The sequence below is a fragment of the Zingiber officinale genome, chromosome 1B (assembly GCF_018446385.1).
Source record: "Zingiber officinale cultivar Zhangliang chromosome 1B, Zo_v1.1, whole genome shotgun sequence".
Taxonomy (NCBI): domain Eukaryota; kingdom Viridiplantae; phylum Streptophyta; class Magnoliopsida; order Zingiberales; family Zingiberaceae; genus Zingiber; species Zingiber officinale.
The window spans coordinates 133180785-133252873 of record NC_055986.1 but is presented as its reverse complement, the minus strand read 5'-3'; the positions used below and the strand labels follow the sequence as shown (position 1 = coordinate 133252873).

At 39.2% G+C, this 72089-nt stretch overlaps 2 protein-coding genes across 3 annotated transcripts; both read left to right on the top strand.

Annotated features, from left to right (window-relative positions):
* Positions 1–36878: 36878 nt before the first annotated feature.
* Positions 36879–45465, top strand: LOC121979936 (protein RCC2-like). 2 transcript variants are annotated; one of them, XM_042531914.1, is made up of 16 exons: positions 36882–37259; positions 37560–37621; positions 37696–37763; positions 38724–38845; positions 39182–39287; positions 39403–39454; positions 39526–39643; positions 39741–39771; positions 39963–39986; positions 40101–40225; positions 40935–41016; positions 41975–42097; positions 42209–42262; positions 42336–42405; positions 43808–43841; positions 44919–45465. In XM_042531914.1, the coding sequence occupies exons 1-16, from the start codon at positions 37055–37057 to the stop codon at positions 45239–45241; spliced, it is 1599 nt and encodes a 532-aa protein (XP_042387848.1). In that variant the 5' UTR covers positions 36882–37054; the 3' UTR covers positions 45242–45465. The 2 variants fall into 2 exon arrangements, 1 of the variants encoding a protein (XP_042387848.1); XR_006111438.1 differs by having other exon boundaries at positions 36879–37259; positions 42336–44117; positions 44167–45465.
* Positions 45466–47539: 2074 nt separating this feature from the next.
* On the top strand, positions 47540–51328 carry LOC121979925 (uncharacterized protein At1g01500-like). Its single transcript, XM_042531904.1, has 2 exons — positions 47540–48484; positions 50830–51328. Exons 1-2 carry the CDS (start codon positions 47690–47692, stop codon positions 51055–51057), a joined length of 1023 nt encoding a protein of 340 aa, XP_042387838.1. The 5' UTR covers positions 47540–47689; the 3' UTR covers positions 51058–51328.
* The last annotated feature ends 20761 nt before the right edge of the window (positions 51329–72089 follow it).

Below are 72089 nucleotides of genomic sequence, written 5' to 3'. Positions count from 1 at the left end.
GGAATATGCCCACAATTGAGGACTTGCTTAATTTTTAAGTGGCATAAACAAATCAAGAGAAATGGAAATGTCAATTTAGGTTTTGGCATTTCTTTGGAGCATTTAGGGCAATCTAGGCTTAACATTTTTAAGTTAAAAACAAGTAGTATATTTTGAGTTAGCTAAGTGATTAAGGATACTTAGATAGGTAATCTAAGTGTATTTTTATTCATGTTAAACTTTGCCATGATTGTTTGCCCATAACATGCCATGACATCATATTTTATTTTGTATTTTGCATTCATGACTTATCATGAAAAATACAAAAATACCATGCCATGTCATACATACATCAGGTAGTATAGGAACTTTCTTTTGAAAGCTATTTCATTTTGATGTATGCCATAACATTATCATGCATTATGTTTATTTCCTTAAAATTAAGGACATATGGCATTAGTTAAACAAGTGGCATTTGTTTAACAAGTGAATCAACAAGTAACATCCTTGTTGGATGTTTACCACTCAAAATGCCTAGATAAATATGTATGAACCCTAGATTAGGGCAAAACCAAAATATACATCTCACGAGGACTATAAGATGACTTGTATGTGTTTTAGTGCACATCAAATACAAGTGAGATGTTAGGATGATGAACAAAACTCAAGATGTTGACTTAGTACATTCTTTTGAGTTTTAAGTTCATCAAAACACATAGTTATGTGTTTTCCCATCATTGGGAAAGCTAATGTACAAGTCATGTGCATTATGCCCAAGGAACATGATGGGATATTGGTTTTGAAAATGTTTTTTAAAAATGATTGTGGAAAACCTTGGTGAAGGCTATCGTTTGATAGTGATCACCATTGAATAGTTAGACACAAACTTGAAGAAAACACTAAAGTTTTTGCAAGTTTTCAAGTTTGTGTCAATCTTTGAAAATATGATGTATTTTCATATAAAACTATTTTTCCTTGATAGTATATGCCCTAAATAATGCCTACACAAAATTTCATGATTTTTGGATTTTTGTAGAATTTTCTAGGGGTTTCTGAAGTTGGCTGATTTGGAAATTCAGCAACTATCAGAGTTCCGATCGATCCATGGATCGATTGGAGTGCCTGAATCGATCCATGGATCGATTCAGAGGCTAGTCTCCCGCGAGCAGAAGCTCGCTGGATCGATCAGCCGATCGATCCAGGAAGTCTGAATCGATTAGTGGATCGATTCAGATAGGTTCGATCGATTGGAACCCAACTCCAATCGATCCAAGTTGCTGATTTTGGCTGGGAAAGCCTGATTTCAGCATCTTTTAACCTATTTTAGTCTAGATAACCACTCCAAACCCCTGAAAATACATTTGTATACATAAAAAGGGTGTTTTCGTGTGGAAAACAAGGATGGATTGGTTAAGGAAGGCTAAGTTGAAGTTTAGGTTGAGGTTTGTTTCAAATTTTGAATATTTGAACCTCAAAACTTCTAAAATTGGGTTTCCTAAAGTTTTAGGGATTCCAAGTCATTGTTGGTGCAATGACAGAAGTTACCACCATGTCTTTAGGGGGAGGGACTCTTTAAAGACATGAAAATTATTTTTCATGAACCTTGGAAGGTGGTTAACCTTCTGTAGAGAAAATGCTCATGAATGAGCATTTGAACTTGAAATGGGGAGTGGATATCCTCATATTTTCAAGTGGTTTTTCGAGTGATTGAAAACGGCTCAAGGTTGGGCCTTTGTCTACATTGAGGGAGAATGTAGGGAAAATGAAGAGTATGTGACCTTCATTATCGTGTTGATCACAATAAGTGAAGTTGTGATTACGATGAGCAACTCTTCAGGGGGAGAGTCTTTCAACAATGGATTTGTTGATGCGTGCCCAATATTGAGACATGGGTTGATGTGTGCTCAAGGCTGGGTTGATGTGTGCCAATAGGGGGAGAATGAAAGGACTTGTGAAAGGGAGTAAGTTAGGCTTTCATTACCTAAGAGGGAGTTTGCCCTCTTAGGGGGAGAATGAAGAGCTTAATTTCTGCTTTCATTACCTAGTGGTATGAAGAATGAGGCTATGGGATTAGTCTAACTTACATGTGGGATTGTAAGTGTTATTGTGGTATTGTCAAACATCAAAAAGGGGGAGATTGTTGGTGCAACATTCCTCAGGTCAAGGTTGACCTGGTTGACCAAGCTTGAGTCTTGGTTTGGATTTCGATGTTTGACAATGCAAGGGATTGAAGAAGAGTCAAGTAGGTCAAGGATGACCGGATACTTGACCAGGAGAAAAATCCTGGTGAGTGAAGCCAGGTGAAAGACCTAGTGAGTGAAGCTAGGCAGGAGAAAAATCCTGGTGAGTGAAGCCAGGTGAAAGACCTAGTGAGTGAAGCTAGGCAATTGGGAAAGTCCTGGTGAGTGAAGCCAGGCATGAGAAATCCAGATGGGTCAAGGTTGACCAGACATCGGTGAGAGTCCAAGTAGGTCAAAGGATTGACCGGATACTTGCACGTGGAAGAAAAGTCCAAGTAGGTCGAGGGATTGACCGGATACTTGGCAAGAAGAGAAAGTCCAAGTGGGTCAGGATTGACCGACACTTGGTGAGAGAGTCCTAGCGGTCAAGGGTGACCGGATGCTAGGTCTTATGTACCAACAAGTCATGATTGACTAGATGTTGGTTTAGGGGCTTTAGGCGTGGTTTGGGCAAAAACGTTTGGATTGATCCGTGGATTGATCCGAGTTTGGATTGATCCGTGGATTGATCCAAGAGTTTGAATCGATCCGTGGATCGATTCAAGATTGAATCGATCCGTGGATCGATTCACAGATCTGAATCGATCCACCGATCGATCCGGTGAGTCCTCGCGAAACCCCTTTGGATCGATCCGTGGATCGATTCAGAGGTCCCAATCGATCGATGGATCGATTGGGACGCCGCTACTGCGCTAGCAGCCTGGATCGATCCGTGGATCGATCCGAAGTTTTTCCGCGAAGGCGCTGGATCGATCCGTGGATCGATCCAGCCTCGATCGATTGGGAGCATTCCAATCGATCGGGATTCGACCGTTAGCGTCGATTTAAGCCGCAGGCGCTCATTTCCTTCGACAGAACTTCACGGATTCACTTCAGATCTCTCGCCAACTCCTCCACAGCGCTCTCAAAGATCAGATCGCCAGTTCTTGAAGGATCTTGGAAGCTTTCCAAGTCAAGAGGCGGATCAAAGGCAAGAAGAGAAGCTAGGGTTAGGGTTTTCTGTACTCATTGTAAGCTTTGCGCTTGTATTTTGTTTCCCTTTCCTTTCTTCTTGTACTGAGAGTCTTGTAGGGCTTCTCCGCCCTCGGTAGTTACCGAAAAGGAGTGTTTTCATAGTGGAGGGTGCGTGCGTGGTGTGGATCCTTGGACTAGTCACCTCTTGTGAGGTGGATACCAAGTAAACCAACCGTGTTAGCGTTGTGTGATTTGTTTCTGTATTTTCCGCTGCACATCTTCAAGAAACAAGCAACGTCGAGCAACGAGCGAGCGACGAGCTATTCACCCCCCCCCCCTCTAGCTACTTTTGGTCCTAACACTGAGTGCCTTCCTCCATATCGGATGAGTTTGTTTGCGGATCACAAGATCAGACTTCCATTTTGGATGACTATAAGAAATTAATTAAGAGCGTGTGATCTTCCCCATCGGAAGGGGCACAATCTTATTAATGGACTTAGTGTCAAGTAATGATATACACTTATGCATGTCTAATAGTATCCTCCCCATCGGAGTCATTAGGGGTGAGCAAAAGTTCGGTCAAACCGAATAAACCGACCAAATAGACCGATTTTTTAAATTCGGTTCGGTTAATTCGAAATTTCGGTTAATTCGGTTAAATAATTTGGTTTTTTCGGGTTTTCCGGTTCGGGTTCGGGTTTAAAGTTACCTATTCGGTTAAACCGAAACAACCGAATTATTTAATATGTTTACTACTTACTAGTTTAGGTTTTAATCCAAAAGTGTTAAGTGACCACTCAGTCACTCACCAGTCACCACACGGGCACACGGCACACGGTCTCCACAGTCCACACCAGATTTATTCGGCTAGGGACCTAGGGTTTTCTCATTCACTCGCCGCCGCTCTCACGTCTCCCCCCTTCCCCACCGCGTCACTCGAACTCTCGCCGTTGATCATCTGCAACTCCACCTCTCCGTCTTGCTCAACCCTCTCTCGTCTCTCCTTCCATCTCGTCTTCCGTCGGTCCTCCCGTGGCCGAGCACCTGCAAGGCTGCTGCGACTCAGCATCTCCGTCTATCCTCCGGCCCTGTTCACCCTCTCGTCACTCTCACCAGTCACCAGACTCACCACTCGAGTGCTCATTGCTCCAGGAAATCTCCTTGTCCTCACGCTAGGACTGGACTGCCTGCATAAATTAGAGGTATTTGCAAGAAATTCATTAAGTCGTAGTTAGTTTGTGTTCTATTGATTGGATAGTTACTACATTTTAAGGGTTTAGGGTTTTCTGTGTATTGATTTTGGCTTCCTGTTTTTTCTTTTTGTTTTCAGAATACACAAATTATTAGTTTTAATTCTTCCTTTTCCTTTTTAGTCTCAGTTACAGACTCACATCTTGGGTCTTTGCAACATTAGTTAGTAATCCTTGCATTGATCTTGTGCTAACATATGAATTTTTATTGAACTCAAGTAGTTAACAGTGTTTAGATATCCTGATAAGTATTATCATGCTTGTTGAGTTTCATATTTGTTTTTTTAGTTTTAGTTAATTATATTTTAAACAGTGTTATTACACTTGCAATTTTTAACAGTGTCTGTGACTGTGATCTGTGAAGACTGTGATCAGTATTTATCTGGTATTTATGCAAGGAGATTTATCAAATATGGATGTTAATAATAGTTGTTCAGTACAAGAATCTGAAATTGGTCCTTCAGTGGGAACAAAAACTACGGTAGATTATAAAGGAAAGGCAACTAAGAGAAAAGCAATGAAACCAAGAAGTGAAGTATGGGATCATTTTATAAAGTTTACTAATGATGCATCAGATATGAAAGCCAAATGCAAATATTGTGATAAAGAATTTTTTTGTGATCCATATAGAAATGGGACAACAAGCTTGAGATCTCATATTACCTCATGTAAAAAACACCCTCATGTTATTGAAACAACTCAAGCACAGCTAAGTTTACAACAAAGTTTAAAAGAGGGTGAGGTGTGTTTAACTTCTTGGAAATTTGATCAAGATGCATCTAGAAAAGCATTAGCTAGAATGATCATAATGGATGAACTCCCTTTCAAATTTGTAGAAAGAGAAGGATTTAAAACATTTATGGCTATGGTATGTCCAAAATTTCGAATTCCTTCAAGATGGACGGTTGCACGTGATTGTGTTGAATTATATGTCGTTGAAAGGGAAAAATTGAAAAAATTGTTACATGATTCAGCACAAAGGGTTTGTTTGACCACTGATACATGGACATCGATTCAGAAAATCAATTATATGTGTCTAACAGCCCATTTCATTGATAAAAATTGGAATTTACAGAAAAGAATTATCAATTTTTGTCCAATTACAAGTCATAAAGGTGAGGCTATTAGTTTAGCCATTGAAAATTGCTTGAGGGGTTGGGGAATGAACAAAATTTTTACTATTACAGTTGATAATGCAAGTTCAAATGATGTTGCTATCAATAGTTTCAGAAAAAAGATGACTAATTGGGATTCCACTATTTTAAAGGGAGAATATGTCCATATGAGATGCGTAGCTCATATAATCAATTTGATTGTTACTGATGGCTTAAAAGATATAAATCAATCTGTGTTGAAGGTCAGAAATGCAATCAAATATGTTAAGCAATCCCCCTCTAGATTAAGTAAGTTCAAAGAATGTGTAGAGATTGAAAAAATTGAAAGCAAGAACTCATTATGTTTAGATGTACCAACCAGATGGAACTCAACTTTCTTGATGTTGAATACAGCTCAAAAATTTGAAAGAGCTTTTGATAGGTTTGATGAACAAGATCCATGTTTTAAATTAGATCTTCAATATACAGAATGGCAAGTTATTTTGAATGAGAATGAAGAGATGATATTTGAATCAGATGGTAAACCTAAAAGAGAATTGAAGACTTTTGATGGGAAACCAACAAGTGCAGATTGGAATAATGTTAGACTTTTTGCATCTTTACTGCAAGTTTTTTATGAACTAACATTAAAAGTTTCAGGATCTTTGTATGTCACATCCAATACTTTTGCACACGAGATTAGTTATATCCATACCATCTTGAAGGAGTGGCAACAAAGTGATGATATTGATGTGTATTCAATGGGAATTAGAATGAAAAACAAATTTGACAAGTATTGGGGAGATCCCGAGAAAATGAATAAGTTGCTTTATATTGCTGTGGTGCTTGATCCAAGGCATAAATTAGATTTCGTAGAATTTATGTTGATTGAATTATATGGAGATGAGAAGGGTGCAAAAGTAGGAAAGATAATAAAGGACACTTTATTTGCTTTGTACAAGAATTATAAGGAAAAAATGGAGCCTCAATGTGGTACTTCAATAGTTTCATCTATTCCAGAATCAGTTGACAATGATAATACTTCAACAAATATGAGTGATTTGAAAAGACAAGCAATCATAGCGAAGTATAAAAAACAAAAGGCACAAGTTTTTGGTGATGGCAATATGTCAGAATTGGACAAGTATCTTAATGAAATAGTTGAAGAATATTGTGATACTTTTGACATTTTGGGATGGTGGAAGCAAAATTGTCACAGATTTCCTATCCTTTCTCAAATTGCTCGTGATGTATTAGCTATTCCGATATCGACAGTTGCTTCAGAATCCGCTTTCAGTACTAGTGGTCGGGTACTTGATTGTTTTAGGAGTTCATTGACTCCTAATGTGGTAGAAAGTCTTATTTGTACTCAAGATTGGCTTCGGTTAAATTTGCAATCACTCAATGTTGAAGAAATTTTAGAGGATGTGGAAAAACTTGAAAATGGTAAGTTTTCCTTTTTTAAAAAAAATATAATTAAATTTTTATTTATAATTATAAACTTTATTTACTTAACTTGCATGGTTTTACCAGATTTCTCAAAAATCATAATGGACTCGTCTTCTTCGACAACACCGGTGACATAAGGATCAATGGTATGTTTAAATATTGTATTTTATATAAATTGACCTTAATACTAAGAACATGAAGTTATATGATGATATAAGTGTTGTTGTTTCTAATTTGCTCACTTTCTAATTTACTCACTTTCTGTAGTATTGTTATTCCTCAATTTTTGTGGTGTTTGCAGCTATATAGAATCACTTGCGGAAAGAAAAAGGTATGTCAAATTTAAAAAAAACACACAATTAAATCTCTATCAAAAGCTCTGGTGCTCATTTGTGTCGCTCATTGCTGGCAACCTTGCCATCCAAGCTAGCAATCTAGCTCAATAGGACTTGATCAATTAATGTTGACTACTTTATGATAATTTTGACTATGTTTTCTGTCTTGGAACTGGTTACTTTGTTTAAAAAATTCTAGCATCTCAAACTTTTCTAGTGAAATATGAATTCTTTCTATGTTGTTGATTGAACTCGTAAGTTTCTAGCCGGACAAATGTGGAATCTGTTGACATAATCCACCATGAAGTAGTCCAAAAATTGAGAAATATGAGTTAGTGATCAGAAACTCTACATAACTTGCTTACCTCCAATTTCTTGGATTGACATCAGCTGTAACATTTAATGGCCTTCATTTAAAGTTTGAAAAGCTTTCGGTTCTTGAACTTGTGAGGCTTTGTTGGCTACATTTGTTACTATAAGCTTCTCCCCTTATCCATTTCAAACTCTAACTAGGAGTCCTGTGAAATAGTTTTCTTTGTCCATTTACTACTTGGTCTTTCCAAAAATTTACAAATTTTCTTAATAGTAGCATGCAGTTTGATCTTAAAAATTTACAAATTTTCTTAATAGTAGTCCTGTGAATAGATGAATTTATGCAATTTGATGTGTATAATGCAGGTTTATTTGGAAAGGATTGCTAAGGACACATAGCTATGTTGGGGTTGACCTTGCTGCTTTCTGTTTTGATGTTGTTCTCTGCTGTATACGTGAAAGCTGCCATCCAAATTATGAATTTTTTATCTTGATGTAACCAAACAATTGTGTGAAGTTTTTTGTATGTCTCAAACAAGTAGACTTTGCTTCTTTTGTGGTGTTTTCTTATTGACAGTTTTATTTAGAGTTCTCTTTTGTGACAACTCAATTATGTGATTGAGTGAAATGTATGTTTGGTTTCATCTGAACTGAATGAGGATATGTGTTGGTTTCATTCATGTGAGTATGTGACTTGCTTACTTCACTTTTTACAATATTCAAAATTTATGGTTTGTTGTAAGGTTAGACCTCCAAATTATAACCCATGTAAAACATGTCTGATAATTTCTGCTAGGTTAATCTTTGATTGGATTTCTTTTTCCTTGCAGATATTCGGCATATTCCTTATGTCCAGAGCTCTAGCATATTCCTTATGGATTTAAGTCAGATATCTGGTCCTTGGGTATGACTTCTTCATGAATTTCTATACCAAATGCTTTCTGGTGGATTATGCATATGATTAATTTGGAAATCATCGATCAGGTTGTTGCGTGTATGAGATGGCTGCTCATCGACCTGCATTTAAAGCTTTTGTAAGTCTGACTTTAAGCAAGTTGATTGAATTAATTAAATGTCCAGGACTCCAGGTAGCAGCCATGTGCATATTTATCTGTGCATTGAGACACATGCCTCATAAACTTTGTTGTAAATGGTAATCTTTGTTGATATATTGTGGGAACTGGGAAAGATTCTTCTTTTTTTTTTCTTTATGAAAATCTTTGATACAATTTTATATATAGATTTTGAGCATCCCACTCATTCTATAGTTTGGAAAGTATGCTGATTGGAATGTGTTTCCTGAAAATTGGCAAATTGCAGTTTTGTTTTTGTTTGATGTACCTAACCTTATGTCGCATTTGGTGCTAGATGTTTGGAAGAATATAATAATATGTCAATAGAAAAGCTGATATAGTTAAATGATTAAAAAAAAATGTATTATTTTTGTGATTATTCTAGTTAAACCAGGTAACTAGGTAAGGTTTGATTCCCATATTCTACTCTTATCTCTGATGTTTGCAGGAAAGCTTAATGTAATTTGTTTTCCAGTTTTCTGTAACTGATCACTTCAGAGATGGAAACGCACAGCCAGATCACCTTCATGGGGTGTACTTCTTTTATGACTTCTCGCCAATTAAGGTGAGCACTGAGAAGTGGTTTGCCATTATGTTCCTTTTGTGAGGCTGTCAACAAGATATAATAATGGCCATAAATTAAATATGACATTATGTGATGTCTAATTGGAATTTATTTGTATTCATACATATTTTCATTTCTCCTATTTAATTAATTGGAAATGCTTTGCAGGTGATTTTCACAGAGGAAAACCGTTCATTCTTGCATTACGTGACACAGCTATGTGCAATAATTGGAGGTTTGTAAATTATTTCTGTTTATTACCTGTGAATTGATGCCTGAAAATAGGATAAAGGATGAAGCAATCATACATTCTTGAGTCATTTTTAGGCCATATTGAGCCATTTTTAGAGTTAATAATAAACAATCATACATTCTTTCACTTACTGCAAGGAAAAAAACTAGGATAAAGGATGAAGCAAGGATATCCTATGAAGCTCCACTGTTTAACCATCTGATTTGAGTCTTTTAATCTCGGTCATTCGCTTTGGATGACCGAGATCCATTCTGTCCGTATAAAGTAAAAAATGCTTATTGTCTTCAAAGTGCTTCAATTCTCATAATCCAGTTTTCCTGACACAGGATTTCCTGACAAGTTATTTGAGAAATCCAGTTTCTTATTGTGGGCTATTAAATTTCAGGTGTCTTCACGGTGTCTGGAATTATCGATGCATTTGTTTATCATGGAAACCGAACCATCAAGAAGAAAAGAGAGATTGGAAAATATAGGTGATTTAATGGGAACATTTCTGAATGGTTTCATGGTTTCTTGATTCTGATGGAATGGGCTACAAAGTAGAGAAGCGCTGTAAAATCGTTATTATAGGCGACAAACTTTAGCAAATTGTGTTTTTTCTTTTGTATTTTTATGTGCAGTGCAAACGATTGTCTGATGCCAAGTTAAACTAAAATTAATGCAATGTTATACTATTTTACATGATTACTCCGAATGAAGAAGTTAAAACTGTAAGAACATCTAGGTGTGTTGGCGGCCTTCTTGATTTGTCCATTGATAAATCCGGAAGCAGAAGCAGGTCAGTAGCAGGTCAGTGGTCTATTTTCGTGTTGGTCTGGGGATAAGTGTTAGGAGGAACGAATCACATTTTATCATCACATGTAATATTTATTTTTGTTCTCTCAGATGGACAGTTGGTTAGTGTATGATAACATTTGAGACAGTTGGTTAGTGTATGATAATGTTGTCATGATGAGATTTAGAGTCAAATTTTGATTACATTGTCATTATGAGATTTAGAGTCAAATTTCGGTTAGTAATCGAGTAGTTATTTTTTTTCATGTGCTATTCAACTGTTTTAAGACGGTCTCATGCGATCTACCATAGAGGTAAATTATGGGGAGTTTTGATCAACAATCTTTTACATGGATGAGGTGATCCATGATCCATTTTACATATTAATTTAATTTTATTATATCCGATATGGATGTTCCAGATGATTATTCTAGTCTACTGCAGAAGTGAGGTGCAGTTCCAGATGATGTCCCTCTATAAATCTTGTTTCAATATATAGATAGTTCTGTTTTTATTTTGGCTACAAGAAAACGACTAAGCAGCAAAGAAATTTTTGTGTGCAGATATTAGGAGAAAGCATCGGTGAGGTGAAAAGAGTTACAGACATGCACGAGAGGAAGTCAGAAATGGTTAAGAATGCAGATGCCTTCATTGCTCTTCCAGGTGAGACCCAAGTGAATTATCTGAAACAATCTCAAGTCAACTTATAATCCCCAACTTCTTAGGTGGCTATGGAACCATGGAGGAGCTTCTTGAGATAATAGCTTGGTCTCAGCTTGGCATCCACCACAAACCAGTGAGTAATGCACACAGCTCATCTCTCAGTCATTCATGCACACGCACCTAGCTATCAAATTCCAAAAGCTGGAAAAATATAATCAAACCACCCTAGCTCAATTTGCTTGATTTGAGCAGGTTGGGATTCTGAATGTGGACGGTTACTACAACGATTTGATCCAACTGTTTGACAAAGGAGTGAGAGAAGGGTTCATCGAGGACTCTGTGAGTCACATTGTCATTTCGGCAGACAATGTGGAAGAACTTCTAAGGAAAATGGAGGCCAAGGCAGGAGAGGAGAGGAGGAGAGAAGCCAACAAGAAAAGGAGAAGCAGCTAGTCTGCAGGCCCTTCTTTGTGGATGCTTGCAGGTTATAATTCAGAAGTTTTTATGCAGTATGCTGACCAGATAATAAAATTTTTTCCAGCTCGTGTATGGTTTTTGAATATTGTATATCTGCTAGTTGTTGTTGTTGAGATGGAGGAAATTTATCCTTGCATTCTTTGTATTTGCGTATCTTGGCTCAAGTATGATTTCTGAATTATGTGATTGCATATTGTGCTGATGGAGGAAATTGATGGTAAAAAGATTGAAAGCAAAAAACGAAAAAAAGTTAGAATTTGGAATAGTATTTTAACTTGTCTTAATACTCAGTTCATGAGAAATTCGGCTAAATCGGTTTATTCGGTTTTTACCGAATAAACCGATTTTATTTCGGTTCGGTTTTCTCGGTTTTTCTTGTGAAAATCGGTCGGTTCGGTTCGTCTAAAAAATTTCGGTTTATTCGGTTTTCGGTTTATTCGGTTCGGTCGGTTCGGTTTTGACCGAATGCTCAGCCCTAGGAGTCATTGCTATTATTTGTGTGACCGAAGAAAACCAACTATTAATTTGTCATAAAGATAGGTTGACAAGATAATAAAATTAAAACCCCCTCTTACAAATGTTGAGATTTTGTATATGTCCACACTATCGTGGCATACAAAATTCACGGTGTTTGAGGTAATTTTATTTGTCATAAAGACTTATTGACAAGATAATTAATGGGTGAAACCCTCCTCTAACAAATTCTCTAACGCAATGGTCAACATCCACGTCGAGTGGATAAAAACTCTATTCCGGGCGCCCGATCCCTTAAAGTCAACCTCGTTGACTTTTTTTGGTCCTGTCCCTCTGCTCCGGTTCAGCTCGCCTTGGTCCAGGTCTTCCGCTCTGGCTCCGCTTGCTTGGGTGATCTCAGCCATCTGGAATAGGACTTACTCAAACCCAACTTCCGGCCATCCAGTTCCTGTACACTTAGACAGATGGTCAAAATACCACAGGACCTAACTTAACTTATTTGATCACATCAAAACAACCTGGGGTTCCAACAACTCCAACATATCCCATCGGCTATTCAAAAAATTTAGTAAGTATCTTCTCCCAGGGACTCACAGATAATGATTTTTTTTTCTAATCCCTCATCAGGATGCCTCTGAGGGATTTCGATCATCTACTCAGACGAGCCACCAAATACATCGATATTGAAGAAGCCCAGTTTGCTAGGAAAAAAGAAGTAGCTCCTGCTCCCCTCGCTGCTCCCGAGCGTCGAGTGACCCCTAATACTTTGCCTCTAAAAGGGCCCCGAGCGGGCCCTTCGCCACATCATCATGAGCTAAGGTCGCATGTAGTCCAACATGTGGAAACCGATCGGGCACACCTTCCTAAGTCCCAGCTGTGGGTTGCTATGTTCTGCACCTATCAATGTACGGGGACTCATAATACAGAAGACTACTATTATTATAATCAACGATGGTGTTGACCGACCCATTAAGGATTTCGTCAGCGTTCCCCTTCTCCTAATCGCCAACACTAATGACAATCATACGGACACCCGAGTCGGAAACTTGCAGGAGCTGATCGGAACTAGCAATGTTCCTATTAAAGAAACAACCAAACATTGACTTGGGCGTCTACCAAGCGGCCTCCACGCCAAGTCACTATGGAGAAAGAAAATCAACATAGTGTCGCTCGGGGGTGACATTGGCATGATAGCAGGTGGCCGACAGATAGTGATTCTAATCGGGCCAGGAAGTTGTACGCACGCTGATTAGAGATTCACGTGGTCGAGTACAATCAAGAGAAAGCATAAGGACGATTAGTTTTGGTCCCAAGGACTTGGAGAGGGTAGAGATACCCCATGATAATGCTTTAATTATTAAATTTGTAATCACTAACTATAATATCCCCTGAATGTTTGTTAACACAGGCGGCTCGATGAATATTATTTTCAAGAAGGTATTCGAGCAACTTCAGATAGACTAGAGTGAGCTTCAGCTAATGACAACACCACTGTATGAGTTTACCGGAAATGAAATACATCGATCTGGCAAGTCTGGCTGGCTATCTCTCTTGAGGAAGAGCCACTCATGAGAACCTGCCAAATGAATTTCAGACGTGCCCTTGGTATACAATTTGATACTTGGTCAACTGGCGCTGACCGAATTATGAGCCTTCGTCTCTATATTTTTCTAGAAAATCAAGTTTCCAGTAAACAACTCGGTCGGAGAAGGTCGGAGAAGTTAGAGGAGATCAAGTCATAGTCACAAATGCTACATGGAGATTGTGAAGATTGAGTCTCAGGCTACTCGAAAAATTCAACGTCTAGAAGTTAATGCTATTTAGGAAGCTCCTCCAACCTTGGTCTATGAAGAAAAAGAGAAAGTACAGATCTATCACAGCCAATCGAAGGCCACCACTTACATTGCAACCGATCTAAGCCCTAAGAAAAAGGCGGAGTTGATTGTCTTCTTGAGGCACAATAACTGTGTTTTTGCTTGGATAACCCATGAGCTTCTGGGTATCTTGCCAATTGTAATGGAGCACACGTTGCACATCTGATCGAATGCTGGTTAAACAAAGAAAAAGAAACTTCGTAGCAGAGCAGAACCAAATCATCAGAGCCGAGGTTGACAAATTACTTGAGGTCGAGCATATCCTAGAAGTGCAGTTTCTGAGTTAGCTAGCAAATATTGTACTAGTGTCCAAGCCCGAGAACAAGTGGTGACTGTAGCTGATTTTAAAGATTCGAACAAAGCGTGCCCAAAAGACTATTACCCACTATCACACATTGATCAAGTGGTGGTCTCAATTATTGGATGTGAGTTGATATGCATGTTGGATGCATATCAAGGTTACCACTAGGTCCCGCTCGCCAAAAAAGACTAAGAGAAAGTTAACTTCATCACTGCAAAGGGAACATACTGCTATAATGTCATATCGTTTGGACTAAAGAATGCGGGAGTGACATACCAACGACTTTATGAACAAGGTATTCTAAAAGTAAATCATTAGAAACATGGAGACATATGTTGATGATATACTGATAAAATCACTCTGAACTACTGATTTATGTGCAAACATTGAGGATATGTGTCAAACTCTAAGGAAGTATAGAGTCAAGCTCAACTCGAACAAATGTTTATTTAGGGCTAAAAGTAGATGGTTTTTCAGCTATATTGTGACCAAGTGGGGAATTGAAGTCAACCCAAGTAAGGTGAAGGCCCTCCAAGATATACCCCCGTCACACAATCTAAAAGAAGCACAACATCTGACTAAGCACATCATGGCTCTCCCATGATTCATCTCAAAGTCGTCCGATCGGAGCTTGTCGTTCTTCAAGATACTTCGTCAAGCCACCAAGTTCCAGTGGACATTGAGTACGACAAGACACGGGAGGATCTTAAAAATTATTTATCTTTTTTACTTGTATTCACAAAGTCCATCGTCGGTGAGCCACTATGGATATACTTGTCTTCCATTGAACTGACTATCGGGTCGGCGTTGGTGAGACAAGATGACAATGAACAACAATTGATGTATTTTCTAAGTCATTTATTGAAAGATGTTGAATGCCGCTACACCACTCTTGAGAAGTTGGCGTATAGGCTAGTCTTAGCTACTCGGAAATTACACCCTTACTTTCTTTCTCACCCCACAATTGTTCTAACTAACACATGTTGGGACGAGTACTCATCAACCCAGAAGGGTTCAGAAGATTGATCAAGTGGACCACAAAGTTAAGTGAATATGACATACATTACCAACCCCCATCGGCCATCAAAGCTCAGGTCTTAGCTAATTTTGTGGCAAAAATACAAAATCTTGGGCTGAAAGAAACTTAAAGAATCTATGTAGATGGATCGTTCACTTGACAAAGCAATGGAGTTGGAATCCTCTTGATATCGCCACGCGAAGATAGAATGCGGCTATCCGTCCGGCTGAACTATCGAGCTACTAATAATGAAGAGGAATACGAGGCACCGATAATCGGTCTGTAAGCGGCAAGACATGTGGGAGTCGCTTGGGTTCTTATTTACTCAGATTCTCAACTAACGGCTCGGCAACTCTCGAGCAATTTTAAAATAAATAATGAACAGTTGAAGTTGTATGCAGAAGCATTTGAAAAGTTAAAGTCGGGATTTCAAGAGATATTACTTCAAAAGATTCCTCGAGCGGAGAACCAGTATATGGATGAGCTAGCCAAGCTGGCTAGTTCCTTAAGCCCTCTCGTTCAATAAGTGAATTGATCAAACACTATTAGTGACTCATATTGAATGACTAGTCAAAGCAAAAATACAAAGTGATTATCGCACGCCTTTGATTGAATTCTTTCGGCTAGGAAGTTTACCGGTTGATCGGGAGCAAGTGCGGATGATAAGAAGAGAGACGATTGGTTCACATTGATTGGAGATCATTTATACAAGAAAGCTTTTTCTAGACCACTACTCAAATGTATCATATTAGATGGCATTCAGTACATTTTACAAGAAGTATATCAGAGTTCATGTGAGAGCCATCTGGGTGGCCAATCGCTCGCTCAGAAGATTTTATTGGATGAATATTTTTACTCCACCCTGCAAGCAGATTCGGCTCAGCTTGTAGCCACATGTTTATGATGTCAGAAGCACCAAAACATACCTCATCAACCCACGGAATTGTTGAAGACATTAATTGTCTCTTGCCGGTTCGACCAATGGGGCATGAACATCGTAGGACCTTTCCCAATGACATCTGGTCAAAAGAAATTCCTCCTCATAGCAGTGGATTACTTCTCTAAGTGGGTGGAGGCTGAGTCACTGACTGAGATAACAAAGCAGATGGTCATCAAATTTCTGTGGCAAAATATCATGTGTCAGTTTGGTATTCCTTACAAGATTGTTTCTGATAACGGAAGGCAGTTCTAAAGGTGTAGGATCAAAGAATGGTGTGCGAGTTATGGTATTCTGCAAGCTTTCACTTCCGTGGCTTATCCCCAAAGCAACGACCAAGAGGAAGTCACCAGCAGAGAAATTATTAAAGGACTCAGAACCCAGCTTGACCATCTCAGAGGAAGTTGGGTAGATAAACTCCCAAGTGTATTATGAGCTTATCATACGACGCCTCGGGAGGCTATGGACATAACCCCTTTCCGCTTAGTGTACGGAGGAGAGACAGTAGTATTGGTGAAAATTGACGCTGAATTTAATTGGAGATAATTTTATGATGAAGATAATTCTGATCGACACCTTATGGAGTTGGATCTTGTAGAGGAAATCAGAGACAAGGTAGTCGCTCGACTGATGACCTATCAACAGAGAATGAAACAAAGTTATAATCGAAGGGTTATTCGAAGATCTTTTTAGATCGACGACTTATTATGGAAGAGAATTAAGCCAGTCGACGATACCAGCAAATTAGAGCCACAATGGGGCACACTATACAAGGTGGTGCAGAAGCTCAGCTTAGATTCCTATTACCTCCAAGAGACAAACGTGAACAACTTGGACGACCTTGGAGTGCAAATTATTTATAGCCCCATCGGGCTCGAAAGTACATTTATACTAAATTTATGTAAGTTGTAAATATTTTCATTCAATGAATACAGGCAAATGCAAGTGGAAATGACTAAGTCTCAGACTTTCGTGTAGATCAGCCAAGTTATAAGTGAGCTTGCTCACGTGTAAGTCTTAGACTCTTGTGTCGATCGGTCGAGTTATAAGGAAGTTTGCTCTCACGCTTAAGTCTTAGACTCTCGTGCCGATCAACCAAGTTATAAGTGAGTTTGCTCTCACGCCTAAGTCCCAGACTCTCGTGTCGATCGGCTAAGTTATAAGTTAGCTTGCTCTCATGCCTAAGTCCCAGACTTTCGTGCTGATCGATCGAGTTATAAGTGAGTTTGCTCTCACGCCTAAGTCACAGACTCTCGTATCGATCGACCGAGTTATAAGTGAGCTTGCTCTCACGCCTAAGTCACAGACTCTCGTGCCAATCGGGCGAATTATAAGTGAGTTTGCTCTCAAGCCTAAGTCCCAGACTATCGTGCCAATTGGACGAGTTATAAGTGAGCTTGCTCTCACGCCTAAGTCCCAAACTCTTGTGTCGATTAGTCGAGTTATAAATGAGCTTGCTCTCACACCTAAGTTCCAAACTCTCGTGTCGATCGGCTGAATTATACGTGAGCTTGCTCTCATGCCTAAGTCCCAAACTCTTATGCCGATCGACCGAGTTATAAGTGAGCTTACTCTCATGCCTAAGTCTCAGACTCTTGTGCTGATCGACCGAGTTATAAGTGAGCTTACTCTCATGCTTAAGTCCCAGACTCTCGTGTCGATCGACCGAGTTATAAGTGAGTTTCCTCTCACGCCTAAGTCCCAGACTCTTGTGTCGATCGACCAGGTTATAAGTGAGCTTGCTCTCTTGCCTAAGTCCTAGACTCTCTTGTCGATCAACCGAGTTATAAATGATCTTGCTCTCACGCCTAAGTCCTAGACTCTCGTGTCGATCGACCGAGTTATAAGGATAACCGCAATCCTAAACCTATAAACCCAACTTCATTACGGGACCTACTGTACCATATCACTGCCACATCAAAAATAAAATATCCACAACTTTTATAAACCTCTTCCTGCAATCATAAACCCAACAAGTAACTTTATATTAGGTCTCACTAATTAACACATCATTATCTATTTTTTTATTTACTATCTTTATTTATAATATTCATTTATATAATATCATAAATATATATTTATAATATACATATTAATTAATTTATTAATAATATAGATTAGTTTTATTTAATAATTTTTAATAAAAATAGTCATTTTTAGCTGTTTTGCATATTTAAAAAATGTTTAGCCCATTTGATTTTGATGCAAATTTGTATATTTTTTTTATAAAAATTTAAAATAAATAAAATAAAGTGGGTGTTAGTCACCATATGTGGGTCCGCCACTAAATAATTTTTTTTAAAAAAAATTGTGCTGAACCTAGTATCCAAATTTGGATGTTGGGTTCTTGGAGTTTAAAACCCCACTAACCTTGCAATACCGTTGGGTCCACAAAACCCATTGTTTTGGGTTTTGTGAACCTTACATTGCAGTTACCCTAAGTGAGTCTGCTCTCATGCCTAAGTCCCAGACGCTCGTGCCGATCGGCCAAGTTATATGTGGGCTTGTTTTCACGTGTAAGTCCTAGACTCTTGTATCATTCGGTCGAGTTGTAAGTGAGCTTACTTTCACATCTAAGTCCTAGACTCTTATGACATTCGATCGAGTTGTAAGTAAACTTGCTCTCACAATCAAGTCCTAGACATTTTGATTATGAAACTACTCATCCAAAGTCTAAAGTCCAAGTGATTCTTGTCTAAGTGGATGAGTGTTCAAATACTATTTATGGAAGGGCAAGCAAATGCTACTAAGTTAAATAAAAGAAAAGGCAAGGCAAAATAAGGAAAGACAGAGAATATTTGAGACATGAAGACTTTTCGGGTTATAAAAGAAAATGTGCATTGTTGAGCGGCATAAGTGGTTAACTTTTTTACATTTACTAGATGAAAGTCTAAAAAGAGTGTCAAGCAAAATCAGAGAGCATCCGGTGGAACATCTTCAAAGATCTTATGACACTTGATAAAATTGCAGGGGACCTTGGTGGTTAGGTATCCCCCTCCCGTAATTGCTTGACGACCCCGTCTACATGCGTAGTTGAACATTTTGGTGGTCCGATTGGCTATTATTTGATTGAAATTTCTGAAGCGTAAGTATTTGACTCCAAAAGCCTCTAGCAGATCGGGCTCTCTTTCTTGATACTTGACAAATTCAGCCTTAGAAGCTTCTAGCTCGACCTTCAGAGCCTCCAACTCGGCGTCTTTAGCCGTAAGGGCCCATTGATGCTCCCCGACTTGAAGCTCTTGTTCAGCCTGTTCGGTCGTTCGACCAATTTGTTTGGTGAGGAGAGCAACCATTGTTTCCTCCAGCTTTTTGGCCAAAACTCGGGTCTCTTTGTTTTTTATATCCAGGTCCTCGTTGACACTAAGTTTTCTTATGTTGGGCGAGTGGAGGCGTGACTCATAGTTTTGGGCTTGCTTCATAAGTTTTTTGAGCTAGACAACTTGGTTATGGTTCTTATCTTTCTCCACAGTGAGAGCTTGCTTGGAACCCCAATAATTGTTCCAACTGAATGTCTAACTCTCTCCTTAATTGAGTCACTTCTTCAGATAGCCGCTTGACTGAAGCTTGTGTTGTGCCCACTCTCTCGACCGAATCATGTAAAAGCTTATGCTCGTGGCTCAACTAGGCCAATTTCTAGCACATAGTTAGACCATCTACCCAAAATTGTCAAAGTAAAGGAAGGATTAGTTGAATCACATTGAAGAATATAAGTATTTGAGTGACAAGAGACTTACCCCAATGGAGTACTAACTAAAGTGATCGGTCAGCTCCTCTAGTGAGCTCGTCGTTGTTCATGTCCGGGCATTTGCCTAAGTTTGGGTTAATGAGCCTTGAGTTTGATTTTATGCTCTGGGGCTCGTAACTCGCTCAAGTCAGGGGTAGCGTCATTCGTTAGTAAGCAGTTTGAGGATGGTCGTTATCCATCTATGCCTGTCTAATTCATTGGGTTTTGAGCTGGACCTAGTCAGGAACTTGTCGACAGCAGTTGAGTGTATTGTCGGGACAGGTTGTGCCAGAACATCTCTGATCAACATTGCAGAAAGGGAGGGCGTTCGGTTGGAGGAGGCTAAAGTAGGCTGATCAGTTGCAACCTCGGGGGATCACTGAAGTGAAGCTCTCTGCCCGTTTAGATAGAGCTTGGGCTGCGGAGGCTGTAGCAGGAGCTTGGGGCAAAGAAGTAGCTAATCGGACTGGTGTGGCTACTCGGCACCTCTTGCAGCATTGTCGGTGGATCAGTAGCTCCGTAGAAGTTGTTGACTTAGAGGGGACAAATTCAGGCAGCAGGGATGGCCGAGGTGGGGGTAGTTCCTCGGAGTTGGCAGCAGCATCACTCCAAGCGATCCGACTTACTTCTTCTCCGCCAGTCAGCTCCTTAGATGGGTCGATTGACAACAACCCATGACTCTCCAGCTCAACTGCTCCTCGAGCCTCTATCTCATCATCGACTAACTTAGTGGAATCACTCAGCAAAGCCTTCCACATGGTCATAGCTGCAAACCAAATAGAAAAATCAATTAGATCAAACAAAATTAAATGAAGGAAAATCTCACCAAAATTGTCGAGCAGTTGGGTTCGGATGAGACTCAATTTGAACATGTATAACACCTATTTAATTACCAACTTATGAATGTGATATTTTAAACCAGCTAACTGAGTGGAGACTTCCAAGAAGACCGACTCCCATCTATACTTGCTTAACTTGGGAGGGTTGGGTAGCTCCATTTACCATTCGATTGGGAAAGTAAAAGGTTGGTTCGGTCGAAGGAAAAAATAGTGGGACTTTCAGCCTTTATTAGAACTGAGCATTTTATCAAAAAAATTGTGCCCACTTGAGTTTGGAAAAGGAATACGTCCGACTCAGATTTCTTCAGATAATAAAATTAATGGAAGACGTGGGGATGTAAGGGGACTCAGTATAGTTGGAAAAGGACTATAACTTTACATGGTAACCTAATGGAGTTAAGTGGTAATTGTTAATACAGTTTGACCTGGCTGTTGTTTTGATGTTGACACTGATTTAAGTTTGTATCAGATATTAATTAAACTCAGACTGATTATTGATCAAGGTTGATCATGAGGAGAGGAAAAGTCCAAGTACGGATACTTGGCACGCGAAGTCGGAGAGGGCTCGGCAGCTCGTTCTCCGGACTAGGTCAGAGAGGGCTCGGTAGCTTGTTCTCTGGACCAGACGAAGTCGGAGAGGGCTCGGCAGCTCGTTCTCCAGACTAGGTCAGAGAGGGCTCGGTAGCTCGTTCTTTGGACCAGACGAAGTCGGAGAGGGCTCGGCAGCTCGTTCTCCAGACTAGGTCAGAGAGGGCTCGGTAGCTCGTTCTTTGGACCGAACGAAGTCGAAGAGGGCTCGGCAGCTCGTTCTCCGGACTAGGTCAGAGAGGGCTCGGTAGCTCATTCTCTGGACCAAGAAGACGTTAGAGTTTAGGGTTGGGAAGCTCTAAAACTAACTCAGGGACTTTGGATCGGTCAACAGACCGATCCAGTGATACTCTGTGTGACTGGATCGGTCGACAGACCGATCCAATGATACTTGAAGTCTCTGATCGGTCTATGGACCGATCAGAAACCACACAGAGAGTTTCTGTGGGTTATCTGATCGGTCTGTGGACCGATCAGTTACCACACAGAAGCTTCTGTGGGCTATCTGATCGGTCTACTGACCGATCAGCAACAATTGACGGAGCTCAGAATCGAGGGGGGGATCGGTCTGTGCACCGATCCACCCATAGTCTGATCGGTCCACAGACCGATCAGACTCCTTCCAGACCGATCAGGAGAAATCCTGATCGGTCCAGAGATCTATGGATCGGTCTGTTGACCGATCCACAACATGTCGTTTGTGTCTACTGCTTCTCTGATTTTGCTGATTCACTTCTGATTCACTTCTGATTCACCTGATCAAATTATTTGTTGTGAGATCTTTAAGTTACAGGTTGCAGATATCATGCCATTGGTTAATTTCAAATGAAGCCCCATCAGAAGAATAAGAACAAGTGACCTTTATGCTGTATTTCGCTGCAAGTGATGCAATTTGAGCTTCAACGTTCACTGACCGTAATCAGTTAGACTCTTGCTCATTGGTTCGAGCTCAGAGACACCAGAGAAGACCATGGATGGTATTGGTGTGAGTTCAGAGAACCAGGTGAGGAGTAAGAGTGATTGGCGACGCCTGGTTTGGTTGCAGTGATCCGATACAGGTGACAACGATTCTCTACGGTAAGCAAGCAGAATAAGAAGAAGGAAGAAGAGAGGTTTGCTAAGGTTCTGGAAAAACTCTCTCTGTCGATCAAGCAAGAGGCTGTGTGTGTTGTTGAGCTCTTGGCTGATTCCTTCGGTCTTTGTTTTTCTGCTTCGTGGCTGTAAGTTAAACTGTTCAATCCTTTAGCCACACTCTGTAAGTAATTGTGCTTCACTTTCAAATCTACTTTTGTGATCTTTGTGGAGAGGTTACTCCACCGAGAAGGAGAGATTCTTAGCCGGAATTTGTCCGGGGTGTAATCTACCAAAAGATCAAGGGATCGTCCACCTTACGGACACGCCGAGGAGTAGGGGCAAGTTATCCCCGAACCTCGTACATCATTTTGTCAGTGTTGGTTGATTTTCTTTCCTTGCATCAGTTTTTGTTCTTGTTTATATCCGCTGAGCTAACAAAGTTTTGTGAGGAAATTGTTGACTTTTAGTGGAGGCTATTCACACCCCCCCTCTCTAGCCATCCCAAGATCCTAACAAGTGGTATCAGAGCTTGGCGCTCTTCATCCGGACTAACACCCTAAAGAGCAAGAAGATGGCTATGAAGGAAGGCTTTAGCACCAATCGTCCACCCTACTTCGATGGAGCGGACTTCCAATATTGGAAGAGCCGCATGGAGTATTACCTCAAGACCGACATCTCCATGTGGTTCTCGGTCAAGGAAGGGTTCACATCTCCGAAGGACGAAGAAGGTAAGGAACTAGAGTCGTCAAGGTGGTCCGCCGAGCAAACTCACAAAGGACAAGCCGATGCCAAGGCGGTGGTAACTCTACAATGTGGAATAGCCAAAGATCAGCTTGTCAAGGTAGGTCCATTCGTGAGTGCAAAGGATTTGTGGAACAAGCTCATCGAGCTCCAAGAAGGAACTCAAGACTCTCGGATCGCCAAGAGAGACTTGTTCCTAAACCAACTACAAAATCTCACCATGAAGGAGAACGAAACGGTAAGTGAACTACACGGAAGGTTCAAGGAGATCATCAATGGTCTTCATTCCGTGGATGAACGCGTAGAAAATCGCGATCTCGTAAGGTACGATCTCAAAGCTTTTCCAAGGAATGCCTTGTGGTCATCTATGGTAGATGCCTACAAGGTCTCCAAGGATCTTTCAATTGTTAAGTTAGATGAATTCTTTTGTGAAATGGAACTTCATGAATTTGCTAACAAGGGTCAAAAAGAGAAAGGTATTGCTTTAGTTGCAGGAGAAAAGAGCAAGGATGGAAGAAGGAAGAAAGAAAAGAAGAAGGAGAAAGAGATCCCTACATCCTCATCCTCCTCCGAGTCTGATGATGAAGGAGGATCATCATCAAGCGAGATGGCCAACTTCGTGAGAAGAATCATGAGAAGGAGCCGAAGATAAAAAGGGAAAGGTAAGTCTATTGATCAAAATATTGATAAGACTAACGTTACTTGTTATGAGTGTAGCAAGAAAGGACACTATCGGAGCGAGTGTCCGAACCTCAAGAAGAAGGAAGAAAGGGCCAAGAAGAAGAAAGCTCTCAAAGCTTCTTGGGACGAATCCTCCTCAAGCTCATCGGAGGAAGAGAAGGAGAAAAGCACTCGTCAATTAGCACTCATGGCAAGGGAGGAATCGGACTCCGGAAGTGATACATCAACCACGGCTTCATCATCTTCGGATGATGAAGAGGTAACTTCGCCTCATTTAGAAAAGTGTTATAGAACTATTACTCATTTATCTACTTTGCTCAAGAAATCAAAAACAGAAATTAAATCACTAAAAGATGAAGTAGAAAAATTGAAGGCTCTTAGGGAAGATGAGGTCGATGACCTACATCAAGAGCTTCTTGAGGATGAAAACAAAGCTTTAAAGAGTGAAGTTGAGAAACTCAAGAAGATGTTTGAGAAATTCTCAACTAGCTCTAAGACCTTAGACATGATTCTAAATGCCCAAAGGGCGGTCTACAACAAAGCCGGGTTAGGATATCAACCCAAAGAGTCTAGTTTCATTTCACTAGTGTCTAGAACCCAATTTCATAGATCACATGCTTCTAGGGTTCATGAGACTAGGAAGGGTGTAACCAAGGCATGGGTTCATAGGTCTTACATTGTAGATGCATTAGGTCCCAAGATTTGGGTACCTAAAACATCTATCTTTCGTGTCTTGTAGGCATTTGTCGAGGGGGAGCATCTATCAACTTGGTTTGTTGATAGTGGATGCTCCAAGCACATGACCGGGGACAAGTCACTCTTTACTACCCTTCAAAACAAAAATAGAGGTAATGTGTCTTTTGGTAATAATGGTAGCCTTGAGGTTATAGGAGTTGGAGATATTCATATATCTGAATGTCTCCAAATCAGAAATGTCCTTCTAGTCAAGGGGATGACTTTTAATCTCCTAAGTGTCAGCCAATTGTGTGATACGGGTTACACAATTGAGTTTCACTCAAGTCAATGTCTGGTCAAACACATTGACACACTTGACACGGTACTAGTAGGAACAAGAGTAGATAACATCTATCAAGTATCGTTTAAAAGTGCTACTAATGCTTCTGCTAAGTGTTTCATGTCAAAAGAAGAAGAATCGTGGCTTTGGCATAGGAGGTTGGCCCACGTAAACATAAAGAACATTCGAAAGCTGGTCAACAAAGGATTAGTGCGAGGACTACTAAGCATCAAGTACCAAAAGTCAAAACTATGTGATGCATGTCAAAAGGGTAAGCAAACAAAAGCGCCTCATAAAGGTAAGAGCATTGTAAGTACATCTACTGCTTTAGATTTATTGCATATGGACTTGTTTGATTGCAGTAATGTTATTTCATTGAATGGAAGTAGATATTGCTTAGTAATCATTGATGATTTTACTAGATTTACATGGACTTTCTTTTTGAAAAATAAGGACCAAACCATAGATATTTTTATTTCCTTTTGTAGAAGAACTGAAAATGAAAAATCAACAACAATTAAAACAATTAGAAGTGATCATGGTGGAGAATTTCAAAACCATAGATTTTTGGAATTTTGTCAAGAAAAAGGATATAGGCATGAGTTCTCTACTCCAAGGACCCCACAACAAAATGAGGTTGTGGAGAAAAAGAACCGAGTCTTACAAGAGGCTGCAGGAAGCATGCTCAATGAGTATTCATTACCGAGCTACTTATGGGCTGAAGCGGTAAATACCGCTTGCTATGTGCAAAACCGAGTCTTGATACATAGGTTTTTAGGAAAGACCCCCCATGAACTTTGGTTTGGGAAACCCCCTACAATTAAACATCTTAGGGTGTTTGGTTGTAAGGTGTTTATCTTGAACACCAAGGATCATCTTGGAAAGTTCACGGCTAAGGCTGACGAAGGGATACTAGTCGGGTACTCTCTAACCAGCAAAGTCTATCGAGTCTACAACAATAGGACTAAATTGATTGAAGAGTCCTCTGATGTAGCATTTGAAGAAATCCCTAAGTCAAATGATCAATCAAGAGATGTAGGAGAAATTCAATTTGAACTTAGAAATCTAAGTTTAAATGATCAAAACATAGAAAGAGTCGAAGTTGACTCCGATGATGATGAGCAAAGGCAAGAGAGGACTCAGTCTGATCCTTTACCTGATACTGAGCCCTTGCCTGTGTCTAGTGAGATCACTCATGAGGCACCGTCAACACCAAGGCAATCTAGGGTAGCCTCTAGTCATCCCCAAGACCAGATTGTGGGAGACATTCAACAAGGGGTTAGGACTAGATTATTCTTCAGAAATGAGTCTAATGAGGTCGCTTTGATCTCAGAAATTGAACCAAAATTAGTTGATGAGGCATTGCACGATCCTGATTGGATCATAGCTATGCAAGATGAGTTAGGTCAATTTGAAAGGAGCCAAGTGTGGGACTTAGTTCCTAGACCTAAGAAGACCACCATTATTGGAACCAAATGGGTCTTCAAAAATAAGTTAAACCAAAAGGGAGAATTAGTAAGAAACAAGGCAAGACTTGTAGCCAAGGGCTATAGTCAAGTCGAAGGCCTCGATTATGATGAGACTTACGCTCCCGTGGCTCGATTAGAATCCATTCGCTTAATGCTAGCTTTTGCTGCATATAGAGGCTTCAAGCTTTATCAAATGGACGTCAAATCAGCCTTCTTAAATGGTTTCATTAAAGAAGAGGTCTATGTTGAACAACCACAGGGTTTGTGAATACCGAAGCTCCAAACCACGTGTACAAGCTCAAGAAAGCTCTTTATGGGCTTAAACAAGCACCTCGAGCTTGGTACGAAAGGTTGTCAACTTGCCTATTAGAAAAGGATTTTGTGAGAGGTCAAATAGACCCAACACTATTTCTGCATAGAGATGGTGAAAACATATTTGTAGCTCAGGTGTATGTCGATGACATAATTTGTGGCTCAAATAACAATGGCTATTTGAATGAATTTATCACTCACATGGAAAGTGAGTTTGAAATGAGTCTGGTGGGAGAATTGGCATTTTTTCTTGGACTTGAAATCAAACAAACTCGAGATGGCATTTATGTCCATCAAACAAAATATACTCAAGAGATGCTCAAGAAATTCAAAATGAGTGACTCTAAGGAAGTATCCACTCCAATGGCGACAAACACTCACCTTGACAATGATGAGAATGGAAAACCAGTTGATCTAACGCAATATAGAAGCATGATTGGTAGTCTTCTATATCTCACAGCTAGTAGACCGGACATACTTTTTGCTGTGGGCATGTGCGCTAGATATCAAGTCTGTGCCAAGGAATCTCACTTAATTGCAGTTAAGAGAATTCTGAGATACCTTAAGGGCACAATTAGAGTAGGTCTATGGTACCCTCGCACGGAGTCTTTTGACTTGATAGATTATACCGACTCCGATTACGCTGGGTGCAAATTGGATCGGAAAAGCACTAGTGGGGGTTGCCAATTTTTAGGTTCATCATTAGTTAGTTGGTCAAATCGGAAGCAACATTGTGTTGCTCTCTCCACGACCGAGGCTTAATACATTGCAATGGGAGAGAGTGTATCACAATTGTTGTGGATGATCCATACTCTAGAAGATTATGGACTTTCGTATAAGGGAGTGCAAGTGTTGTGTGACAACATCAGCACAATAAACCTAACAAAAAACCCAGTCCATCATTCAAGGACCAAACATATTGAAGTGCGTCACCACTTCATTAGAGATCACGTAGCTAGGGGAGACATTGCACTCACCTATGTTGAGTCAAAGTCAAACCTAGCCGATATTTTTACCAAACCTCTTCCGGAAAATGAATTTAGTCATTTGAGGAGAGAATTGGGAATGTGTTTGGCTCAATAGGCCATTAGGACTTCATCATGATCAATAAGGACAATTAAAACAACAAGAGAAATAGGGAAATTAATTTGGGCAACTTGGGAACATCTCACACAAACTATAAGGTTTAACAAATGATTTTTGTTTGCTAGAAATGGGGTGAGATGCTAGGATCAGCCGGATTATTCAAAATGTATCATGCATCCCTTGAATAATTAGGTTGAAGAGACATAAATTGAGTATGGGGAAGACCATTACATATTTCATGTGTATTTGGTTCCTAGATCTTACTCATATATTCCAACCAAGGAAACTTGGTTGGACCTTTACCTTGAAATTATGAAACTTTAGTTGATGGACTGTTTGATACACTTGAACGATGCTTTTCATGATGTTGATTGATACTAGGACAAGTCCTTGAAAGAATGATAGCAAGATTGGTTATATTTTGACAAACTTGAAACTAAACATAACAAAGGTCGAAAATTTCAGTTTGTAAACCTTAAGTTGCCTGTTTTCTAAATATCTGCAATGTTAGGGCTAAACACAAGTTCAGATCATAGTTTTTAGGTAATCGTTATGCTGGTAGATCCTCCAGGTTCTAGGTTCTGAACTTAGAAGTTTTCCTAGAGAAACTTCCACGAACTATCGAAATCTCTATTGTTGGACCGATGCGGCCGGCTAGAAGGGGGGGTTGAATAGCCCTGAAAAATTAAACACAACCCTTTCTCGTACAATTAAGCTAACACATAAAAAAATAGATTAAACTGAAAATAAAGCATAAAAACGAGGCACCGAATTTGACTTGGTTACAACCGGGGAGGTTGTTAATCCAAGGATGAAGATCGCACTAAGAGCTCCTTCAGGCGGAGAAGCCTCGTTTACAGCAGTGTAAGCACAAAAAGACAGAAGCTAATCTAAACAGTGGAAGCACACAAGTGTTGTTTACAATTTCTTAACTGATGAAGAGCTTCTGGACCAAGGCTATATTTATAGCCTTGGTCGGGGCGCCTGGAAGGGTTCCGGGCGCCCAGGGGGGGATAAAATTTATCCCCCAATGTTCAGATCGAGATAATTCTCGATCTGGTCAAAGTTACTGTTCCGGGCGCTCGGAAGGGTTCTGGGCGCCCCGGAGGGGTCCGGGCGCCCCGGTCAGTTCCGGGCGCCCCGGACCCCGAAAGTCAACACAGTTGACTTTTTCATCCGGGACCGCTTCTCTGATTCAGTCCCCGTTTCGGTCCGGGTCTTCTGCTCCGGATCCGCTTGATTGGGTGATCTCTGACATCCGGAATAGGGCTCACCCGAACCCATCTTCCGGTCTTCTCGAGCGTGCTTCCCTCCGGCTTCTCGTCCCTCGGAATTGCCGCGTGTCCCTTCTCGTCCACCAGCGTACTCATCCGCAGACTTCGTCCCTCGATCGCACCCCGTGCCGACCTTCGCGCTAGCTGCGTCTCTTGCTCCCCGAGCAATCTTCCGCTCCGGCTTTCGTACCTCGGAACCATCGCGCACACTTCCTTCTCGTCCGCCGGTGTACTCTTCCGCAGCGCCTCGTCCCTCGGACGCACCGCGTGCCGTCCTTCTCGCTAGCTGCGTCTTCCGCTCGAGTACCTGTGCTACTAAGCTCCTGCACACTTAGACACAAGGTTAGAAAACAACAGAACCTAACTTAACTTGTTGATCACACCAAAACCAACCTTGGGGTTCCAACATCTATGAATTTCAGTTACTGAAATTGCAAATTTCAATTACTGAAATTACTGGAGAACTAAGTATCAAACACTGATCGGTCTACGGACCGATCAGGTCAGCCTGGCACGCTACTGACCACTTTCTGATCGGTCTACAGACCGATCAGGGAGTTCCCTGATCGGTCGGGAGACCGATCAGATCAATCCGACACGCAAGGCTGGCCTGATCATTCTCTGATCGGTCTACCGACCGATCAGGAAGTTCCCTGATCGGTCCAGGGACCGTTCAGAGACTACTGATCGTTTCCTGATCGGTCTGCGGACCAATCAGGATGTTCCCGGATCGGTCCAGGGACCGATCAGGAGGCTCCTGATACTCCTGATCGGACAGCCGTCCGATTATTTCATCAACTGTATACCCATCAAACCCTTAAATCTTCCCGATCCCTTCTTTTTCTCTTTCACGCGGAACCCTAGCCGACTCTTCCCTACACCTTCTCTTCCCTTCTCTTCTCTTTGCACACCGGAACCCTAGCCAAAGCTCTAGCCAAACCTTCAATGGCACCAAGGTAACTCTTCACTTCTCTATAACTTGGCATTTCAGTTTCATTTCTCACCATTTTGTGCTTTTTGGGTGTTGATGGCTCCGATGCTCACTTATTTCCCTTATGGTTCACATTGTTACACCTTAGGAAGAAACCAGTGGGTGAGGGTGAGGGTACCTCTAAGTCACCTGCTAAGTCGAAGTCTAAGGCTCCTTCTCGACCTCAACCTTCTGTTTTCGGGAGATTCCCGAACCATAATTTTGAGGAAGCCTTTAGACAAAGAACTTTCAAATTACTCCCTTGTAGGTCTATAGATCGTAAATTCATGGACGAATTTTGTCCAACTGTGTCTGAAATCATTGCCTACTACAAACTTGACTCACTTGTCTACTTAGAACGGGATATCAACTATGACTTGGTCTCTGAGTTTTATAACAACCTTCATCAGATTCCTAATGATGTAGGTTATAAAACAAGAGTTGCTAAGCGAACTCTTGATTTCAGTTTCTCATCCTTCTTTGAGTATCTCGATTGTCGGAGGTGTTCTGGTAATGTCTTCTCGATATTTCTTGATCTACCAGACCCCCTACCCTCACCTTTTGATGTCACACCTGACTCCGTCTATGAGTATTTCTTTAGACAACCTAGACCGGGTGGCCTTGATGAGCTGGATGTTGACTTTCCTACTTTTGCAGCCTTGAGATTATCTCCTCAAGACTACATTCTTTTTAAAATTGTCACAAACTGCCTTCTGCCTATCACATCTAAACCATTGTCTGAGATCCGACCATATCATTGCCTGATGCTTTATGGATTGCGTCGGCGTCTCGACTTTGACATCGTATCTAGCATCTACTCTTCGATCATCTCCTATAGTGAGCCAAGCGGCTACACTGTTTATATGCCTTATGGGCATATAATTACAGATTGGCTCGAGACCCTTCAGATTGATGTCTCTAAGGATAGAATAATAAAGATGGTCAGACAGGATTGCAGACTTGGGAAGCGGGCATTTTCCAAGTCTGAAATCATAGGACAAAATGGGGACGTCCGGTGGAAGGATGGGAGAGCCCTAGGTGAGTTACCACGGGGACCTCCACGACAGGTTGCTCCTGTTGCTGCTCCTCCTGCTGCTGACGATGGAGAGGCCGATCCTGATCTGTGCTGGCAGATCGCCGAGCTGGAGAGTCGCTTTGATCGGCACGATGAGCTGCTGGTTGCTGAGCTTCACGGGCTGCGCGTCCGGATTGACCAGCGCTACGATGATTTACGCAGTCAGCAGCTGGCGACACATCAGGTGATTATGGATTGGATGGCCAGATACCCACCTCCGCAGGATTTCCCGGGCTATCTATCCTCGAGCAGCGGCGTGCCACCTCAGGGACCCATTCCTCCCGTTGATGATGTTGATGCTCCTCATGATGAGGAGGCTGAGTGATATACATTGTTCTATGATGTTATTTTGACTGTCTATGTTTTTTGGATGTTGCTTGTTGGATATTTTATGTCTGACCTGGATGCTTGTTCATTTCATCTATGCATGCTGTTTATTTTCTTTCTTTATGTTTCGCTCCTTATTGGTTTTTAATATGCTACTCATATGTCTTGTCTTGTATGTCTCTTATTTATTTATCACTGTCTTATAATACACTTAGAGGGTGTTCTAGGTGAATTAAGAAAAAGAAAGTATGAGTTAAGGGGGAGTCTTTTGAAGTCTTATTACCTAATTCGCACCTTTTCGGTGTTTGACAAAGGGGGAGAGAATAACTAAGTTTAGAGATAAATGAAAGTTTGGCTTTAGGGGGAGGACCTTGAGTCCCCTATCCTTACAGTTATATGTTGCTTTAGGGAGGATCTTGATTCCCCTAAAATTAGATGGAAATATATTTGATCTAAACTTAAATCGTGTTGTCAAACAACAAAAAGGGGGAGATTGTTGATACAGTCTGACCTGACTGTTGTTTTGATGTTGACACTGATTTAAGTTTGTATCAGATATTAATTAAACTCAGACTGATTATTGATCAAGGTTGATCATGAGGAGAGGAAAAGTCCAAGTACGGATACTTGGCACGCGAAGTCGGAGAGGGCTCGGTAGCTCGTTCTCCGAACTAGGTCAGAGAGGGCTCGGTAGCTCATTCTCTGGACCGGACGAAGTCAGAGAGGGCTCGGCAGCTCGTTCTCCGGACTAGGTCAGAGAGGGATCGGTAACTCGTTCTCTGGACCAGACGAAGTCGGAGAGGGCTCGGCAGCTAATTCTCCGGACTAGGTCAGAGAGGGCTCGGTAGCTCGTTCTTTGGACCGGACGAAGTCGGAGAGGGCTCGACAGCTCGTTCTCCGGACTAGGTCAGAGAGGGCTCAGTAGCTCGTTCTCTGGACCAAGAAGACGTTAGAGTTTAGGGATGGGAAGCTCTAAAACTAACTCAGGGACTTTGGATCGGTCAACAGACCAATCCAGTGATACTCTGTGTGACTGGATCGGTCGACAGACCGATCCAGTGATACTTGAAGTCTCTGATCGGTCTATGGACCGATCAGAAACCACACAGAGAGTTTCTGTGGGTTATCTGATCGGTCTGTGGACCGATCAGTTACCACACAGAAGCTTCTGTGGGCTATCTGATCGGTCTACTGACAGATCAGCAACAATTGACGGAGCTCAGAATCGAGGGGGGGGATCGGTCTGTGCACCGATCCACCCATAGTCTGATCGGTCCACAGACCGATCTCCTTCCAGACCGATCAGGAGAAATCCTGATCGGTCCAGAGATCTATGGATCGGTCTGTTGACCGATCCACAACATGTCGTTTGTGTCTACTGCTTCTCTGATTTTGCTGATTCACTTCTGATTCACTTCTGATTCACCTGATCGAATTATTTGTTGTGAGATCTTTAAGTTACAGGTTGCAGATATCATGCCATTGGTTAATTTCAAATGAAGCCCCATCAGAAGAATAAGAACAAGTGACCTTTATGCTGTATTTCGCTGCAAGTGATGCAATTTGAGCTTCAACGTTCACTGACCGTAATCAGTTAGACTCTTGCTCATTGGTTCGAGCTCAGAGACACCAGAGAAGACCATGGATGGTATTGGTGTGAGTTCAGAGAACCAGGTGAGGAGCAAGAGTGATTGGCGACGCCTGGTTTGGTTGCAGTGATCCGATACAGGTGACAGCGATTCTCTACGGTAAGCAAGCAGAATAAGAAGAAGGAAGAAGAGAGGTTTGCTAAGGTTCTGGAAAAACTCTCTCTGTCGATCAAGCAAGAGGCTGTGTGTGTTGTTGAGCTCTTGGCTGATTCCTTCGGTCTTTGTTTTTCTGCTTCGTGGCTGTAAGTTAAACTGTTCAATCCTTTAGCCACACTCTGTAAGTAATTGTGCTTCACTTTCAAATCTACTTTTGTGATCTTTGTGGAGAGGTTACTCCACCGAGAAGGAGAGATTCTTAGCCGGAATTTGTCCGGGGTGTGATCTACCAAAAGATCAAGGAATCGTCCACCTTACGGACACGCCGAGGAGTAGGGGCAAGTTATCCCCGAACCTCGTACATCATTTTGTTAGTGTTGGTTGGTTTTCTTTCCTTGCATCAGTTTTTGTTCTTGTTTATATCCACTGTGCTAACAAAGTTTTGTGAGGAAATTGTTGACTTTTAATGGAGGCTATTCACACCCCCCTCTCTAGCCATCCCAAGATCCTAACAGTAATTGCTGCAAAGGGATGTGGAAGTAAGAGCAAATTTTAGAAAATAAGGGTTGTAAAGGGAAGCCGAGGCCAACCATGAACTGGTACTTAAAGAAAGTAATGAAGTTTGTCGGAGGAAGTTTGGGGCAATTGTAGCTCGAGGGGATTACAAGGCGATAGATGGGAGGAATATGATAGGAACGACGCATCTCGTCTATCTCGTTGCCATTGAAACTAGAGGCGACGGAGGTGTATCAAAGCCCGTGAATGGCAGCTGGCGGAACAGAAGCCATGGGAGGGGAGAAAAGTTGAGAAAGGGACGAAGAAAAATAGACTTACGTGAGGAATATGAACTCGAAAGATTGCTAACGATGACAAATAGAAAGTAAGGGAGCGGAGAAGAAGAAGAAGAAGATGAAGAAGAAACACAAAAATTACAAAATGATATCATTTGCAGCAAACCTTAAAAACCCTAGTGGGAATGTCAGAGAGTCATTTGATCAAGGGCCTGTGAAAGTGAGACTTAATCTGGGTCATTGAATTTGAACAAGTAGTTGTCACATTAAATCCCAATACTTGCCTGTCACATCGATATTATGTGGCACAAGTGTACGACACGCCGTAACAAATAATAGGGTGCTTTTATGAGGGATGGGTGGTAATCTACAAACTTTGATGACAAATCATGATCAACATGCCACACATTAATGGTAAATGATTCGCTCGGTTTCCAAGATACCAGGGTGAGATCAGCTTAGGCTGAGTGATAGTACAAGAAGCATCCGGTCAGGAAACAAATAATGCAAAAAGAAGCAATGACCAAGTTTTTCATCAGCTTAAGCTGAATGGTAGTTCGGTTGGGAAATATAGAATTTTGAACATTAGCAACTAAAACATAATATTTGTTCGAGGCGAGTGAATGCCTGATCGGAGGGTGAGAATCACAAACAACACTAGAGTCCAGTAAGTTAGACTTGTAGCCTCCTTTGACTAGACTTAATGGGGAGGCTTGTGATGCGACGATTGAGCTGGAGCCTTTGAGTTGGATCAAAGTCAAGAGAATCAGATGATAGGGCGATCAAAGTCAAGGAAGTGTCAACCTTTGAAGCCAACGTAGATGATAACTTCGGCCAAGAGATAGCTGACCAGACCATCAAGCTGACCGAATTAAGAGTCCGGTTGGATACCTATTTATACGACGTTCATGGAGCTTTGAACCAAGCCAGCATTCTACTGAGCTAGTCTTATCCCTGATTCATAAGTAGCACAGTGAATCAGCTCGACAAAGTTGTCTAACCGATCGGACCATACATCCGATCAGACCAGCTGTGTACTCAGTTTGTTTACTTCCGATCAGACCAACTGGGCACTCAGTCTAGTTAAGCTTTCCAACTCAACTGAAGAAGTTGATTCACGGCTAAGTCGTTGACCACATTCATAAAAGTCGACCGAGTGCCCCTTGAGAGTAATGACCGATTAGACTATTCTAGTGGTTCGGTTGATTAGCCAAAGTAGGCTATTGCGGGCCCCGTAGCCCATCGGCCTCGTATTTTTTTTTGGCATTTTGTGTCACAGAGAACAGAGAATATTCTGCATATAATATGCATATTCGAAGTTTCACCCTGCAGGCTCATTTTGGGAAAGGTGTCAGAGTCTCTTTATGGTCTAACCTTTTGGGAAATGCTTTGAGATTTGTGCAAAGACACCACAGCGTACGATAGAAAGGGGTCTCCATCTACAAACGCAGGTATACAATGCTACATTTTTTTGACACGCTTGTAGCTATTGTTGATTTCACTATTTGCTTACTCAATTACCGACTTCAGCGTTAGCGGGCCAACGTTAGAGACCTCTTCCCTAGCCCAATAACTAATGCTCTTTATGACCCGTAGGACAACTTGGAGTTTTCATTTGATCAAAATCAGAACTGCGTTCCCAGTTAGCCACCTTCATCAATTTCAGACAGGAACCGTCATAAAAGGCACTACCTCTATCAAATATCATGTTGGACTATCATGAATTCAAAAACTTGAGCTATTAGTAAGGAATTCAATTCAAAATGATTTCATTGTCCTATGCTAAGCTATCCTAAGCGAGTTGAATTTGTAAGTCGACGAGCTCTACCTGTTGATGTCTATAAACAAAAGCTCTAGAATTAATCATTAAGTGTTTGTAAACAAAGCTCTAGAGTCAATCATGAAAACTATTTGCAAACAAAGCTGGCTAACATTTGTAAATAGTTCTAGCTTCAATTAAATTTTCAATACCATGTTGTAAATATCCCCAAAGTTTTTATTTGCAGATTAAATATCTCAATATCTACTAACGTCAGTGCATATTAGACTTCCTCCGGGATCCTGCTAATAGTCGTCCGTGATTTATCTTTTCCGTGTTGGCCCTGAGACGGATTGACGGGCGCTGGGGGCGAACGTATTCGCCTTTTTACCACAATATTAGACTTGTTTCAATGTTCAATTAGATTTATACATTGGGTTTTCACATAATACATTGCTTTCACATATATCAAAATGGCGCGTTAAGGTTTAAAGCTCTAGCTTTAAACTCTTGAAAAGTTTGCAAATAAGCTGTTAAAGCTCTAGCTGGTCGAGATCCGTTAGTCAGAAGCTTATTTATACATGAATCTCCGAATACACTTCAAACTTGAGAAGAGCTCCAACTCAATAATTATCATAACAAACATTAGTTTAGTTGTTCAGCTGAATTGTTTTAATTCATTCTTTTTATTCAGGATTACATGCTTTAGCAGCTCATTATTGCTTTGCTTTATGTGTGATACTAATTTTTTACTTGCTCGTGATATCGATTAGGTAATATTGTTCTTCAACCAAAGACGCTACCCAGCAGTTGAACCAAAAAAAAGAAGAGAGATTCTCGTTCCAGAGATTGCTCATAAGCTAGGAAAACAATTCGAGTTCCATCTCCAATTTGAAGAGCTGTACTTGAATTCTTTATATCTAACCCAAAGCTGGAGTCTAACTATATGATCAAGAACAAATCATGATCAGAGAGTCACAAATATTGAATGTAAAATATTGATATGTGCTAAATAAAGATTTAAACATAAAATTTTTAGCTCTTTCTTGAAAAGGATCGTCACATTTTTGACGCGAGGAGTACGGTGGCATTTCATCCTAAAAAATAAAAAAATAAAAAAAATATATATTTTAAGAATTAGGTCGTGTTAAGTATTTTTTTTTTTTAAAAAATGAGTTTGGTAGAGAGAGTGGGAGAGAGAATGTGCATCGAGAAGCAAACAAGCCAATAATCCAGATACCTTTCTTTGTGAAGAGAAATTGTCCACACAAAGTAACCCTAACACGATCATTAGTACCAATTACGCTAAAGAAACTAATAAATCCCTCCCCAAAATAAAAGCTAATAAAAATGGTAAAAATTTAAAAAGGCTGTGAGTGTTTGATTCCTTGTCACGCCAGACCAAACCAAACCTAAACAATTAAATCCCTCCCTTCCTTTCTCGTGCTTCTCCCTCAGAGCTTTCATTTCCCCTCTGCCCTTTCTCTTTTTGCTTTATTTGGGCGGTGAGCAAACCCTAGCTCCGCCGCCCGCCTTAGATCGACCCTAGCCGCTCCGTCGAGATGTCAGAAGCCGAAGCCGAAGCCGAGACGAAGCTGGAGGAGGAGAAGGCGGCGCTGCCAGTCGCCGGGGAGATCCTCTACTGCGGGGGGACCGACTGGGACTCGCTCGGCCGGAAGGGTCCTCCAAATGCCGTGAACCTCGCTTCGCCCACCAGGCTTCGGCCCCTCGTCGGAGTTGATATACGCTTCGTGGCTTCTGGCTGCAGTGAGTTCCTTTCCCATTTTGGCCTTTCGTACCTTTCTCCCGTTTCCTTTAATCCGACAAATTAACCGGTGCAAATAGTTGTTGCTTCATGCTGACTTCTCGTGTTAACATCTTAAATGCATGTTGCCATTTGAAAGTTCTACGTGAACCCAATGCTAGATTTCAGCTGGTGCTTTGTTGAAATTCCCTTTACATATTTACCTAGTGCTTAGCGGATTATAGGTCGTGCTACTTTCCTTGAATGAGGTACCTGTATGATTTCTATAAAAAAATTTATCACCATGTCGAATGTCATTGCAGCTTCTTGTCATTGCGTGGCTTTGGATGCTCAAGGACGTTGCTACACGTGGGGAAGAAATGAGGTACCATTTGAATTAAACAACGGTAAATAACGGCTAGTCCTTTTCTGCTTCTCATTCTGCGCCATTGGTGACAGAAAGGTCAGTTGGGACATGGGGATACTCTTCAACGTAGTGTTCCAACAATTGCGTCTAAACTATCCAAGTGAGTTTTTTTGTTTGTTTGTTTGAATTTTTCTGTTTGTCCTCAATCTCTTTTATGCTTTCAAGTCTCATCTTTTCGCATACTTATCTTATACCCAGTTCGTTCATATTTTTGTACTGTCTGTTTCAAATAAATGATTAAAATGCCTTCATAATCGAGTTATTTCATATTTGTGCTGGTTATATAATAATTGTAACTGCATATTCATTGAACCATTTGCAACTGCAATGATGAATTTTTTTTTTTAAAAAAAAAATCATTTTCGTTGTGTATTCCTAAGGTTGAAACAATTTTTTTCCTGTTTTTTTTTTGTGATTGTCAATGTCTGATATACATAATACGTCCTAGTAGATCCAAATGAATTGTATATGGATCTTTCGCTTGTTTTGCGTATATGTTAAATATCAACATCAAGAATGTGGACTGAAGCAACTACGTACTGAATTTCATCAAATGGATCATCTAAAAATCCGATGCTTTTTTGAAAATCAGCAAGTTCAATATTGAAGGGGAGCCTTGGCGCAATGGTAAAGTTGTTGCCATGTGATCAAAAGGTCACGGGTTCGAATCCTGGAAACAGTCTCTTACAAAAAGCAGGGTAAGATTGCGTACAATGGATCTTTCCCCAAGACCCCGTATGGCGGGAGCTTCGTGCACCGGGCAGCAAGTTCACTATTATCCCATTTTTTTTTCTCTTTGTTCAGTTGATTTCGCATAACAAAGTGGCTTCCTTAGATGACCATGACCTGTGCATCTATGATTAAACAACCACTGAAAGGGTCATTCAAAATCTAGTCCTCTAGAAATCAACAATTAAAATTTTTTTCATGGTCCTTCCACATTGTTCATAGAATTAAACAGTCTTTAACAATGACAGTTGCCTTGATTTTCCTCTTTGCTATTTCTTGTTGAGATAAATTAACTCATAGGCAGGCTTATCTTTAAGTCACAATGATGCAGGTATAAGATTATCAAAGCAGGTGCCGGAAGAAATCATACTGTTGTTGTTACCGATAAAGGGAAATCTTTCTCTTTTGGGCTGAATAAACATGGGCAGTTGGGAACTGGTTCAGCGAAAACTGGTTAGTAGTGATGCATGATATTTTATTCATTTTGACATTTCTTTATTATTTTTTTGTGATTGTTTACTATTTTGAAATTTTTATTCAATGCCTATATATAATTTGATTATTCCCCTACCACTAAATAATCTGATTGACATGCAGTTTTCTTTCATTTCTTGAGGTAATCTAACCATGCGAACCATTTAATTAGGAAAAAAATTCAGTGAAAATTGCATAGGATATGCATGCTTTCTTCTGTTTCATCAATTTTTTTTAAATAGAATTCACCAAGATTGAGATTCTTGTTAGCAAGGTACATGCATTTTCATACTTCTTGTTTTTTAACTTCTGTAGAAATTGAGCCATCTCCAGTCGCATGTATGGTTTCTGAAGCTACAAATGTTGTTTGCGGTGCTGATTTTACTGTATGGCTTTCATCAGTGGAAGGGTCTTCAATTCTGTATGTTTCAATGAAAAAAGAGTTCTGAAGCTACAAATTTTATTGTCCCTTCTGATTTGCTTGTTTATAGAAGTTCTCTATCAAATTGGCTATCTTTCTCAATGCTCATATGTAGGACTGCTGGTCTTCCTCAGTATGGACAACTTGGCCATGGAACTAATAATGAGGTCTGTTTGGAAGGTGTTTGAAGTTGCTTCTGTGCTTTCTTACAATTGATGGCTGTTTTAATAACTTGCAGTACAACTCTAAAGACAGCTCAGTAAAGCTAGTTTACGAGCCCCAGCCACGCCCACGTGCAATAGCTACATTATCTGGGAAAACTATTCTCAAAGTTGCATGTGGAACAAATCACACAGGTTTTGCGCCATATTTATTTGCTATAATGTTGAGGTTAAGCTAACTGTTAATAATTTTTTTTTGTGCTTATGTTGTGGACTGGACATCCCTTTCCAGTTGCTGTTGATTCAAACGGCTTTGTTTACACGTATGTGTCATTCAAGTAACTGTTATCTGGCTTATCTTAGTTTGATTCATTGCAACTATTGTGCATTTAAGTTTTCTAATTCAACACTTAATTTGTACTGGATAGCACTTCACATTTTTCAATTTTTATCTACTTAAAGTGCGTTACTAATTATATTATATATTTTCAATGTTTTCTTTTCTCAACTACAGATGGGGGTTTGGTGGATATGGAAGGTATTGCAAAATGTCATTCTTTTGTTACTTCTTTCTTTTCAGTTTATGTCCGGATCTATGATTTCTTCCAGGTCTTATAAACACGTGTTTATTCTCTGTGCATGCTGATGTTAGGCTGGGCCATCGGGAGCAGAAGGATGAGTGGGCTCCACGTCTTGTGGAGGTCTTCCAGAAGCAAAATGTTTTACCTCCTAATGCTATAGTATCAGCAGGTTCTGTAAATTCTGCCTGCACTGCTGGTAATTATCTTCCTCTTCCTGTTTTCTCTCACTTTATCTCCTAATTTCAGATTCTGTATCCCATGTTTTGGATCTCAATTCGAACATTTGGATAGATGATTGCCGAACTGATTATACAGTCTTCTGCTTTTAGACATTGTGCAGAAGCTACTTTTTTATTAATGTTTTTTCTGAGTGTTCAGAAACCTGACTAACGGATGAACTAGGTTTCTTTTAGGTTTGTAGTTTTCTGGTTGAGCTTATCCAAAATCATATCCAACTGAGGTTTCTCTACTAATTCAATTTGACTGGCTTGGCTTCTAGTTTCTAGGTCAATTGGTTAAACCATTTGATCCTGTTTGGTTTTAAATCACTGCTGTCATGCAATTGTGACTTTTTGCATACATGAACACAGTTTTTTTTTTACTTTATTATTGTTTAAAGGATTTTGATGAATCTCATGATGGTTTCATTTCAGTTAGGCAGTCAAACATTTCTGTTGATATTGAATGGGCTCGATAGTCAATGGTCTGTGCAAATGTTAATTTGCTGTAAGCTTGTTCATGAATATTGAATAGTTAACCTTAGCTTGCATCACTTCTTTGAGAATGCTTGTGTGCTTGTTAACATTCTTGTTTTTTTTGGTTTTGTTTTATCACTTACTATTTGTGCAAATAGTCATTTCATTTGCATGACGTAAGGCAACCTAAGATGTTTTTTTCCTCTTCAGGAGGAGGACAACTGTACATGTGGGGAAAACTAAAAATTACTGGTGATGATTGGATGTATCCCAAGCCTGTGATGGACTTAAGGTTTTGTTCAGTAATTTTTTGTTTCACCTGATTAGTGTCTTTTAACTCTGTCACCATGAGTTATTTTTGGTTTAAATATTGCACAAGAGGCATATTGAGGTGGCCTTTTATAAACGATTTTAGGAAAAAAGATTACTTGATATTCCTGATTGAATTATAAAAAATTGATGAGATTTTTTTTGTTAAAAATAAAATATTTTGTTTGCATTATTGGCTTTTTGAATTTTTATGTTACATTATTGGGAAGACCATTCCATGCCTTAAAAATAACAATGTCTTAATTGATTTGCAGTCTTAGATCAAAACAGTTCCTTACCATTGTCTACTTTTACTGGGTATTGTGTTTTGCAGCTGCTTTGATAACTAGAGTTTGCCGAAAATATGCTTCATCCTTAATAATCACCAAAAATGCCTTGCTGGGCTTTCCACCTCTTCGCCTTTGGGATTGCTATTGGATAGACAACATTGAGATATAGAACTATTGACTATGAGATAACAACTGCATCAAGCAGTGGTTATAACCACTCACGCTGATGAGATAATTTATTCTCTTTGGTAGGTCCACTCATTATCCAAAAATAGCTAAACCCAAGTTACTGATAGTTCACTCTTCTAAGCCGCAACCCACAACCTCTTCCTTGGGAAATTATAGTCATCCTAACTCAAGACTGTTGATCTATTCATTAAGGCATGAAGTTCAACTTATAATTCAGAATCATCCTTAGTTGGTGAAGTAATATCCAATAATGGCAGCTCCGGTGCCATATGCTGCTGTTTTAGATTGCTACTTTTCTGGTGTTATGAATGTTGACATGAAACATAGAAACTTCTCAGATGAAATAGACAAGTGTTAATCGGTAATTTCAGGCCTCTGCACAACTTCATAATTTCTGCTTGGATATTTCTTTCTTTAACTGGCTGCTATTTTTGCTTACGGATGTCTTTCTATTTTTGTCAGTGGTTGGAACATTCGTTGCATGGATTCTGGTAATATGCACCATCTTGTAGGAGCAGAAAATTCATGCATAAGTTGGGGTCATGCTCAATATGGGGAACTTGGCTATGGCCCTCTTGGACAGAAGTAACACAACCTTTTATAGTTGTCTCAATGTTCCTTTCTTGGCCAATATCTAATTTTTGTTGCTTTCCTTCAATTTGTCTACCAACAAGAAATTATTATTATGTAATGTAGGTCTTCTGCAAATCCAAAAAAAGTTGATATCCTTGAGGGCATGCATGTCATGAGGTACTTTGAACATATTGCTGCCTTTGTATTTATATTGTAGCTTCTTGATAAAAATTTTAGGGATTGCTTTTAGTGTGGCTTGCGGGATGGGCCTTTCACTTATTGTAGTTGATAGAACAAATGGTGGTGATAGACTAGATCAGGTATGCATTGGAAGACAAACAAACTTTATTATACTTTCCTCTCTCATTTACCATATTATTATTTGATTTTTTTAATGCAATATTCAATCCTAAGTATGTTTGTATAATTTGGTTTGCTTGCCATATTGGATTTGTTTTTCATACCTTTCTTAGTGTACAGTTTCTGTATTACAGTTGCATATGTAGAAAGGTAAGTTGTTTCATCTATGTTAACATGCCCAACTATTGGATTCTCTTTGTTGGCCATGTCCTTGGTCCATCATTTAGCTGTTAGTATCTTTTGGTTCCTTTGAACCAATCTAGTTATTGATTGTTGATCCTTAAAAAATCATGGTATTGATTTTTATTGGAGGTTTTTCTCCTAGGTTTGTAATACCACACTTGATCGTAAAGGCCTATTTTATTGCTTTGTCACAAATAGTTTCATAGACTGCCTGAAGAATTGCACTGGTACAATGTTATTGCTCAAAACTTCAGGTTACAATAGAGTAAAAGAATTGACCATAAGTTTTCTTTCTGCAACACAACGATTGGGTCAACAACAAACAAGTCTATGCCTAGGATGTGTAGGTGCTAGTGCAACAAGGATATATCATATGCATAGTCCCAATCTCACAGGTCTATGTGCCTCCAATGGTGATCCTGCAAAGGAGAAAAGAATCTCCATCATGGAAAATTTTGTATTTCGTATTTGTATGATAAACAATGAGACATAAGACTAATTTGCTAGAAATAGTCAAATTTTAAAAATAAAAGAAAATCAAGTATAAAAAAAAATAATGCATGTAAAAAAAATTTGTTAAACAATAATTTTAGTGCAATAAACTATGACCACTTCATGCTCTAAGTTGTTGATCCTAGTTAAATCTTTTTTTGTTGTTTTTGTCATTTGTCTATGCCATGCTGAACAAGGTAGTAAAAACTGAACCAATTTTTAAAACCGACTTGTGTGCTCTTTAGTTGGAAAGGAGGCATTTTGGAATTTTAGAACAAGTATATTCCGTGTATGAACAAAAGAATAGTTGCATTTAAGTTTTTAGTTTTTTCTGTAAATTTACAGCAGTTCCATTCGTCTAATTAGAATGGGTTGCTTCCAGTATAATGATGGAATGCTAAATCTCTGTCAGTATAAAATCATTATATGATTTAAGACAACTGTCTGTTTGATCTCTGTCAGTGCTCATGTATGTGCTATTCAAATGATTTTCTCAGGATGTCTTTGCTTATGTTGTGTCTATAAATAGGTTGATCTTGATATTTTTGAGCCATCACTTGCATTATACTTTTATGCCAGCTATGGATTCCATGAATGGACATCATTATTTGACATGCAAAAAGTGGCATTAAATTTCTGGATTTTTATTGGGAGTCGGTTCCTCTAATAATTTTCCGTATTTTGTAGCTGGAAGTCTATGATGGTGAGTCTTCTGTTGAAGGTATGTCTGGAACAATGCTCTTTGATGTTGTGAACAGACAGTTTTCTATCAAGCAAAAAGTTATGAGACTTCATTTTTCTTTCTGTATTCTTAACATATTTCTTAGCAAGATAGAAAAGAAGGCTACCTAATAAATAGCATTACTGATCCAATTAATTTTTTGTTTAAATGTGTCTAGTTATGCAATATTAATTCATGGTTATGCTGTGGCAAACTTTTTCTTCTATAGCAAAATACTATAAAAGCAACATCGAACCTGCTTCTTTATTGAGTATGTTGATCACGGTGCAAAAAAAAGGCGGAATCCGCCGCCCCGAATAGATAGTTGATCACGAATAGATAGTTCATTGCACATAGAAAAACATGTTGTACCTTCTTTCTTTTGAAATAGATAGGCGTGATAACAAAATGATGTGTCATGTTGTCAATTTTGAAAAGAGTATTGAGTATTGATAGTCGGGAAAAATGGATCAGATCGAGTCCAGATGGGTAAATAAAAGGATTATACTGGCTTGGACCTGGCTGAAGAGCTTACTAGGTTGCTTACCTGTTAAACTGACACAATATTTATGGTTAAAACATTATTCTCATAGCCATTTTAAAAAAAAATTGTTCTACTTAGGGCTGGACCTTAGTATGAAGAGCATGTCGATCTCATCAAACTTTACCAAACATCCAACTGGTTTAAAATGGTTGGAACCAGCTCCATGTATAAACCTACTTGTTCATTTTTAATGGTCTGATTGGTAGATAGGTTAGTTTTACCAAATGTTTCCAGTCAAGGTTTTTGTTTAACCTATATATACCTAATGAAATCATCGTTTCCTAGATAAGCAAATTTTCACTGATGATGATATTTACATCTGTCTTGAAACTGTTTCGTCTTTCATTACTTCACTTGCATCTTACAAGATGTGATAACAGAAAATCAATCTTTTCTTGAAATGATCAAAAGGTTTATAGGCCGTGGACGTTTTGCATTGTGTGGACGTTTTGCAAACAATGCTCGTTCCTGCTTAGACTGTTATGGAAGTGCTGGCAGTTTGATTTTGATACTGTTGGATGACTTTGCTTCAGGAACAGAAGAAAATAAAAATGGGGACGTTGCTGCTGTGAAGAGAACGCCTAAAAAGAAGGATAAGTCATCTGCTGGTTCCAAGAAACGGAAAGGTGATGACTCAGACTCAGACTCATCAGAGTCCGAAGACAATGATGGTGAAGACAGTGAAGATGATGAAGATTTAAATGGTGAAGCTCATGGAGTAAAACAGAAGCGGGGAGGGAGGACTTCAGGCCGTGGCCGAGGGCGAGGAAGGGGTGCCAACAAGATGGCGACAACCGCAAAGAGTTCTGGCAGAGGAAGGGGTCGTCCTAAAAAGAGGGGCGGTTCCAGCAGATGATAATGTTATGCACTTGAGATTTCATACCTGATTGGAATTGACAACTCTGGCTCTGACTTGTTAACCTGACTCTCATATTTGTTCAACAGTTCCTCCACAGTCTTCGATGATACTACTCATTGCTACAAATATGAATTGCGTTCATTGGTTAGGATGTGTTTTGAGGTGGTAGAGATGCTGTACATTTTGTTGGTTCATTAAACTTAAATTGTTATTGTTGTTAAGATACCTCTGTTTTTTATGCATTTGATGCTTTTGCGAACAAGATCATTGTTGCTAAGATACCTCTGTTTTATGCATTTGATGCTTACAAGAACTTGGTCACTGAGGATTACCGAAGTGACAGTATTATCATATGAATAGAAGTGATGTTTTGTAGTGTGATGTGGGAAACCCTAGAGGTATATCCCAACCATATCATGCAGGTGAATTATCTAGTCTCGTTCAGAATTTTTATTTAACCTTTAAAATTTGCTTTTCTATGGATTCTGTATATTTGCTCCACCTTTTTTGTTGTGAAGCTAATTTTAACCTGAAATTTGAATTTCTAATTCAACTCTATAAGATTTCATCGATATTAACGATTCAAGCTAAATGATCATAAGCAGATAAAGTTTTTCCGGTTTGTTGGACTTTTAACTAATATTGATAGGGAAGATATCAGTTCATTTCAGGATGCAAACTCTATATCAGGCCTTCGGTAAAGTTGTATTAAATGCTGATCACATTAATGGTGTGTCTTATGATCCCTATCGTAATCGATTACAAGGTGTATATTTTAACCACAAGATTTTATTTTATCCTTTCTACGTTAAATTGAAACCACATATCTATGTATCTGAAGATCATGATAATTATTGATTGACGTAGTCAACGATCTTAATTCCTAATTAATTTATCCATGGGGCTTTGTTGAGATAATAAATAGGTGATAAATTTATTCAATAAGTGAAGGGTCAAATTTCAAATTGATGGGAGTGTAAATTCTTCTAGCTAGTGGAACTCACCTTGCCAAGTTAATTAAAGGTTAAATTACGAGGTCAATTTATAATTAACCATCAAGTTAGATATGGGGTGAGAGAGATTTTTTCTCTGAGAATATACGTCCATTAAAAATTAATCCCTTCTCCCATTATAATACATCTACCACTTATATCCCTAGAGACTTATAATCCCTATCATTACGTGTACATATTTTAACCACAAGAGCATTTCCTTTTAATTTTATTTTATCCTAAATCATGAATAAATTGAAACCACACATTATGATTATTGTTTGATGTAGTCAACAAACTTGATTCCTAATTAACTTATCTTTTCAGGATAATACGATGGTTAAAACATGAGATATTATCATATGAAATCTTGGGTCGAAATTTAGCACATTCGAACATGTTTCTCTCATATCTTAGTCACATACACTAATGGTTAATAACCATCCATGATTTATTTTAAGGACGGATTGACAGGAACACTCAGGATGAGTGAATCATCTTTTGTTACTTGATTCCTAATTAACTTGTCCCTATTAATGGCAAAAAGGCGAATACGTTCGCCCCCAGCGTCCCCGCCAACTCGTCCCAGGGCCAACACGGAGGAGGTAAATCACGGGTGGCTACTAGCCTTTGAATAGTGACTAGCACATAAGGGAGACATTTACCTCAACTTTACAGAGATTCGAACCCCAGATCTAATTAATGGCAACACCTCATGTGCTACCCATTAGACCCATCTGAAAGGACCTAATTAACTTGTCCCTATGAACTTAACTGAGATAATAAATAAATGAAAGATTTAGTTGAATTTCAAGATTGATACGATATAAATCTCTGCATCAGGATGTATCTTCTCATTTATTATGATGTATCTTTCTCCTCATAATCTTAAAACTGATTGACGGGATTTTGGTACAGGGTAATCGTCTTTTTTTTTTTTTTTGGCCCAATTGATTTCTAATTAACTTTCATTACACTTTTACAGCTAGTACACACGGGAGATTTTGTTGCAAATATGGTAAGTAATCCAAGAAACTTAATATATGATCTAAACTACGTTGACCGTGAATATTTCATAGTTAGATATTTATAGATATTTAAGTTAGATTCGGTTTCCTAATTTTATCAAATCATACTTTGTAATTAAATTCGAATTAGTTTAGATTTTTTTTTAAGTTTTAAATATCGATATATTTTACTCGTATAATAATGGGACGTTAATTCAGTACCTTACATTATTAAAAATTAATATTTAAATTGTAGCAAAATACACGAATGATATATCCTATTCAGGATTCATTTCTTATCCTTTTCAATTCATTCGCGTCTCTTTCTCTCATTGTTTCCTCCGTCTTCCGGCACCGCTTCGATCCCAGGAACCCTAACCCTAGACCGAATCCGATGTCTAAAGAAACCCCAATTGTTGAATTCTAGGGCCCAGTCGTGCACCGTGATGACGGTTCAACTTCCGACGCCGGTGGCAGGGGAACGGCCCACCTCCTCGGCCATCTCCGTCCCTTCTACCCGCCGGAATTCCCTTCCCTTAATCCGTTTGCCCTGCGGTGATGATGACCCTGGTCCGCTTTCTTCTTCCTGGCTCGAGATACGTCTGTTTTACGTCCGTGTCTCCCCTTGCGCCTCCGGTGCCGCCCCGCCCTTCCTCGCCCTCTCGCACCTCCGCCGCGATCGGGGTGCTGCCCTCGAGATCAACAACGCGCGCATCCCCGAATCCGAGCCCACGACCATCCACCTCCGGCGCAACCGCGCCGATCGTGATGCGGCCGATGTGACGTACATCAGTACCGATGTCGTTCGTCTTATTGGAGCTATCGATTTCGAGGTAAGTGATGATCAGGGCAATCTCATGCTATGTGGCTCGCTGGACAGGATGGACGCACCGTGGAGCAACGGAGCGATTGGGTTCGACCATCATCGGTTACAAACATCAGATAGAGATCCCAAGGCAGGATGGAGCATGGATTGCTACTTAGCAGCATCAATCGGGTCTTCTGTTTTCATGCAGCCTTCGAAGTCTGGGCTACAATTATCTCCCTCCATCGAGGTCTATGTTGCCGGGTGTTTTGCTGCTGTTCCTTTGATTCTCACGCAGACTATTCAGCTCAGTCCCAGATGGGGGTCTGTTAGGTCGGCAACATTGGGCGCAATTCCAGAGGATGAAGAAGCAACAGATGGGGAGCCAGCGAAGGACTATGGCTTAGAATCTCATAAAAGTTCGCCAGCATCAACGGTAAGCACAAATCTGAGTTTACTATATCTGGATATTTAATTGGATTTTTCTGATTTGTTGCGCCAATTTAAAAGGACTTACGGCATTTATAGTTCTATATTCAAGTAAAAGATACTGAATTTATTGGTGAAGGTTAGATTTATTCATCACCTCGTCTGCTACAAAACCATTGTTATCATCTGATCAGAATATTTACAAATACGTTTACTTTGATTAATAATTGGGACATACTATAGCTTCATGCCATTGAATCTGTGTTTTCACTGAACCATTGTTAAACAATTTTGATATTAAAAGACACCCTAGAATTTAAGTTAACTATGAGATGACACATACATGGCCAACATTTGATTTCTCACTGCATCTTTAGGTCGATAGTCTTAGTTGAAGTTTTTTGTTACTTCAACAGCATGCTTTAGGATTGAGTATATATGCCTACATTTTATTTCAAGTTTTTTGTCGGAAGTAAAAAAGACATGAAGTGGTGCAGCTTTCCAAATGTTTGCATTAAATTATACTACACAGTCTAACATTTGATGGATCTCTGCATCTTTTGGTTGATTGTCTCTGTTGGAGTTAACAATTGGACATTTTGTTTATTCAACAGAATGCTTTAGAATTAAGTACATTGATTGCTGTAGTTGATGATGATTAGGCAGGATAGAGATGAGGCATGAATAGTTGGTGACCTGTGATTAAAAAATTCATTGTTTTCTCTTGCCAGTGCAAAGCCAAAGTAAACCCATTAGTACACATGATACTTATTTGTGGATTCGATTAGTCATGTCAAATAATTATGCAACAGAAATATAAAGTAAACAATATGAACAAAAGCAAGGCTAACAAAATATTGTATGCGGTTTGGAACTTGACTCCTACTTCACAGCCTATTAAGAGAACAATATATGCAAATACTTAAAGATGGGAAGAGTTAGCAAGAACTCATAGAGAGAATGACATTCTCTTTAATTTCCAAGCCCTTGAACATTGTTTAGCTTGAGCACCGTATCACACAACAGGTAATAGGGAATTCGTGTACTACTACTATACAAGCCAAACAACTTCGAAGGTATATATAGAAGTGGCTTCAAAGGCCAGTTTTTGAACATCTCCAATTGACTTATCGGACTCTTTTAGCCATTGTGTAGTTCCCTTCATTTTCCAAGCATTTGAACATTGTTTTAGCTCAACCACCATATTACACAACAATTAATACAGAATTTGTGCACTACTATACAAGCCAAACAACCTTGAAGATTCATTTAGAATTGGCTTTAAATCTAATGACTAGTTTTCAAACATCTCCAATCGACTGATAGGTCTTCTAGCCATTGGGTAGCTAACAATCTTCAGATTAGTCAACCTGTAAAATCTGTCAGCCGATTAGACTAATAACCTGTCAAGTCAACTGTAATCCAGTACATCCAGTTGGACCTTAGTCTAGTCGACTAGAGCTTGATAGAAATATTTTGTTCTCTGAACAGAGACGGGTTGACCGACTACTCACTACTTCAGTGGATTGATGCTCATCTCGAGTTGACTGCTTGGAGATATTGTTAGATAGAAGAATGTGCAATAACGTTGAAGAATACTACCAACTGTTTCCTAGTTTCTGGGTTAATATATTTATGCTATCTGCTTTGATTGATTCTACTGCTTGATTTCCATCTTGATCGTTGTTGCTATTTTATTTTGGTTTGTATTATATAGAATTTGTTCATACTCGATCCTTTGTTATTTGTCATTAGAATTAGAAAGATGTTCTAATTTTGGTGGCTGTTTTTGCTTGTTGTTATAACTTGATGGTCATATAGAGGACAAACCTAGTCGGTGATGGTTCCACTTTTGCTCCTAGTTAAAACAAAAACGGAAAAACAAAAAACATTTGTCTAGTTTTCAAAAGAGTTTTTTGGCTATAATTTTGTTGTTCTGTATTTATATCTTGATTCCATTTGCTGCGATAGTCGTGCTTAGTTTTTCTTTTTAATTAGTCCTAATTGCTTTGATGGTAAGCTATAATTGAGGTGAACTGTGTTCTAAATCTTTTATATTTTGCTATATCATAGTTACTTCATTGTTGAGCAGATCTATTATTTAAGCTTCGTGATCTTATTTCACTCCACTTTGTATTATTCACTTTGTATTATTTGCAATGCTACTGAGTGTTAATAATAAAGAATTATGGCCTCACTTGGCTTGGTCGATGCAATATCTTTAAGAGGAGACATAAAAGAATATGCACTACAAGTTTTCCTATTTAGTTCCTTCCGGACTCCCTTTTGGATCATAAAATATATTACTGGCTATTCTAGATTTTCAGTTCTTGATCGATCTAAAACCTTCAGGTGGCAGAGAAAGAACCTAATGAATACAATCCAACTATGGCCGTCAAACACAGCTATCATGGCGGTTGGTATTCAGATGAGGATGGACAACTATCATGGTTTAATGCAGGAGTTAGAGTTGGCCTTGGAATAGGCCTGGGAATGTGTGTTGGAGTAGGGATTGGGGTCGGACTCCTCATGAACTCGTACCAGGCAACTACCAGAAGTTTCAAGAGGCGTTTCTTCTGAGTTTACACAAGAAACATGACACGTCTACTGGAAAATCATAAACTACCGTCCTGTTGAATAAGATTAATAATGGCTTTTTGTTTCTTGCACTTTTAATATGTTTTAGTGGCATTGGTTGTCACGAGTTGAGTGGTTAATGTAGATACGGGTTTTCCCCTGCACACCCTCTCTAAGCTCTATAAAGCCTTGTATATCTCGTTCCCATGTACGTTTCCTCCTCCATGGACCGGTAAACTTTCAAAAGTTTTATATTATTTGTTTGTGTATCAAACCGTGTCTCTTAATGTGCATGATTGTTGGGTGTTGGCTAGTCAATGAACATGTTTCACGTGCTATATTGGGGGCAGTCACGGTTAGTAATCATATTTCTCGTATCATTTTGTTAACTTTACATCTCTCTGTAAATGTAAGATTTATATCAAAGAGGATTGAATAACAAAACTCATGTTGAGAATTACATTTAAGTTAGAAACTTAGAAGGGTTTGTGATCTCTTAAAATGTGGTCCCAACGTTCTAGCTAGGGCTTAGAATGATCATCAAATTGGCATAGACAGTGGGTGTACGATATCTCTGACATAATGGTCAGAGATCGATTCTCAGGAACTGACGATCTGAGATTTACCTTACCATGCGCCTGTCGTCTGTGTATCTTTATGTACTTCCTTTCATATCCATGGGGTCGGCATTAGGAGGTCGTTAATATAACGGATTTATTTATTATTTTATGAAGAGCATTCTTTTAATTTTTGCCCAATAAACGATATCATAAAAAACAAAAAAAAAACATATTAATTTTCTATCTCTCTTCCTCTGCGTAAACACAAAAATATTATTATTTTCCCACGGGCATAACGCATCAGTGCGAAAATATTGGGAGTTGTCTTTGCAAGTCGAGTACGGGATTCGACGTGGGACTGCTTTACAGAGACAGTGTGATTGGAAGGATCGATCATCGGTATACTATTGTTCTTGTTTCTATAACGGTCGTGGAGAAGCTTGTAGATGATAAAGGGCATCATAAAATTTCTAAAAATACTAAGTAAGATGTTAGAATGAGTGTTGAAGTTGAACTCAGTATGATCATTCCATCGCTCAAGTTAGCATAGGAGCACATTAGTATAGGGGCTAGTGAAATATGAAAAGAAGAGTTTTAATATCTGTGTGTGTGTATTTGCTCCTACAAAAACAAGCGACCTTTTAAAGAGTGTCCTTATGTTACCCATGCATTCCGAGATGAATGCTTACATGCCCACACATTCCGAGATGAGTCCTTATGTTACCTACATTTTTCGGAAGAAAGGGCTATGTTGCCGACGTCCTTGGGAAAAATGACTACGTTGTCCACATCCTCCGGGAGAAACGGTTTAGTGAGCCACATAGGATGTAGGTCCCAATCGAGGATAACTGAGCTGAAGGAGCTTGATGCCAAGTCAGAGGAGTCGGATGGATAGAGCTCGAAGAATCGGATGGACCGGGTTGGGTGATCGAGTAGGAAGTGTAGGTCCCTTGGAGGTTGATAAGAGGGGGGTAAATTACTCTGTATAAAAAATGAATACCTTTCTCGATCTTTATAGCTTGATTAAAACTAACACTTGCATAAAATTAATTAAGAAACTAATTAAAAAGATAAAGAGATACTGATAATTACTTGATTTGTAATCAGGGGATTGCTAATTCAAGACGTTGAAAGCTCATTATTCAATCTCCTTCAGGCGGAGAAGTCTCTTACAGCAATTGAAGCACTCAGTTACAAAACTAAAAAAAAGGAAAGAATCATTTACAAGTGTTATATATAGCTACTGGGATTAAGGTTATATTTATACCCCTAATCGGGACACCTGGAAGGGTTCTAGGCGCCTCGATGTGGATAGAACTTTATCCACATTACAACGGGTCGCGACAAGTGGCGTTTCGATAAATTTTCCGGTCAGGGCGCTTGGAAGGGCTCTTGGCGCTTGGATGGTGTCGATACGGCTTCCCCCTGGTGAGGCGCCCCAGGGGCGCCCAGGGGATCCGGGCTCTCGGATCGTCCTGGCGCCTAGACTTGGTCTAGGTGCCCCGGACAGTCAACATTTTGCTGACTGTCCGTTTTCTCCCCGATCCGACTCCATTCGCTTGGATGATTTTGGCCATCTAGAATATGACTCACCCGAACTTATTTTCCGGCCTTCTCGAGCAACATTCCACTCCGGCTTCTCGTCCCTTGAAAATACCACACGTTTCCTTCTTGTCTGTGAGCGTACTCTTCCGTAGTGCCTCGTCCCTCGGAGGCACCGAGGCAGTCGGCTCTATCTTGTGCTGTCCTTCTCACTAGTTGTGAAATTCGCTCGACTTCTTGTGCTTTTAAGTTCCTGCACACTTAGACACAATATCAAAAGACAACATGACTTAACTTGACTTGGTTGATCACATCAAAACTACCATGGGGTACTTATAATATCTCCATTTTTGGTGTGAGCAACCCAAGTTAAGTTAGGGTAAACCAAAAACAAATAATAGAAAACTAGCAAGTCTATATTTTGTATTTAAGACAAAAATATGCAAAAAGCAAGTTATACCCTCCCCTTAGACTCAACTTCTAATTACTCCCCTTGATCATATTAAAAATAGGGGTAAGCTTAAAATGACTTAGAAATAAATTTAAAACAAAGTCTAACGAATAAGAATATAGTGACTATCATCTAGAAAAATCATCACGTTAAAATTTTGAAAATCTTGATTTTTTACATTTTATAAATAATTTTTGAAAAAAAATATTACAATTATGTTTAATTTAAAAAAATTTGAAAATTTGTACAACAGTGAAGTAGAAATATCAAAATCTATGATTTTTTTTTCACAAAATTATAATATTGATTTAATCAGTAATAAATTATTTTCTTTAAAAGGTTAATTTTTAAAAAAAATATTTAAAAATACTTTCCAAGCTCAAATTTTTTTTGAAGATGTAATAGAGCAAGTATTTTTTAAAAAATATTTTTAAAAATTGAATGAAAATAGAATTTTAATATTTAAAATATGATTTTTGCAGAAAAAATCATAGAAAAGTAATACAACAGTAAAAAAATTTTCTTTAGATCGATAACATGATAAGAGTTCATAGAAAAATAAAATTTGCAAAAAATACTTTAAGAATTATTTTTAAATAGAAAAATATAAATTTTGTTAAAAAATTTATAAAAAATAATTCAACGGTAAGAAAAATTTTAAAAATTTTCTACAGATAAGTGATGAAATTCTCTTTCTCCAAAAAATTAACATCTAATTAATTTCTAATAGAAATAATGCAAATCCATTTACTTGACAATATTTGACAATAAAAAACTTTAATTCAATTTAAAAGTAAGGCATGCATTTAATTTAAGTAAGATTTTGGGACTCAATATAGATTCTTACCTATCAAATTGATCAAAAATTTTCTGGGAATATATTTACATGACAATTTTCTAATTTGACCCTTCTGATATCTAAGATGCCAATTGAATCTAAAATTCGAAAGAGTAATATTTGTACATGCATAATTTTTTAAGTTTTGAATTTGTTCTTTTAAATTTTCATTTCCTATTTTTAGTTTTTAAAAAAATTTTAATCGACAAGATATTGCTAGGGTTTCTTTTAAATCATTATTTTCTTTTAATAATTTTTTATTCTCAATTTCTAATTTATAGAAAGTTTTAGACAGGATTTTTATAAATTTAAATAACTTATCAGGCAGTAGAGATCGTACTTGACTTACCTTGTCGATCTCATCATCTGAGACTCTCCCTGTAGAGTTGCTATCTTTTGACGTTGCTCTTCTTTTATCGATGCTCTCGATGCTCATTGCGGAAGAGCTTGCTTTGTCTTCTTCTTCTTGGTGACTTTCCATCAGCGCAGGTTCGACGTAAGCTTCGATTTTTGATTCTGATGAAGTTTCATCCCACGCCGCCTTTAGGTTTTTGTGCCTTTTCTAGATTGGTCTCTTGTCTTTGCTTGTGTTCTTGTCCTTATTCTTTAGTTTTGGGTAGTTGTCTTTCACGTGCCCTTCTTCATTGTAATGGTAGCATTTTACTCTTCTTTTCCTTCTTTTACCCTGCACTTGATTAAATTTATTAGTTTTAAATAACTTTTTAAATTTCCTTACCATAAACGTCGTTTTGTCATCGTTAAGGGATGTTTCAGACTTTTGTTCATCAATTTTTACCTTAAGGGCAATGTTCTGCATTGTCTTCATTCTTAGACTTGCATTTCTAGATTCGTGAATCTCAAATGTTGAAAATAACTCCTCTAAATCACTTACCTCTAAGTCCTTAGAAATAAAATATGCATGTACTAGGGTTGACCATTCCGGAGTCCTAGGAAATGCGTTAAGGGCGTACCTTAGTGAATCTCGATTGGTTGTCTTTTCTTCGAGATTCTTGAGTCCGGTGATGAGCTCCTTGATTCTTGAGTGGAGGTGTGCGACAATTTCTCCTTCCTCCAATCGGAGGTTGCAGATCTAATTCCGGAGTAGGTCCCATCTCGCGAGTTTGACTTCGGACGTCCCTTCGTGTAGCTCCGGGAACTTCTCCCAAAGTTCCTTTGCTAATTCGTAGGCGCTGATTCTATTGACTTCTTGTAGAGGCAACACACTCAGTAGATGGAATTCTGCTCGTCCATTTGCTACGAAGTCTGCTTGCTCTTTCTTAGTCCATTGACATTCTTCTTTGTTCTTTGGTGCTATAAAATCATATTTCAATATTAGTAATAACTCAAAGTCCATTTTGAAGAATACCTCTATCTTTCTTTGTCAAATCGCGAACTCCCCCTCGAACTTAGGTGGATAGATGTTTGGTCCGGCCATCTCTTGCGCTTCGGTCATCGATTAGTCCTTCTGAAGTGTCCTTGCTCTGATACCACTTATATGTTCCTTGGAAACTGACAAGAGGAGGGTGAATTGTCCTGCACAAAAAATGAACACATTTCTCGATCTTTACAGCTTGATTAAAACTAACATTTGTATAAAAGGAATTAACAAACTAATTAAAAAGAGAAAGAGGCACCGAGGATTACTTGGTTTGCAATCAGGGGATTGCTAATTCAAGACGTTGAAAGCTCACTATTCAATCTCTTTCAGGCGGAGAAGTCTCTTACAGCAATTGAAACACTCAGTTATAAAGCTAAACAAGAAAAGAATCATATATATAGCTACTGGGATCAGGGCTGTATTTATAGCCCTGATCGGGGCGTTTGGAAGAATTCCATCTGGTCGCCCTTGGAACGATTTTGGGCCCCCAGACGGTGTCGATACGGCTTCCCCTGGGCGAGGCACCCCAGGGGCGCCCGGTGTTAGAGTAGGTGCCCTGCAAAGCCAACTGTTAGCTAGGGCTTTATTGACTCTTATAAATAAACAACCTTTATTTTAATATAATTCAATTCAGTTTGACATTGCTTTATCTTTATACCCATGCTATATGCATGGATAAAGTCCTTGAATATAATATAGTGTGATGTGGTGGTACATATGATGGTCATCATTAAATACATCAATATTCACTGTATATTCTAAATTTGTTCCTAGTCAATTGGGTCGCCTAATAAACAAGGATAAAAGGTTGCTTGAGCTAGAGACTAGCATATGTGATGTAGTGTATTATGTTTCATTAGTAAGGACATAAAGATGTTCAAACATACAGATGAGTGATCATATGATGAGTTCATCGAACATCCCTCACATAGACTTTCCAAGTAGTTATCATTTATCAAGTGGATAAGTCTTTGGTTGTAGTTGTACACTAGTAGTTCTTATGACTCGGGACAACACTGAGACTCTATATGCTGGGGTTGCACTTTGACTCATTACCGACTCTATTAGGGTCATCAGGTGGTGAGATTAGGTGTAGTAACAAAACATATAGGAGTTAGTGTATTGTAGTCGAGGATTCACCGCACACCTACGGTATGGATATCCTATGTAATATATTGTTTTATAGTGAATGAAATCTCTGATCAGAGCTATAAGATGTACTTTAGAAAAGGAGTTTCCTAATTACACATGCGATATCACTATAAGATATATCACATGGTTGTCAAATCAATATACAATCCTTGATATACCAATGATTATAGATTCGACCGGGATATATGAGATGAAGGGACTGGACTGTACATTAACCACGATCGACTGGTTTTTGCAGGCACTATTCAGTGATACTTAGGGAATCATGGGGCAGTGTTGCTAGACGCTCTTACCATAATTCGTTGAGTGTTAATCAGAATTAGTTCTAACGTCCTATAATTAAGGAGTTAATCATAGGATGGAGCTATTAAGGGTATGCCCAAATAAAGGACAAGTATAGTCCTGAATCACAAAGAGTTATGAACTCACGACTAGCTGTATCCCTGAACCATTGAGGGTCACACAAGTATTGATTTCTCTATTTCCTATTGAGAAAGTCAAATTCAAGAAATTGAATTTGGTGAATAAAGTTTGATATGATCAAACAGTGAATTGACAAATAAAGTTTGATATGATCAAATGTTAGATTTATTTTCAATCAATAGAAACAAAGAGAGTGGAAGAGTTCCACACAAAGTTTATAAATTTGATTTATATTATTATAATAGCAAGTAAATGTGCTTGCTGTATCAATGATATTGGATCGTTGATATGATTATAATGAACTCGCATTATTGAATTTTAGAAAAGTTCTAAAAATCTAATACACCAAGATGGAAGAGATAATGAGCTTTAAAAGTTCAAACCTAAAAGAAAATTATATATTAATGTTTGTATTATGAGAAAATGTAATACATTAAATATTGCATCATGAAATTAAAAAATAAAAAAAATAAAAAAAAAAGGAAAAGGGAGATTTGGTTCAACGTGTAATGAAAAAAAAAAAACAGAAAATTTTTATTTTTTGCTTTTTCCTTTTTCCTTTTTCCTTCACCTCTCCACGTTCTCCATTTTTTCCCACTCTCTCCGCTCCTCCACGTAAGCCACTCTCTCTACTCCTTTTGAAATGAAATGACAACACTCAAAAAAGGAGAAAACGGATAGAGTTTTTGGTAGAAGAAAGATACTCCATCGGTAGCATCTTGTGTGGTTCGACATAGTTGGGCGGCGGGACCCGCCTTTTTTGCAACTTGTGTGGTTCGACATCAAAAGCTTTTGATTTTCCTTGGGGAGTAGAGAAGCCACTTGTCCTGTAAAGCCCTTGAAGAATAGGTTACGACAGCAACATATTTTAGAGCTTGTTGAATTTGGATGAATTGCAAAATTCGGACAGCAAAATCTTCTCTTCTCCTTAAGAGTTTCGGTAGCCATTTCCAAAAGAAGATAGAGATCTTTTCCCTCTCTTCCATTGACAAGTTCTATCTCCTAGTTATTACTTCCCCTCTTCGAGAAGTATTATTGTCGTCCACCTTCTTGCAGAATTTTGGAAGGTGTAGTCCCTTGTTGAGGACTATTAGACAATCACTTGAGAAGGGGCAATTGGGTAGCCCCTTTCTCATCTTCAAGGAAGTCGTTTTGATCGTCTCGACGAAAAACGACACTTGATCTCTAGTGCGATCAGGCGTTGGAAAGAGGACTTCGATCGTGGACCAGATTAGACGAAGGAAGTACGAGCTCGTGACAACGACAAGGAGTTATTTCGCTACAACTGGAATAGTTGGAGTCATCCCCAAACACAGGTTGTTTGGAATGTATGTTTATATTTGTACTTTGATTCATATGTTTATTAATACATGTGTTAATAGTTTTATTTAGGTTATGCTTAAATGATCTAATATGTTTATTTTAGATAATTTAGCATGTCTAAATAAAATGATTAAACGAGCATTATATAAATCAATAACATGATAGTTTATCTTTGTTATGCTTTTAGGATCTTACATATACGGTTAGATTGTAATGCATGCTTAGATAAAGATCATGCTTATGTTTGTTTTAAAAACTATACGAACATTCCTTTGATTTAATTGTTAAATCATAAATAAAATTTTAAATTTCCGCTGTGTATAGGAGTGTAGAAACACGATTACCGAATTTCGAACTCAGTTCCAATAGTGGTATCAGAGCTAGGTTATCATTGTTTATCGTATGGAATTTAAGACAAAAGTATATATGTTCTTGTAAATTAGTTTGACCACGTAAAATATTTGGTAACATATTATAGTGAAACATGATTTTACTTATAATAATTGGTTTACCAAAATTGATTATAGATAAATTGATTTGTCAATTTATTAGATAATCTTGCAGTAAAGTCTAAAGAATTAACAAGAAGCATAAGTTGATCAATTGATTAATTGTTAATTAACTGATATAAAATATTTGATATTATGCATATGATGCAAGAAGGATGATCCAATGGTTCTCACTGATTGCTCATCCCTAAAATATGATATATTTGATATATAGTATTAGATATATGTATGTATGTTATTCTATAACATAGTTGCTTGAATCCGGCAAACATATATAAAACATGTTATATCTTTCGAGTGATGATATAAATATTTAAATTAAAATCCCTCATTTTGAATATGATTCAAAATTTATATCAAGCCATAAAGGGAAAAATAAAAGAGTATATTTTTCACTACCTTCCGTCAACGGTGGTTGCATGATGAAAGCTACCCGCGGTTAATGTCTAGCTTATATCATTGGGGAGGCCTGGATGCCGGAAAGCTGTGTCTTCCACTGACATAAATGATGTGGATTGGGTGGAACTCCCATGACTTTGGCTCATATCTGTTGGTGCAACATCCCTCAGGTCAAGGTTGACCTGGTTGACCAAGCTGAGTCTTGGTTTGGGTTTAGATGTTTGGCAATAAGAAATTGATTGAAGAAGAGTCAAGTAGGTCAAGGGAGTGACTGGATACTTGACTGGAAAGTCCTAGTGAGTGAAGCTAGGCAGAAGGAAATCCTGGTGAGTGAAGCCAGGTGAAAGTCCTAGTGAGTGAAGCTAGGCAGAAGGAAATCCTGGTGAGTGAAGCCAGGTGAAAGTCCTAGTGAGTGAAGCTAGGCAGAAGGAAATCCTGGTGAGTGAAGCCAGGTGAAAGTCCTGGTGAGTGAAGCCAGGCAAGGGAAAATCCAGATGGATCAAGGATGATCGGACATCTGGTGTTGGGAAGTCCAAGTAGGTCAAAGGATTGACTGGATACTTGGCACGAGGAAATCCAGATGGGTCAAGGTTGACCAGACATCTGGTGGAAGTCCAAGTAGGTCAAGGGAGTGACCGGATACTTGGCACAAAGAGAAAAGTCCAAGTGGGTCAAAGGGATTGACCAGACACTTGGTGGGAAGACCTAGCAGGTTAAAGGAGTGACCAGATGTTAGGCATGATGTACCAACAGGTCAAGGGTGACCGGATGTTGGTTGGAGAGGCTTGGGACTTGATTTTGGGCAAAAACCAGAAGCTGGATCGATCAGTGGATCGATCCAGGCCTTTCCCAGCGAACAGAGAGCCTCTGGATCGATCCGTGGATCGATCCAGATGTCCCAATCGATCAGTGGATCGATTGGGACGCGGCTGCTTCGCGCGATAAGCGCTGGATCGATCCAGGCGTTTTTACCAGAGCACAGAGGCGCTCTGGATCGATCCGTGGATCGATCCAAAGCCTCCCCGATCGATTGGGAACATTCGAATCGATCGGGATCCGACCGTTGCGTCGTGTTTATAGCCGCAGGCAAGCGTTGTCTTCGGCATCCCTTCTCAGATTCATCTCAGATCTTTCGTCAGCTCCTCCACAGCACTCACAAAGCTCAGATCGCCAGTTCTTGAAGGATCTTGGAAGCTCTCCAAGTCAAGAGGCGGATCAAAGCCAAGAAGAGAAGCTAGGGTTAGGGTTTTGCACTCATTGTAAGCTTGTAAGCTTGTATTTCTTGTATCCTTTCCCTCTCTTCTTGTATTGAGTTGTGTAGGGCTTCTCCGCCCTTGGTAGTAACCATAAAGGAGAGTTTTATTAGTGGAGGGTGTGTGTGTTGGTGTGGATCCTTGGATTAGTCACCTCTTGTGAGGTGGATACTAAGTAAACCAACCGTGTTAGCGTTGTGTGATTGTTTCTTTGTATTTCCGCTGCACATCTTTGAAGAAACAAGCACCGCCGAGCACCGAGCGAACGCGACGAGCTATTCACCCCCCCCCCCCCCTCTAGCTACTTTTGGTCCTAACAAGTGGTATCAGAGCAAGGCGCTCTTCACCAGAATCATCGCCGGGAGGGTCAAGCATAACAAGAAAAGCTAGAGGGTGAAGAAGTTGGAGCAAATTCTTCAAGTTCAAGATTTTATCAAGCTCAACTTCAAGATGCAATTCCAAGATGGACTTGGATTTGACACATGGGTGGCTCCACCGTACACTTCCACGAGTTTCGATTCTTGGAAATCAAGAATCAAAAATTTCCTTATGATGGAGATAGAGCAATGGTTTGCTCTAATGGAAGGCTTCGAGGCTCCAAGAAATTCCAAGGGCAAGCTTCTCAAGAAAAGCAAATGGAGCTCGGAGCAAATCCAAAGGTGCGAGGCAAATGACAAAGTGACCAAGCTTTTGGTCAATTTATTGCCAAGCACCATCCTTTGTAAAATTGGAGAATTTGAAGATGCAAAGGAACTATGGAGCAAATTGGCCAAGCTTCATGAAGAGATCCCCTCCACTGTACAAGATCATGAAGAATCCAGAGAGGGTGACTCTTTGGTGCAAGACCAAGAGGAGGACTCCGAGGTTGAGAGATGCTCAACCTCCGAAGAAGAGGAAATCCAAGAAGCTTCATCCTCAAGGGAATGCAACGAAGGGAACAAGGAGGGAGCATACTCCTTGTTTCATGTTCAAGATGATGAAGCCTCCACCTCTAGGATTGAGGGGGGAGCAATCCTTAGTGACGTCGGATCAAGAAGAAGGAGAAACTTCTACATCCGGATCAAGTGAAGAAGAAGAAGATGGTGCCACCTCCAACATTCAAGAAATATCAAATGGAGGAGCAAGTGCCATCCCTACACAAGAAGGTATAAATGTTTCAATTAAAAATAAAAATTATATAATATGTTTTGAGTGTAGGGAAAGTGGGCACTACAAGAGCAAGTGTCCCAACTTGGCCAAGAAGAAGGGTCAAGTGACACAAAAGGGCAAGGAGAAGCCCAAGGAGACCACCCCCGGGACAAAGAAGAGCAAGGAGCACATTGTGTGCTTCTCGTGTCAACAAAAAGGGCATTACCGGAGTCAATGCCCTAAGGGGAAGAAGATGGTCAAGGCTCAAGGAGGCACTAGTCAAGGGGGAGCCTCCAAGGTAAAGAAGAAGGTAACATTTATTGAGCCTACTTCTTTACGTTATGGTAAAAAGCATGATAGTTCTAATTTTTATCATTTTAATGTGATTTACCATAAGAATAGAAAGCATGAGGGCTTTAAGGAAAAGCATGTGGCCCTACATGCCAAAACTACTATCCCTAAGGCTAGGAATGTAGATAAAAACCTAGGTGATAACTCTAAGAATTCTAGATACAAGCCTAGAAACAAAAATGCTCATGGATCAAATACTAAGGACCTAGTGAGAGAAAATAAAGTCTTGAGGTCAAGACTTGATAAAATGGAAAAGACCCTAAAAAGGTTGGAAAATATCCTATTAGGGCAAAATGAGCATAACTTAGGGTTAGGAAAATCAAAGTCATCCAATGACCATAGAGGTTTGGGATACAAACCAAAAGCTAAGAAGGATGTGCCTAGTTATCATAGGGTTCTATATAGTTATGGAACGAACCCTAAGTCTAGAGGTCAAGTCAAGGATACAAGGGAAGATATCCCTAGAAGTATCTTTGCAACCAAAGTGACTAAGACTTCTAAGAAGTCTAAGAAAGTCGCTAACAAGGTCACAAGGGAGGTCATCCCTAGAGTTGACCTAGAAAATGTGACCAAGGCTTCTAAGAAGCCTAACAAGGTCACTAGGAAGGTATCTAGGGAAGTTATCCCTAGTGAGTACCTAGAGCATCCAAGGAGCACCAATAGGTGTTGGGTTCCTAGGAGCATCTTCTCTACCCCATAGATGGGTTAGAGAGTGTCAACTCCGATTAGAAGGGTAGTTAACTCAACTTTGAGGAAATTGACACTCAAGGAGCATTTTCAAGGTTTTTGTTAACCTTTGAAAATGGAATGGAATTATCGTTTACTCTTTGAAAGAGTAAAATGTGCCAAATTTGAGTAGTTTTAGTTTTATTTTTAAAATGGCACATATTGGAAAATCATAAGAACTACCAAGTTGGGATTTTGGTATGTTCTGAAGAAATTTAAGATCAATCTAAGCCTTGATTTATGTGATTACTCTTGAGGAAAAATGGAATATGCCAACATTTGAGGATAAGTTTAATTTCAATTGGCATATGTTAATCAAGAGAACTAGAAATGCCCAGTTTGATTATCACACTCTCTTGAAGCATTTTGGGCAATCTAGGGTTTAAGTTTTAGGATTAGCTAAGATTAACGATACTTAGATAGGTAATCTAGGTATATTTTATTTATGCTAAAGCTTGCCATGATTGTTTGCTCATAACATGCCATGACATCATATTTTATCTTATTTGTATTTTGCATTCATGACTTATCATGAAAAATATAAAAATATCATGTCATGTCATACATACATCATATAGTTATAGGAATCCTTCTTTTGAAAGCTATTTTATTTTGATGCATGCCATAACATTATCATGCATTAGTTTTATTTCCTAAATTTAAGGACAAATGGCATTAGTTTAACAAGTGGCATTTGTTTACAACAAGTGGAATAAACAAGTAGCATTTGTTTAACAAGTGAATCAACAAGTAACATCCTTTGTGGATGTCTACCTCTCAAAATGCCTAGATAGATATGCATGATCCCTAGAATAGGGCAAAACCAAAATCTTACATCTCACAAAGACCTATAAGATGACTTGTATGTGTTTCAGTGAATATTAGATACAAGTGAGATGTTAGGATGATGAACAAAACTCAAGATGTTGACTTAGTGCATTCTTTTGAGTTTTAAGTTCATCAAAACACATAGTTATGTGTTTTCCCACCATTGGGAAAGCTAATGTACAAGTCATGTGCATTATGCCCAAGGAACATGATGGGATATTGGTTTTGAAAATGTTTTTAAAAATGATTTTGGAAAACCTTGGTGAAGGCTATTTTTTGATAGTAATCACCATTGAATAGTTAGACACAAACTTGAAGAAAACACTAAAGTTTTTGCAAGTTTTCAAGGTTGTGTCAATCTTTGAAAATATGATGTATTTTCATAGAAAACTATTTTTCCATGATAAATTATACCCTAAATAATGTCTACACAAATTTTTACGATTTTTGAAATTTTGTAGAATTTTCTAGGGGTTTCTGAAATTGGCTGAAATTGAATTTCAGTAACTTCAGACCTCCAATCGATCAGTGGATCAATTGGAGTGTCTCAATCGATCAACCGATCAATTGAGAAGGAATTTCTTGCGAGTAGAAGCTCGCTGGATCGATCAGCTGATCGATGCAGGAAGTCTGAATCGATCAGTGGATCGATTCAGAGAGGTTCAATCGATTGGAACCCAACTCCAATCGATTCAAGTTGCTGATTTTGGCTGGGAAGGTCTGATTTCAGCATCTTTGAACCATGTTTAGTCTAGGTAACCATTCCTAACCCCTCAAAATACATTTGTATACATAAAAGGGTGTTTTCATGTTGAAAACAGGGATGAAATGGTTAAGGAAGACTAAATTGAAGTTTAGGTTGAGGTTGATTTCAATATTGAATTTTTGAACCTCAAAACTTCTCAATTTGGGTTTCCTAAAGGTTTAGGGATTCCAAGTCATTGTTGGTGCAATGACAGAAGTTACCACCATGTCTTTAGGGGGAGGGACTCTTTAAAGGCATGAAAATTATTATTCATAAATCTTGGAAGGTAGTTAACCTTCCGTTAAGAAATTACTCATGGATGAGTGTTTGAACTTGAAATGGGGAGTGGATATCCTCAATATTTCAAGTGGTCTCGAGTAAGTGAAAAATGCTCAAGGTTGGACATTTGTCTACATTGAGGAAGAAATGAAGGATAAATGAAGGGTATGGGACCTTCATTATCGTGTTGATCACAACGAGTGATGTTGTGAACAACGATGGGCAAATCTTCAGGGGGAGAGTCAACAATGGATTTGTTGAAGTATGCCCGAAATTGAGGCATGGGTTGATGTGTGCCTGAAGATGGGTTGAGCAAGCCCTACGAGGGAGTTTGATGTGTGTCAATAGGGGGAGAATGAAAGGACTTGTAAAAGGGAGTAAGTTAGGCTTTCATTATCTAAGAGGGAGTTTGCCCTCTTAGGGGGAGAATGAAGAGCTTAACTTATGCTTTCATTACCTAGTGGCATGAAGAATGAGGCTATGGGGAGAATGAAGAGCTTAACTTATGCTTTCATTACCTAGTGGCATGAAGAATGAAGCTATGGGATTAGCCTAACTTACATGTGGCATTGTAAGTGTTATTGTGGTATTGTCAAACATCAAAAAGGGGGAGATTGTTGGTGCAACATCCCTCATGTCAAGGTTGACCTGGTTGACCAAGCTGAGTCTTGGTTTGAGTTTAGATGTTTGACAATAAGAAATTGATTGAAGAAGAGTCAAGTAGGTCAAGGGAGTGACTGGATACTTGACTGGAAAGTCCTAGTGAGTGAAGCTAGGCAGAAGGAAATCCTGGTGAGTGAAGTCAGGTGAAAGTCCTAGTGAGTGAAGCTAGGCAGAAGGAAATCCTGGTGAGTGAAGCCAGGTGAAAGTCCTGGTGAGTGAAGCCAGGCAAGGGAAAATCCAGATAGATCAAGGATGATCGGGCATCTGGTGTTGGGAAGTCCAAGTAGGTCAAAGGATTGACTGGATACTTGGCACGAGGAAATCCAGATGGGTCAAGGTTGACCAAACATCTGGTGGAAGTCCAAGTAGGTCAAGGGAGTGACCGGATACTTGGCACGAAGAGAAAAGTCCAAGTGGGTCAAAGGGATTGACCAGACACTTGGTGGGAAGACCTAGCAGGTCAAAGGAGTGACCAGATGCTAGGCATGATGTACCAACAGGTCAAGGGTGACCGGATGTTGGTTGGAGAGGCTTGGGACTTGGTTTTGGGCAAAAACCAGGAGCTGGATCGATCAGTGGATCGATCCAGGCCTTTCCCAGCGAACAGAGAGCCTCTGGATCGATCCGTGGATCGATCCAGATGTCCCAATCGATCAGTGGATCGATTGGGACGCGGCTGCTTCGCGCGATAAGCGCTGGATCGATCCAGACATTTTTCCCAAAGCACAGAGGCGTTCTGGATCGATCCGTGGATCGATCCAAAGCCTCCCCGATCGATTGGGAACATTCGAATCGATCGGGATCCGACCGTTGCGTCGTGTTTATAGCCGCAGGCAAGCGTTGTCTTCGGCATCCCTTCTCAAATTCATCTCAGATCTTTCGCCAGCTCCTCCACAGCACTCACAAAGCTCAGATCGCCAGTTCTTGAAGGATCTTGGAAGCTCTCCAAGTCAAGAGGCGGATCAAAGCCAAGAAGAGAAGCTAGGGTTAGGGTTTTGCACTCATTGTAAGCTTGTAAGCTTGTATTTCTTGTATCCTTTCCCTCTCTTCTTGTATTGAGTTGTGTAGGGCTTCTCCGCCCTTGGTAGTAACCATAAAGGAGAGTTTTATTAGTGGAGGGTGTGTGTGTTAGTGTGGATCCTTGGATTAGTCACCTCTTGTGAGGTGGATACCAAGTAAACCAACCGTGTTAGCGTTGTGTGATTGTTTCTTTGTATTTCCGCTGCACATCTTTGAAGAAACAAGCACCGCCGAGCACCGAGCGAACGCGACGAGCTATTCCCCCCCCCCCCCCCCCCCTCTAGCTACTTTTGGTCCTAACAATATCATTGAGGAAACTCATGGCGACTATCCATTACAATCTAACATTGATGGGTCGGCTTGACACGCAAAGATAATCGGTGTCATATTATTGGACCCTTATCAAACGTGAGGCGAATTACATAGAGGTTGCATATGATGTAATTGAGTTCTACCAAATTGGGAATTATAATCGGCTGATATCATTCAGGGATTACAATTATCTAATTGAGCTCTATGTACTCACTAAGGAAATATAATTTCCCGTTTCCATTAGAGGGTGATGGAAATGTTAAAAATAGTGGGAGGTAATTCAAAATATAAAAGTCCACATATTTTGTCTTATTAATTATTTAAAATAATTAGTAATATTAATTATCTATTTTTATTTCAGTATATTTTCGATATGGCATCTCAGAATCCACTATCTATGATACTTGATCAGAACAAATTAACTGAACCTAACTATTCTGACTAGCTAAGAAATTTAAAGATTATTCTGGCATATGAAAAGATAGCATATACATTGGATAAGACACCTCTAAAAGAGGCTCCTGTTAATGCCAACCCTGATGAGTTGGAAAAGCTTGAAAAATGATCGAACCATAATCTTCAAGCAAGATGTTATATGCTGGCTTCAATGTCAAATGAACTGCAAAGACTGTGAATGCTAAAGATATTCACATACACTTACAAGAGTTGTATGGTGCACAGACTCGTTCAGTTAGACACGCAACTGTCAAGGAGCTCATGACGGCTTGTATGCGAGATGGGGCTTCGGTCCATGAGCATGGGGTCAAGATGATTGGGCTTATTGAAAAGTTATTGAGCCTTGACTTGGTTATTCCACACGAGCTATCGACAGACATCATATTGTTGTCTCTCCCCTCCTCATTTAACAACTTTGTGGTCAACTTTAATATGAATAAGCTAGAGGCTACCCTTGAAGAGCTAGTCAATATGCTTGCAAGTTATGAAGAAACCATGAAAAAGGAAAAATCTATTTTCCTCATGGGTTCATCTTCTGAATCCAAGAAAGGATCCAAGAAAAAGGGAAAGAAGTGTTCTGCCCCTTTGAAGAAGATTAAGCCTAATAAGAAGCCAAGACCCTCAAAGCTTAATAAGTCAGAACATGTTTGTTTCCACCGCAATAAGCTTGGGCATTGAGGCACAATTGTAAGGAGTATCTTGCTCAGAAGCGTTCTAGCAAAGGTATGCTCTATATAGAAGTTAATGTCTCTATTAATTCTACTTCTTGGGTATTGGATATTGGCTGTGGTTCTCATCTTTGCAATGATTTGCAGATGATGACAAGATGTAAAAGACTCAGCGAGGGTGAGACTTTCTTGAGACTTGGGAACGTAGCAAGAGTTGCTGCGAAAGCTATAGGAGATATTACTTTGATCTTGAGCAATGATTTTAAGTTATATTTAAGAGATGTTTTATTTGTTCCATATTTAGTTAAAAATATTATTTCTATTTCTATGCTTGATAGATGTGGTTATTCTTGTCTTTTTGTAAAAGGTGTTTGCAATATTTATAAGGATGAATGTTTGATTGAGACTGGTGAATTAGAAAATGATCTCTATAACTTAAAATTAAAAGATATTCTAGTAAACAATATACATGCACAGTCAACAACAAAAAAAAAAAAAGAAGATAGTGCAAATCAAGCACACATATGACACGCTAGACTAGGTCATATTTCTCAAAGAAGGATGACTAAGTTAGTAAGTGAAGGATTGTTTGTTTCGTAAGACATAAATTTCCTACCAACTTGTGAATCCTATCTGAAAGGAAAAATGACTAAGGCACCTTTTAAAGGTCAAGTGGAACGCTCGCATGATATGTTGGATTTGATCGATACTGATGTGTGTGGTCCATTAAGTGTTAGCATGAAATATGATCATTACTACTTCATTACTTTTATTGATGACTATTCATGGTATGAGTATATATATTTAATGAAATATAAGTCTGAATCTTTTGAAAAGTTTAAAGAGTTCAGAAATAAGTAGAAAAACAACTAGGAAAAAGTATTAAGAAGCTTCGATCAGATCGAGATGGAGAATACTTGAGTACAGAGTTTAAGGACAATCTAAAAGAGAATGAGATTCTCTCATAGTGGACTCCTCCTGCAACACCACAACTTAATGGTGTAGCAGAACGTCGTAATCAAATGCTGATGGATATGGTTTGATCTATGATGGAATTTACCGTCATTGTTTTGGGGCTATGCGCTCGAAATTATGGCAATGTTGTTGAATAAAGTCCATACGAAAGCAGTAGAAAAGACACCATATGAAATATGGATGGGAAACCACCCCCCCCCCCCCTTCCCCAAGTATTCATACTTGAAAATATGAAGATGTCCTGCTTATGCGAAGCAGGTAGTGGGAGACAAACTGGATAGTAGATCCATTTTGTGTTATTTTATGGGATATCCAAAGAATTATGTTGGATATTATTTCTATAATCCCCAAAAAATAGAAGTATTTGTTTCTAGAAATACCACCTTCTTAGAGGAGTTTCTATTAGATAGAAAAGGCGAAATGATAGAACTTGAAGAGGTTCGAGACAATTCCACAACTAATATAATAGAGCCCACGCCCCAACAGCCAGTAGAACAAGTGCACACTTTAAGGAGATCAGATAGGATCTCAAGACTACTTGTAAGATATGGTCTACTCCTTGAAGGAAATCAGAATGATCTTAATCATAAATGTGATCCTAGATCCTTTAAGGAAGCGATATCTGATATCGACTCGATGCAATGGATAGAGGCCATGAAATCTGAAATGGACTTCATGTACTCAAACCAAGTTTGGTCAATAGTGGATCCACCTGAAGGAGTCATTCATATAGAATGCAAATGGATTTACAAGAGGAAACTTGGAGTTGATGGAAAGGTATTGACCTTTAAAGCTAGATTGGTGGCAAAAGGATATAATCAAAGACAAGAAACTGACTATGATGAAACTTTTTCACTAGTCGCAAAACTTAAGTCCATTCGGATATTACTTGCCATAGCTGCATGATATGACTATGAGATATGGAAGATGGATGTAAAGATGACATTTCTTAATGGTAATATTAAGGAAGAGATTTACATGTCTTAGCCTGAAGGCTTCACATCTGTGGGAAGTGAGCATAAAATATGCAAATTTCATAGATCAATTTATGGTCTCAAACATGTGTCAAGAAGTTGGAACCTCAGATTTGATGATACAATTAGACAGTTTAATTTTATTAAAAATCCTGAGGAACCATGTGTGTACAAGAAGGTTAGTGGGAGTGCAATGACATTCCTGATACTATATGTTGATGACATTCTACTCATTGGGAATGATGTAGGAATGCTTCAATCAACAAAAGTATGGTTATCTAGTAGATTCTCCATGACGGATTTGGGTGAAGCATCTTACGTATTAGTAATACAGATCTGTAGAGATAGATCAAAGAGGATGCTGGGGCTGACTCAATCCACATATATAGATACCATACTCAAAAAATTCTCAATGGAAGAATCTAAGAGAGGATACTTACCAATATGTCATGGTATAACTTTATTCAAGTCTATGTGCCCTAAGACAGAAGAAGAGATAGAGATGATGGCACGCATTCCCTATGCATCTGTCATTGGTAGTATCATGTATAGTATGATATCTACAAGACTTGATATAACATATGCTTTAAGTGTCACGAGTCAATATCAGTCAAACTCCGGTCCATTACACTGGAAAGCTGTGAAAGATATTCTTAAGTACTTACGAAGGACTAAGAATTTGTTCATGACATATGGGGTTGGAGAATTAAAATTGGAAGGCTACACTGACTCTAGCTTCCAATCAGATGTGGATGATTTGAAATCAACCTCTGGAAATGTATTCACATTGAATGGTGGTGCAGTCTCTTGGAAGAGTTCCAAACAAGATACAATTGCAGATTCCACCACAGAGGCAGAATACATTACGACTTTAGAAGCAACAAAGGAGAAGTTTGGATTAGAAATTTCATCCAAGAGTTGGGTGTTATACCAAATGGAGTTGATCTAGTACCGGTTCACTGTGACAACACTAGTGCTATTGCACAAGCAAAGCAACCAAGATCTCATCATCGGTCCAAACATATACTTAGAAAATTTCACATCATCCGAGAGATTGTGGGAAGAGGTAACATTACAGTTGAGAAAGTTCCCTCTACAGATAATATTGTTGATCCACTTACAAAGCCCTTGCCAGGACCATCTTTCGAAAAATATCATGAACTGATGGGTTTGAAAGTAGTGAGTAGTTGGCATTAGGGCAAGTGAGAGTTTGTTAGAGTAGGTGCCCTGCAAAGCCAACTGTTGGCTAGGGTTTTATTGACTCTTGTAAATAAACAACCTTTATTTTAATATAATTCAATTCAGTTTGGCATTACTTTATCTTTATACCCATGCTATATACATAGATAAAGTCCTTAAATATACTATAGTGAGATGTAGTGGTACATATGATAGTCATCATGAAATATATCAATATTCACTGTATATTCTAAATTTGTTCCTAGCCAATTAAGCCGCCTAATAAATAAGGATAAAAGATTGCTTGAGCTAGAGACTAGCATCTGTGATGTAGTGTACCATATTTCATTGGTAAGGACATAGAGATGTTCAAACATATAAATGGGTGATCATATGATGAGTTCATCGAACATCCCTCACATAGACTTTCCAAGTGATTATCATTTATTGAGTGGATAAGTCTTTGGTTGTGGTTGTACACTAGTAGTCCTTATGACTCGGGACAACACTGAGACTCTATATGCTGGGGTTGCACTTTGACTCATTTACCGACTCTATTAGGGTCATCAGGTGGTGAGATTGGGTGTAGTAACGAAACATATAGGAATCAGTGTATTGTAGTCAGGGATTAGCCGCACACTACAGGTGTGGATATCCTATGTAGTATATTGTTTTATTGTGAATGAAGTCTCTGATTAGAACTATAAAATATACTTTATTACCTTTGTATTGTTTGTTCCTTTATGTAATTTGACTAACTTATCCCACAATTTTTTTGCATTGTCGAAGGGGCCAACTCGCTTTAATTCTTCTTTTGATAATCCACATTATTTAACTCAAAATTCAAACTAAACCAAATTTAGTTCGAAACTTAATCAACATAATTAATTAGAAATTATCTAA

Bases quoted from the DNA above. Each gene is read 5' to 3' on its own strand.
- LOC121979925 (XM_042531904.1), top strand. From the start codon at position 47,690: ATGACGGTTCAACTTCCGACGCCGGTGGCAGGGGAACGGCCCACCTCC. The intron at 48,485-50,829 runs GTAAGCACAAAT...TAAAACCTTCAG, and splicing joins AAAGTTCGCCAGCATCAACG to GTGGCAGAGAAAGAACCTAA.
- LOC121979936 (XM_042531914.1), top strand. From the start codon at position 37,055: ATGTCAGAAGCCGAAGCCGAAGCCGAGACGAAGCTGGAGGAGGAGAAG. The intron at 37,260-37,559 runs GTGAGTTCCTTT...ATGTCATTGCAG, and splicing joins CTTCGTGGCTTCTGGCTGCA to CTTCTTGTCATTGCGTGGCT. The intron at 42,098-42,208 runs GTAACACAACCT...TATGTAATGTAG, and splicing joins TATGGCCCTCTTGGACAGAA to GTCTTCTGCAAATCCAAAAA.